Source organism: Chenopodium quinoa, unplaced genomic scaffold (genome assembly GCF_001683475.1).
Source record: "Chenopodium quinoa cultivar QQ74 unplaced genomic scaffold, ASM168347v1, whole genome shotgun sequence".
Taxonomy (NCBI): Eukaryota; Viridiplantae; Streptophyta; class Magnoliopsida; order Caryophyllales; family Amaranthaceae; genus Chenopodium; species Chenopodium quinoa.
Window position 1 is genome coordinate 2,874,959 of NW_018743391.1, and position 72,089 is coordinate 2,947,047.

General features: G+C 33.6%; 5 protein-coding genes across 9 annotated transcripts in view; 3 read left to right on the plus strand and 2 right to left on the minus strand.

The window, feature by feature from the left end:
• The window catches only part of LOC110738779 (3beta-hydroxysteroid-dehydrogenase/decarboxylase-like), an 11,236-nt gene extending 4,920 nt beyond the window's left edge, over positions 1–6,316 (plus strand). Inside the window, exons 5-12 of the mRNA XM_021919208.1 lie at positions 792–908; positions 1,008–1,087; positions 2,409–2,613; positions 3,790–3,907; positions 4,603–4,777; positions 5,486–5,630; positions 5,841–5,904; positions 5,996–6,316. Of these exons, the coding sequence (XP_021774900.1) occupies positions 792–908; positions 1,008–1,087; positions 2,409–2,613; positions 3,790–3,907; positions 4,603–4,777; positions 5,486–5,630; positions 5,841–5,904; positions 5,996–6,192 (1,101 nt within the window). The 3' untranslated portion in view covers positions 6,193–6,316. The remainder of the gene's footprint in view (positions 1–791; positions 909–1,007; positions 1,088–2,408; positions 2,614–3,789; positions 3,908–4,602; positions 4,778–5,485; positions 5,631–5,840; positions 5,905–5,995) is intronic.
• A 2,965-nt stretch (positions 6,317–9,281) lies between these two features.
• Positions 9,282–22,021, plus strand: LOC110738780 (flowering time control protein FPA-like). 5 transcript variants are annotated; one of them, XM_021919211.1, is made up of 6 exons: positions 9,282–9,798; positions 11,430–11,675; positions 12,075–12,206; positions 12,413–13,320; positions 15,646–16,994; positions 21,651–22,021. In XM_021919211.1, exons 1-5 carry the CDS (start codon positions 9,532–9,534, stop codon positions 16,976–16,978), a joined length of 2,886 nt encoding a protein of 961 aa, XP_021774903.1. In that variant the 5' UTR covers positions 9,282–9,531; the 3' UTR covers positions 16,979–16,994; positions 21,651–22,021. The 5 variants fall into 5 exon arrangements, with proteins under 5 accessions (XP_021774903.1, XP_021774902.1, XP_021774906.1 ...); XM_021919210.1 differs by having other exon boundaries at positions 21,659–22,021; XM_021919214.1 differs by having other exon boundaries at positions 15,646–16,990.
• A 24,457-nt stretch (positions 22,022–46,478) lies between these two features.
• On the plus strand, positions 46,479–52,198 carry LOC110738782 (F-box protein SKIP16-like). Its single transcript, XM_021919216.1, has 5 exons — positions 46,479–46,844; positions 48,034–48,717; positions 49,426–49,638; positions 51,512–51,618; positions 51,811–52,198. Exons 1-5 carry the CDS (start codon positions 46,629–46,631, stop codon positions 51,887–51,889), a joined length of 1,299 nt encoding a protein of 432 aa, XP_021774908.1. The 5' UTR covers positions 46,479–46,628; the 3' UTR covers positions 51,890–52,198.
• Positions 52,199–52,296: 98 nt separating this feature from the next.
• Positions 52,297–58,001, minus strand: LOC110738781 (putative wall-associated receptor kinase-like 16). Its single transcript, XM_021919215.1, has 3 exons — positions 56,881–58,001; positions 55,976–56,152; positions 52,297–53,647 (listed from the first exon to the last, which is right to left on the minus strand). Exons 1-3 carry the CDS (start codon positions 57,878–57,880, stop codon positions 52,458–52,460), a joined length of 2,367 nt encoding a protein of 788 aa, XP_021774907.1. The 5' UTR covers positions 57,881–58,001; the 3' UTR covers positions 52,297–52,457.
• Positions 58,002–65,805: 7,804 nt separating this feature from the next.
• On the minus strand, positions 65,806–71,468 carry LOC110738783. Its single transcript, XM_021919217.1, has 8 exons — positions 71,435–71,468; positions 71,196–71,346; positions 68,777–68,869; positions 68,476–68,682; positions 67,966–68,124; positions 67,376–67,429; positions 66,752–66,889; positions 65,806–66,525 (listed from the first exon to the last, which is right to left on the minus strand). Exons 2-8 carry the CDS (start codon positions 71,343–71,345, stop codon positions 66,163–66,165), a joined length of 1,164 nt encoding a protein of 387 aa, XP_021774909.1. The 5' UTR covers position 71,346; positions 71,435–71,468; the 3' UTR covers positions 65,806–66,162.
• Positions 71,469–72,089: the final 621 nt, after the last annotated feature.

A 72,089-nucleotide genomic window follows, 5' to 3' on the forward strand; every position in this document is an offset into this window, starting at 1 on the left:
TCTCAGTGTAAGCTGTTGTTCTTTCCCTACATTCTTGCAACCCAAAGTGCAAAGAAATGTAAGATATTTTAGAAATATATCTAGGAATAGCAACTTGTTTCGTTTGGAAGCCCCTTGAAGCGTAGTGGCCAGTGATGAAATAAAATGCACGTATCCCACGGAAAGTCACAGTGTTAATCTTTTTCTTCAAGCCCTGGGTGATGTGAATATGTGATATACAGTTACGACACAACTGACTAACACAATCGAACGACTCTAGTTTTGCAGATCTAGGGTCTTTAGCTAAAAATTATATTGAGAATTTAACTATGACGATTTTTGGAATTTAAACGCTTTATGTTGCCGGGTAAATTTTTTGTTGCCATGGCAGGAGAGGCTAAGAGAGAGGAGTTGAGTGACTGAAAGATTATAATTGATATAGATTGCAAGGGACAAATTAGAGTGGGGTGTTTGGGAAGAATGGGAACGGGATGAATAAGAAAGTGGAGGAGTAATTTTCTTTTTTTCTAATTTCTTTCCTATGTTATATAATTTTCAGATTTCAGATACCTTCCTTCAAAATCTAACTTACATGACTGCACAACTTTATTTGCGTTAATTTTCTAGTTTATATTTCGTATTCTATGAAACAATTATTCACTTATTTTTCTCTTCCTTTTTTTTTTTTTTTTTTTTTTTTTTGTTGTTGTTGTTTTCTTTCATATGCTTTATATCAGGTGTATGTGCCAAATCATTTTTTTCCCCGTTCTTTAAAGTTAATTCCTTATCATGGACATATCTCCCTTTTCCAGTTTGTTTTAGGCAGTGGTGACAGTCTCTCTGACTTCACCTATGTTGAGAATGTGGCCCATGCTCATATATGTGCTGCAGAAGCTCTTATTTCTCAAAAAAATTCTGTGGCTGGAAAGGTAATTCATTGTTTTAAACTTTTTTTGCAGTCTTGCTCAGTGCATTTTATTACTATTTGGCCTTTATATTTAAGATTTGCTCCGTGATGTCATATTTAGGCATTTTTTATCACAAATCTCGAGCCAAGGAACTATTGGGAGTTTGTATCTCGGATATATGAAGGTTTGGGATATAAAAGGTGCGTTGAAGATTTATTTACGGAGTAGTTCCTTTTTTTTTTTTTTTTTTTTTTTTTTTGCTAGGTAGTTATAAGTTTGATAGGAATGAAATTATGTTTTGGTCAGATTTAAGGCATTTTAGCTTTCTCTTCAGTGTTTGTTCACTGACACGGGAAGTGTTGTATGATTGTCACATGGTGATTTGTATCGATTGATGAAGAACCTAGTTCTCTCAGCCTTTGTTGCACAGAAACCTCACAAATGTCGTGTTTTCCCATTTTGGAATCTCTAGGGAACCTAGTGGAAACCTCTTTTGGAGACTACTGACCACCATTGGTTTTTGCCATATTTTTCCATATACAGTTGAATATATGCTATAATATTTACCTATAATTGTCTATATAACTGGCTATACTTGTATGTTATATCAACTATTTGGATGTCCCAAATTTTCTTCTGTTAAAACGTGTTTTTCCTTTTCGTCACTTAGTCTCTTATACTTGGGACAAATAATAATTATTCATAGTTTTTGAAGTGAGCCTGATATGGCTTCTTCTGCGACTTCTGTTTTTGGATGACTTATCATCCTATACATTAGTAGATTTTCTCTTTTTTTGTTTTTAGAAAAAAAAATATGGTCATACAAAGTTGTACCATACTACCACTGTCCTTGTCTCCCTGATATAATGTGGATTTGTCCTTAGAGATATAATTTGTCCTTTTGTCTGTGTCTTTGTGTATTGTTATTGTCACATGATGCATTTATTGTCAGTCACTATGCTAAAAGAAATGTCACCCCGAGCGACGTGTACTTAAAGATGTTTGCTTGGTTTTTAAGGTGCAGTCCTTGGTTGTTTTGGTTAAAATACTTTTTTATCTGCATTTTCGTCTTCCACTGTATCGGTTAACTGTGCGTTTTCATTCCTTTCATTTTTGGGGTGGTTGGGCTCAATGGGTGGCACACTTTTAAAGTAGTTATAATGTTGTCTACAAATTTTAGTAGTACAATGTTACCACAATTAGAAGATTAACTGTTGTTTTAAAAATTGGCCACTTGGGAATTGGAATTTACTTTGTTTTAGAGTATTAGTTTGAATCACTAATGACTTTTATTTTTTAAAATACAATTTCTTGCTCTTAATCTCCCATGATGTATGGAGTTTAGTATTTTGTTTTTATAATTATTTTACTATCGAAGTGCTACTAGTAGTCTAGTAGTATATAGTATTACTTGCTCAGTGGTTAGATTACTGCTTGTGCTTTTATTTGTTATGCTCTTTATATTATTTATATTCCTTTATTCTGATTTTGTCAATTTATTGTCAAAAAACAATAATGCAGGCCAAGCATTCGAGTTCCTCCTAAGATCGTCAATTTTTTGCTTCCGCTTTTGAGGTGGACAAGTTACAAACTGGAATCCGAATCTGATGTCAAAGGCCTCTTAGTGTCAGTTCAGTTTGCTATTGAATCGTCACTGTTTACCAGAACTTTTAATTGCTCTGCAGCTAAAGAGCACATCAATTACACACCTGTTGTTCCTTTGGATGTAAGTGTTTGACCATATTGCCAACTTGTCCAACTCTTAATTATTGCTTTATCCTATTTTTGTTGTGCCTCTGTTTATGTGGTTTACTTGGTTATTATTAAAACCTGTCTGGATAGATTAATGGTTTGCAGCAGTCAGAAAAGGATGCATCTTATGCAAGCTTTAAGGCCTTTCATTATATTTATATTGTTATTTCTAGCTTGCAACTTATACAATAGAAGTGACTGGTCTGTTTCATGTCATCTTTATTCATTTTTTTGGGATAGCAATCGAAGTTATGCTTCTTTACCAATGTATATACTCATTTTTACGTCAAGAATGAGATCCCTTGTTGGACACTTAATAGTGGACAATTAACTTAATTTGCAGCAGAACTTTCTATAGATCTGCAATAGGAAAGAGATAATCCCCTTTGGTACTAGTTGTCACATTGCTCCTACCCCTCATAATTAAGGATTTACCTTCACTTCACCAAATTACCCTTTACTATACTTCTCTCTTTCCTTGTGCATTGTATATAAGTGATTAAGTGGTAGTAGGTTTGGAAATGTACTCAGAAGCAGTTTTTTTTCTTCTTCCAGGAATCTTGATAAATTTTTTTTGGCACTTCCAAATACTATAAGTGACTATGTTGTCTGGTCTGTGGGAACACCTTGCAACTCTGTCAATTAAAATGTTATAATATCTACTCTGAACTACTATAATTTCCTAGTAATCAATATTTTGTAAGAAGGAAGCCCGACATTGTGGAGATATTTTCCTTAATAATAATAAAAGATAAGAAAGTAAAGGTGATAAAACACAAATATACTACAAGTTGGGCAATTTCTCTCTCTCTCTCTCTACCAACCCTTGATCCCCTGACCTTGAGCATACCATTAGAATGATTAGTAGGTCAATTTCTAATATAACAGACACATTTCTACTCACATGAAGCAATGGGTGAAGATGTGAGCCCATAATTATTTTTTGAGTTAGTTCTATAAAACCTTTAGCTCTATCTATCATTATCTAAAGTAGACTAAGGAATGTATAATGTCTTCAGATGATGTTGTATGTTTGTGGCTCTTTTGAGTTATTAGTTCAATGTTAGAGTCTTTCTCTTTTTTTCTGAATAATGTATAAAGAAGGATTGTGAGAGTTTATAATCAATTTGTGTGCTCTCACTGGCTGCAGGAAGGTATTGCTTTGACTGTCAAGTCTTTTTCTCATTTGGCTAAAAGCTCGTTACCCTCTAAACAACGCCAGTTTAAGGATTATTCAAAAGCAGAAGAAATTCTGGGATATGGGAAAGGTTGTCACTTTCTCCTATGGTTCTTCATATATCTGATTTCCTTTTAGCACAAATATGTGCAATTATTGTTGTTCAATCATCATGCCTTGAAGAATGTGCTAAAATCTTAAGCTCTTTTTGTGACTACCTGAATATGATAAGCCCAGTTCTCAAATCTCCTCTCTAAGTAATGTCTAGGGAAGAATCTCAAGTCGGCATCACCACCTTTCTATGTAGAGGCCACTTGAGCCCATGTCCTTCAATTATCTAAGTCATAGTGGGGTATCATTGCTTCTAGCTTTTTCATTCAGTCATGATATGTTGTTTGGCATGAATGCAATGAACAGTTCCTCTGATGCCAACCTACATGTTCAGATGTGAAATTGTATGGTGACTAGTTTGGCATGAATGCAGTGAACAATTCCTTTGATTCAGCCAAAAAAAATTTTGGATGATGATTTGAAAAAGAAGCCTTATTGAGAAGTTGCTTCTCTTTTTGCTGCTCGTGTTTTAGTATATGTTTTTTTGTAAGTCATACATGTTTCGTGCCTGAACTATTGGTCTTAGTGTTTTTTGTTCTTAGTCCTTCTTTTACGCTTATGACACCTATATGACATCCGGAGGATGGTATTTCTTGTCAGTTTTATATACAATTTTAATTAAGTTTGTTGACTTTTTCTCTAACTTCATTTTCCTTGCTTTTTCTGGAAGTGCAGTTGCTGACATATTGCTTTGGAGGGACGAGATGGAAACATTTACATGCTTTCTTATTACGTGTGGATTGTTCTACTGGTTTTTACTTAGTGGACGAACATTCATCTCATCTACTGCTGGGCTCCTTTTGCTGGCCACGTTTTTTCTCATTGTAAATAGCATTCTTCCAGTTAACATGTAAGTTTCGGCATGTTGCAATCTTTAGATATGCATGCAGTTCTGTGCTTGAGTTATGGTACCTGTGCGGTCTTTTATTTCTGCCACGTCTTTTGTGAACCTATACTCCTATATCTCTTGTCAACCAGTTGGCTCTTAACCGAGTTACAGAGTCACCCCAAAATGGGCTGATAATTACTGGAGTGTAATCATTACTTTCATCCCAAGTTGTAGAGTGATTGCCATGTTACCCATCTACAATAGTTGGATTGCAATTGATATTACCCCTTGAACATGTAAAGTGTTTTCCATGTTGACTATTTACAAACTCTTAGGACTTAGTAGTGTAGTTGGTGAGTGTAATTTGATCAACAATGTTGTGTTAGGAGGGGGGGGGGGTGGGGTGGGGTGGATCGGAGATAGATGTTTGCTGAACGTACACTTGTTAAATATCAAGGACAATATATAGGGACTTCCCATACTAGATAGGTGGACTTTACAACTTGGAATGAGGGATTGAGGGGATCAGGAGCATTGGACTTCCCATAATAGATAGTGTTTGATGAACATACAGTTCCTGTTGCCTATTGGTCCAATGCCTGATATGCTTATTGGATTTCATATTTTTCTGAGAAACTTGGACTGTCGTACCTTGTGTGAAAATTACTTTTCAAGAGATTTTTAGTGGGACCAGTTACTTAAATGTTTTTACTATGTATTTGACTTCAGCTTCAAGAAGATATCTATCCCTTGTTTAGCAATCTCAGAGCCAACAATGAGAAACATGCTTGACAATGTAGCACTTATTTGGAATGAAGGGGTACAATTTGCTAAAACGTTGGCGCACGGAGAGGATTGGAGCTTATTCATAAAGGTACCTATATTGTCTCTTGTAGTGATTTGATGTGCATCTTCATACAACCTCAACTGTTACATTTTTCCGTGGTATGAACTTGAATAAAGTTGCTAGCTATAGCTGTTTTGCAGATTATGATTTGGCAAATGATAAAAAAGTAATTTATATAAATGTTGATGCTGTGTCTTTTTCCCAGCTTTTTATGTGCTCATTTGTTGATTATTACAGGCAGCAGTTCTACTGTGTTTTCTCAAGTGGATCTCACATTCATTAACCTTTTTATTAGGATCAGGTATATTATCCTTTTTTGACTTGTTATTAGTGAAATATTAAATGTTTCTTGTTCCTTCTATTTTCCCCTTACTTGACCTGGATGAATGCAGTGCTCGTGTTTGCGTTCACGTCATTCTTTATCTATGAGCAATATGAAGACGAACTTGATCAATTTTTTAGGGTGGTTGTCATTGTTGCAAAGAGTTTATTGACATTGTTGCTAAGAAGTCTTCCTCCGTCCATTATCTCAATCCTTTCTGCTGATGATGAGTTGAATGAAGAACAAAAGCAACCTGTTGTGAAGTGAAGATTGTAGATTTCTTTAACTCCATGTATACACTCACCATGTGATCTAATAATCTTAGATCATCAGAAGAGGCAAGCCATGAAAATCGTGATTCTGAGTCGTATGAGGCACATAAATTTGTTTGGGGTGGGAGGGGGGGGGGGGGTGTCTCTGAATTTGGCTGTCAGTTTAGTTGCTTCAATCCACATTTACTGTGGTTATACATAAATAGGCCCGATGCTGTTTCCTGTGAGTGCCTTGCTCCTGCTAATCTCGGAAACACATCCTTGTCGGTCAAAGATTTTGTGTGTATTAGATGATGTATATCCGTGGTTTGTACCATCTTATTAACATCAGAACCATTTAGCTTACTATGGATTGTTAGTTGAGCAAGTAATTGCAGTGAAAAAACTGAGAATTTTGTACAGACTTTATCTCAAGTGATCATGAGGCTTTTCTTTTTCGTTGGTGCTCAACGTGCTTGTTTAATAGCAATATTGTTTTTTTTTTGGGACAAGAGCAATGTTGCATATCTAATCTCATATAATCTGTGGTTTATACACACGGGTGTACAGTGCTCATCATACACCCGGATAAATAAAAAAAAGGCGGAAAGAACATCCTGTGTTTCATAAAGAACATACATGTATTTGACAATGAACATGGTTGTATTTGACAAAAACATGCATTACCAAAGAACATAAAGATATAATAAAAAGAACGAGATAAAAGCTTGATAAAATTTTCTGAAAAATTACACATTATTAACGGGAAAAATTTAGAAGTGATAAATAATCGAGTAGGGTCGGGCCATATCATAATTTCTCGTGCTCAAACCCGTAGAAAAGTAGCGGGTTTTCGGGCTTTTTTCGAACCCGGATCGAGTTTTAACTAAAAATGCATTTTTAGGTTTGCCCAAACCCACCCTATTTCGGGCCGGATCGGGTCGGGATGTGAGTCATGCCAATGTTGATCACCTCTTAAAAAATCCTTACCAAAGATATCATTTCCCCAAAAAATAGTTTTCTATCTCTCCAAAAAAAAAATTCAACTTCCCATAATAATTTAGTTTTTTTTACTCTAACATTATTTTCAATTAAAAATAATTTAAGATTTCAATATCAAATTTCAAAATACCAAATGTTAAAAAGAACATAATTTATATTGTAAAGTACATATAGTTAATACCTAAATAACACACTAATCAAACTCAAAGAATGTGCGATAATAAAAGTAATTTAAATATGACATGATAATAAAAAATAGAATTTGGGCGTCACTACGACCTTAAAGAACATACACGCCAAATTCAAAGAACATACTTTGTATTATTAAACCCAAAAAAAAATATGTTTATCAACATATGTTAAATAACATAAGTTATAATGTAAAGAACATATAATTTTACTCAAAGAACACACTGATCACACTCAAATAACATATTAAAGGTATGTTCTTTGTCAAACATAGGTATGTTCTTTATCAAACACTATATGTTCTTTCCGCCTTTTTTTGTTTACCCGGGTGCACCATGAGCATGGTGCACCCGGGTGTATTATCTAATTTCCAAATCTCATACTTAAGTCTTATGTAACATGCTTGTCAATTTATCCAGGTCAATCCCCTATTTTCCTTAATTAATTCACCATGATGGGAATATCTTAACTTATTTCCTTAATTGAATTTATTAAAAAGTAAAATGGAAATTTCAAAATATGGGAATTTATAAGGCATCTATTAACCTATACTAAAAGCGAATCCTTCCATGACACTTGTCATTATGTTGTGAAAAATTTTCCCGCCTTTTTCGCTTTTTTTTTTTTTTTTTTTTTTCGCAAAATCTTTTAGTAAACTACTTATACCTTATGTATTTTATTTCCAGTTTAACAACCATATTCCATTTATACTCAAATGAAATATTCGAGAATTTTTTTTATATACTTTATATTTTGTAATATTATTATTAAAAAAATCTATCAACCGTGCATTGCACGGGATTTTAACCTAGTTACATAAAAAAATAATTTTATCAATAAAGCATAAAAAAAACTTTATTTTAAAGTAACTTTTGATTATTTTAGAACAAAAGACAGATTCACTTTTCTTTTCTTTTTTTTTTTAAAAAAAATAAAATAAAATATTGTGTTCTCTATATAATAATATGTGTCGCTCTCAAACCTAATTATTATCACATATCGTCCACATGGGATTAGTTTGAAGGTTTTATTTTTAATTAAAATAATATTAGTGTTTTCAGTTAAAGGCCTCTATTCTCGACAATGATTTTAGAATCCGTAAAAATAATTTCAATTCGGTAAATTTAAGGTAAGTGGACAAGGCCTTACCAACACACACACACAAAAAAAATCTCTTATGTTGTTTTGTGTTTTTTGATCTAAGTGATTGTTTGATTAACGATTAAAAGTCGCACATACACTCTTTTAGATCCCAACCTACACCATAAATTATGACCCAAATAACCCTATATAATCGACTATTTTAAACCGCACGCTCCTTCTTCTTATTTCCACTTATTTCAGGGTTAATAAGTTCAAATAAGATTAGAAAAGTTGTGATAAGGGCTAATCAGACTACAAAGTTTAATTTATAACCTCTAATCGGGCTAATAAGTTCAGATAAGTAATAATCAGGTGAATAAAATACATCAAGTGACCTTGCTGTTATCACACTGTAAATGAGCTCCGTTTCATTGATTGAACCAATGTTAGTGGGGCTTACTTTGCATCTATTAAATTTTCTTTTCTCAATTAGCATGTTAAAAAAGTTCCACAAAAAGATTTTAAGGGTCGTTTTAGAAAAAAAAAAAACTATCAATGCCTAATTTTACATATCAAAAAAGTCTCGATTTGCGTATTACTATTATTCTAGTTGCGACAATTGCTCAGATATGATTTTGGGTACATTTTATTTCTAAAAAATACAAATTGAACTAAATACCGATTAAGGTGAACTAAACATAACCCTAATCAACCCTGAATAGTAGGAGTACTCCGTATTAGGAGAGTATTAGTATACGAGAAGTTTGACAATCATTGACCACACGATCTACAGTGCTACACTGATAGAGTACACGACTGGTAGTGGGCTGCAACAAAATAAAACGGTTGCTAATAAATTTGTGCGGCCACCAACTCACCGTCGTTTCGTCTTTCTATATAAACACAAAACCCAACCCAATCTTCTCTTACATCCTTCTTACTCTTTCTCTCTCCTCAGATCCCTTCTTTTCTCTCTCTAATCACAAACCCTAATTTTCATCTTCTCCCTAATTTCTCCCCCAATTTCTAGGGTTTTCTCTTAAAAAAAAAGGAATCCCAGTTAATTAATCAAGCATTGCCGATGAAGCCGAAGAAGCAACCCTACGCTTCAGAATTCGACGCAACTTCGAGTCATCTATGGGTCGGAAATTTAGCCCCAGAAGTTACCGAATCTGAGTTGACGGAGTTGTTCGAGAAATACGGATTGATTGACGGAATTACTTGCTACGCTTCCAGGAGTTACGCTTTTGTTTACTATAAGCGTGTTGAAGATGCTGTTTCTGCTAAAGAAGCTCTTCAAGGGTTTTTAATTAATGGGAATTCAATCAAAATTGAGTTTGCCAAACCGGTTTGTTCTTTTCTTTGGATTTTTGTAATCGAATTTGTTTTTATAAATTTTGTGTTGATTGAATTTGGATTTGAATTTTGTGTTTTTATTGCTGTTTGTTTGCGACAACATCTCGAATTCAACTCGATTTTAGATGATAGTTAGATATAAATTAGGGATTATCGTGGTATTCGGATTATCCGGTTTCGAATATCAAACTCATCTCAATCAAATTAGGTTCGTCGATTATAGTTAGTTTATGCCGCATGATTAATTGAAAGAGAGGATTTGGTGATGATCAATCTTGTAGTATATAGGAAGTATTTTTGCTCGAAGTAGATTAAGGTGAAGTTAATAGTTTGCAGTAGTGTAATGAACATCTATTTCTGCCGATTTTCGGCTACAATCCTTTCGTTTAAATTGGTTTATTCGCGATAAAATCTATTTCCGGGTTAGGTTTTGCTGTAGTTACATTCAGCGCAATCCTCGGCGATCAAACTACGAATCTCTAATAAATCTTGTTGTCAATTAATGAAAATTATTCAAGCGGAGTATTAAACAACTATGACTACTTTGTTGCAGTCGAAAAATCGAAAATAGATTACACTAGACCCGGGTTTCGTAACACAGAGGAACATCATATGTAACCTAGATTAACAACTAAGTCAATCGACTAACATTACTTTTGAACTGTTTTTTATCTTATCTGAAATCAAATTCATATTTGCCGTATTAATTTTGATGCGCAACTTGAATGTATATATGCTGAATGGCATCAATTTCCGATCCAATTCTCTTTGCACCAGCCTCATAATTGAGTTGACTATGAATCCTTATTTAGTGGTTTCCACTGATTTTTCATGCAATCTACCCTATCAATTTTACTCCAATGGGTTAGGATGGGGTCAAATGTACCTAGGGATGCTATATATAGTAGTGTTTCGATTCAAAATGCAATACCTTGTTTACAATGGTTAATGCAATGCAAAGTAAACAACTATAAATTGCCCTTCCTTGGATGATATAAGCTTAACAATTTTACTCACAATGGCGTTTACAATTGAGCGACTGTAGATAAGTAGTGTTTCTGTAATCAAAGCCTATCCGTTCACAATATAAGATAGCCACATGGTTTTATTATCGTTAGGAACAACCACCATTATTTATGTTGACAATATTGATAAAACAAAGCCAAATAGATTAAGAATTGTCATCTTTGTGGAAATGGGAATATCATGCCAATTCATATTGCCCAAGTAACTGTTGCTAAGATGCCATATTTGCGACGAATGAATTTGTTGACTTAATTTTCTAGTGCAAAGCAACTGCATAACATAAGGGCGTATGTCTATTCCGTGGTCTTCGCCTTTATCAATCTGCACCAAAGGTCAATTAATTGTCAAATTGCCTTACGGGAGGTCTTATGTTGCAATTCTGTATTCTTCTGTCTGTCTGATAACTTGGAATCATGAGAATTGTAAATTTTTTATAAAAAAATCCATGTACTAAAGATTTAAAAAGAGTTGTTTAGTCTTTTGATGCAATTTTGTTGGTTATATTATCTGCGCCTACAATTTATTTTAGTCCATTATATAGAAATTTTTAAAGCTTTTTATGTGTTTAGACCTTCATAGTAGACATTGGACTTGCAGGCTAAGCCCTCCAAGCATGTATGGGTTGGTGGATTTGGTCCATCAGTCACTAAGGAAAAGCTAGAGGAAGAGTTGAGTAAATTTGGTAAAATTGAAGATTTAAAGTTCATTAGAGACCGGAATACTGCACTTGTTGATTTTGTGAGGTTGGAAGATGCTTCCGCTGCAGTGAAGAATGTGAATGGTTTGCAAATCGGTGATGATCACATTTGTGTTGATTTTCTAAGATCTCATCCTGCGAAGAGGGTTAGTATATACTTTTAAAAAGTGCTTTCAAAATTGAGCTTTGCATTTGTAAATAGGTATTGTAATGTATTGCATGGGTGCTGCATTTCTTTCTACTACTGCAGAACAAACACTTGCTTGCATTCCGCTCCTCTCTTTCTTTCTCTCTCTTTCTCGTATGTCTTGTTTTCTATCCTATATTTATTCATTTCACAGTAGCTTTAGCATGAATTTGCAGCAGTGTTCTGTTATTACTTGCAAGAAGTGCTTAGTTTTCATCTATTCAAAAAAAAAAAAGTGCTTAGTTTTCATAACTGGTTGCTTGACCGACAACTAATTATTTTCTGAGAGTTCCCTCTCCTATTCACATGTGATTTTTTATGACCTAATTATCTTGTTTTGGATTTTGCCACCTAGCAGGATCAGTCTGATTTCCATGATTCGGGAAGTGCACAATTCAAAGGCATGGGGGGTTTTGATCCATCTTGGATTAATCCAGACATTTCAAGGAATTACCCTGAGCCTACTTTTTCAGGACACAAGAGAATGCAGGTATGAACCTTAAGCTGTGAAGTGTTTATGCAAATAAAACTTTTCCCTGACTCTTTAAAACATCATTTTTAGCATCAGTTATGTGGGTTTGTGTAGACCCAAGATATGCTTGTTATATCTAGTACTTTATTAGTTAATCTTACGAGTGAACGGGTTTGCAAGACTCTTACTCTCTTAGTGAATATTCTTTTCTTTTTTTTCCCCAGCCATCTCAACCATTAGGAGGACGTAAAGTGGGTCAACCCAGTAAGGTTTTATGGGTTGGATATCCGCCTTCTGTTGTGATTGATGAGGAAATGCTGAATAATGCCATGATACTGCATGGAGAGATTGAGAGAATAAAATGTTTCCCTTCAAGACATTATTCTTTTGTAGAATTCAGAAGCGTGGAGGAAGCAAGGCGAGCTAAGGAGGCCTTGCAAGGAAGACTTTTTAATGATCCTCGAATTTCAATAATGTTCTCCAACAGTGATTTGGCTCCTGGCAAAGATTTTGGACCACCATATCCAGGATTTAGAGGGCAGAGGCCAGAAATGTTTGGGAATGAGTTTTCTTTTGGACCACCTGCTCACATAATGGATGCATTTCCTTCAAGTCGTAATATGATGCAAAACAGTTTCCATGGACCTCCTACTCCTAATGGTGTGCTTGGACCAGGTATGCCTCGGCCATTTGGGCCTAGAGGGAGTATGGATCCATTATTGCCCAATCCAGATTTTCATGATCCCAATATGCATTCTACCATGCCTGAAATGACTGCTAATGCTCCAGCTAACAAAAGAAAACCGTCTCCTTCTGCTGTTGGACTGCTTCCACCTCCCTCTTTTCCAGGTAGGACATCTTATAAGACAAGTGGGTGGGATGTTCTTGATCCAAACCAGCTCCCTAGGGAACCAAAGAGGTCTAGAATAGGTGGTCCAACAGGAAAAGGTGATGAATATATTGCAAGTGACCAACCTTATACTTCTGGTCCTGCTGGAATGGGAGCTGCAAAAGGAAATGTTATTGGGCGTGCTAGTGAAGATTATATATGGCGTGGTGTCATTGCCAAGGGTGGCAATCCTGTCTGCCATGCTCGATGCATACCGATGGGAAATGGGCTAGAGTGTGAACTGTAAGATTTTCTTCTTATATATGGCGTGGTGTCATTTGATATAGTTGTTTTAACGTATTAAACTTCTGTGAGCTATGTTTTGGTGACCCATCTCTTGTCAGAATTGGCTGTTTAATCTCATCTATTTGTCTTGGACAGTTATAAATCTTATAGCTAAAGTTTTAAATCACGATGCAATTGTGGATCCTTTTATGCATACATTGTGGATGGTTTGTGGCTGTGGCGGCCTATTATTACAGTCATAAAAGCTTAAATTCTTTGCCATCTTAAAAGATTCCTTACAATGTCAAAGAATGTGGTGATGCAGCCACATTTTTATTATATTTTTATCTGGTTTTAATGATATGCTTTTTCGTGAATGTCAAAAGAATATGAGTCTGTTAGGTACTTTGGTTCACCATTAAATAGAAAAGGGATATGAAAGGTATTAGGGGGAGGAGTGCAATCATAATATCATATCAAGTAATCAAACCCATTTCTTTAGTGACTTGTTTGGTGGTCATCCTTTTTTAACCTGCCCTTATTTATTTTCTAGTTCCCCCCTCTCTCTCTATCTCCTTCTTTTGATCCTCCTTTTTTTATCACTTCCACTTTGTTTGGATAGGAAGAAATGGAAGGAAAAGAAGAGAAGAGAAATGGAGGGGGACAAAATCTCTTGTTTGGGTAAAAAATTGGGGGAAGGAAGGGGAAGGAGAGGGAGGGATCAATTTTCCCTCTCTCTTTAATAACTATAATCTCTCCAAAATTGGAGAGATTTGGTGGGAAAATGGAGCTCATCAGTCATCACCTCCCCCTCCCTTTCTTTTCCCTTCCCTTCCTCCATTTTCCCTCCCCTTCTTTTCCTTCCTTCTTTGCTATCCAAACAAAGCATTCATCTCTCTCTCTATAGTTATCTTCCTCTTCCATATTTCTGATTACTATTAAAGTGAATTTTGATTTTGGGGAGAAATCAACAAATACCCATATAGCCAAGTAATGGGATCAAAAGAAAGTTTTTTGAAATAAAAACATCAAACACCAACCTTTCTCTTTATAGGTTGAAATGAGATTTCCCTTTTTTCAGTAGCCATCAGATCAATGTATGATTTGCTTCTATGTGTGATGCATTTAAGAGTCGTATGAGCTCAGCTAGCAGTGACATCCGATGCACTAGCTTTAAATTAGTGTAATAGTCTTTGATCATTTGCACATGCTTGTTATTAAATTTATCTTATGGAGCCTAGTTTCTGTTTTACATCCCTGAGTCAAGAGTGTCAAGGCTTTCAAGAGGACATCACTTTGAAACTGATAAGGGGCAATAAAGAAGCTTTGTAGTATTTAGGTACCCTATCTTTACGCAGGATTATGGATTTTGCAATGTTTAGGTGCTCCTGTGATTATTTAGTGGATAATGTGTTTTGGGTCTATGGTGCTTTGAGTAACTGAAGGCCTTACTAGGGAAGGTTTTATTCATTTATATGTTTTATTATTCATCTGTGGTTGGTGTGGATATTCATGAGGCTGAGGTAATAGTTGGTGATTGTGGATGTGTGAATTCAGACTTTCAGAGTAATTGCGAGGGGTAGGAGATAGAGTAGAAGAGGTGTCCTGGGATGAACTTTCTGATTGGCTTGTTAGTTTTTAGATGTGTGATGGTTAACCTCTGTTAAATCTGATGACTGAGCTGTCAGTAGGATAAAGTTATTGATTAGTAAAGGAGTGAAGCTTTCCTCGTAAAAGTAAGTTGTTATCTTTGATGTTATTCCCCCCTTGGTGATCTGGTTGTGCAGCTTGGGCTTAACTTACTCCCCTGTACTGTGACATGGTTATATTTGGCTGAGCTTCCACTGATTCTTTTTACTAGTATATGTATATAAGCCATCTAGGTATTATAGCTTTATCACAATATCTAATTTTGTTTCAATTTGTTTCTGGATGTCTGGTGAGAGATTTTGATTGATGAGTGCCACATTTAAACGGTGAAATAATTTATTAAACTTGGGTTGTAAGCTCTTTTGTCACTCGTAACTCAGTTGCCTATTTCCTTTTATCTTCACATAATCTGTCACTTGTAACCCTTATGCCTGTTTGTCTGTTGTGAGCTTGGGGAAGTACTATATACTGGCAATGTTGCTGTTGCACAATTGTGCCTTTCATTTGGAAGGTGCTATGTGGTTTGAATGCATTTCGTAATCCATTTGTCTTTTTGTTTATTTTTAATAATTTGTCACAATATTGTTGGTTTACACACTAATATTATAACAAGAGTGGCTGTATTTAGTTATGTTTCTGAACTCGATATCGAGTTTGTAATGTATCTTAATGTGTGTTTTTTTTTCTTTGCAGACCACAATCTGTTAATTGCTCTGCAAGAACAGGGCTTGACATGCTGGCGAAGCATTATGCTGGTGCTATTGGGTTTGATATTGTCTTTTTCTTGCCCGACAGTGAAGATGATTTTGCTAATTATACTGAATTTCTGAGGTATCTTGGTTCAAAGGACCGTGCTGGGGTGGCTAAATTAGATGATGGGACCACATTATTTTTGGTCCCGCCATCAGGTTTCCTGACGGATGTTCTGAAAGTGAATGGCCCTGAGCGGTTATATGGAGTAGTGCTTAAGTTGCCTCAGCAAACCCCAGTTGTCCCGCCTCTTTCTCAGCCAGTACATCCGCCCCTTCCTCCCATTCAACAGTCAGAGAGCCAGTTGGAGCCTCCTACACAAGAATACGTAGCTCCTGAAAAAGAGTTAGCTGTTCATATGGATTATGGTAGAGCTGTACATGATGATACACATTCAAGAGCATCCTTCCCAAATGCATCTGTTTCACAAAATCAATCTAATGAAGGTGTTTCTTCAACACCACGACCTGCAGTTACATTAACACCTGAGCTTATTGCTACACTTCATGCATTCCTTCCAGCCAATTCCCAATCTTCAACTGCTCAAAGTGCTCAGCCACAATTACATCCCTCCACCACAGGACGTTCTCAACCTCATTCAACAAATGAGATTGGAGCTTTCTCACAGGATTGGAACCAACAGCCTCAAGTGATTGATCCAACTGGTCAATCTCAACAGTTTGGGATGCAAGGGTATCCTAATGCACCGCTGGTCAATAATTACCAGTCATACGCATCCAACTTAAACATGGGAAGTCACCCTGTTCAAGTTCCTCCTGCAAATATGCAAATGCAAAATCCTTTGTACAACTTTCAGGAGCAGAGTTCTGTTTCTTCTAGGCCTCCTAATGTTCACCCTGTTACAACACAAAGCCAACAGTTTGTGCCACCAATGCAAAATATGCAGCATTATCCCTCAGATCACAATAATCAGAAGGGTTATGGGATGATGCATGGAGCACCTGTTGGCTCTTATGGAATAGCAGAAAGTCAGCAGCATAGTGATCCAGGTTTCTACCCTAATCAAGCTGGTGGTGCTAATGTTTCCCATGCAGAGATTATGGTGCCAACCTCAAATGGAAATATGAACTCAGAGTCTTTAAATCCACCTGAAAGATCGCAAACATTGCCATCTGGAGTTGGTCAAGGCTCATCGGAGGTTGAGGTTGACAAAAATCAACGGTACCAATCCACTCTACAGTTTGCTGCCAGCCTTCTCCTTCAAATACAGCAGCAACAGCAGCAGGCAAGCTCTCATATGGGAAATCAGCAGTGATATTTCTATTTGGTAGGTAGGTACACCTCATCCAACCGTTTTTGGTATTGTCTGGGCATTTCCTGATTATTGCTTTTTTGCTAGATGTTGGTAGCTGATTGGTGGTTTATTTTTCTGATTCATGTGTCCATGCTTCCTTTTCTTTTTTTTTTTTTTTCTCATAGGGGGGAGGGGGACGGTATTGTTATGGGGTTGTGAGTCCAATAGCTGCTAGAGTCCATCAAGTTATGCTATGTTGAAGGCTTCTTTTTATGTGTTAGCCGTCATAACTGGGTTGTTCTTTTGCTTGTGCTCACATCCTGAGTATTATGGTCTTGCTGATCATCTAGTGCTTTTTCCATTTGGGTCGGGGGGGGGGGGGGTGGGGGTGGGGGGTGGCAGCTGTGCAGGGGGAGGAAGGGGATCAATTTTGCTTGTGAAGATCTTCAAATTCGTTAACTCTGCATTATTGTGATTGGTTTAGGAAATTTGTTTTTTTTAACAAGCATGCTTTTAGATGAAATTACGGTTATGTGTATACACTTGCCTTTTTTGTTGATTAATAATTCTCATTTAAACTTGACTTGGCTGAAATCCCTCGAGGTAACCTTTTGCTATTGTTAGGAAATTAGAGTTGGCTGTGTGGACATTAGTTGTTCACATATCTTTCTCTTACCCCCCTCTTTACAATACAAATATACCAGGCCTAATTTGACTTCAAGTAGAAAGCTTAGTAGATAAGCCAAAGCAGCTACATTAGTGCAGTAGTACCATTGTATTTGTCATCTAGCAATTTTACAAGTGGAAATATAGACTTTTAGACTTTAGTAGATGATATATTGTATCTGGGAGGTCTATTAAGAAGCAAGATCATTTCTGACGTTGAGTCTAGGTCAGGATTATGGGTGTGAAAGGGGTGGTAGATATCCATAGGAGGAATTATTGAAGAAGTTTTGCTATTAAATTGGGAGATAGTTGGTGTTGTGGGACAAAGGCAGTCATTAGCTGCTTAAAGTGGGTTGAAAGTGGAAATTTAGGATTCTGAGAACTATTACAATAAAGACTTTTTACAGAGAAGACCTTCCAGTAGTCTTCTTGTACATTTTTGAAGTCACTGTACTAAAATTTAGTGGTGTTGGTTAGTGATATTTTCCTTTACTTTAGGTTTTATTTGTGCTACTGTTCCTGTTTACCAGTGGTGTTCATGGAAATCTTTTCCTCGTTCTGTGGACAAGTGGTTTTTTCCCTTTTAACTTATTTTTGGGGAAGGGTGGGTGGGAGGGGTTTTTTTTGTTTTTTTGGTAATAAGGGGAACTTAAATAAAAAGTATTAAAGAGTTCAAAACAAGCTTATTGCATTGTATCATTACAGACCAGTGGTAAGGGAAGGAGTTTTGAGTATTTCTGCATTGTCGCCTTTTTGCTTGAGTCATTGCCTTTTGTTATCTCCTCTGGTTGCATACCTTTTGTTTTTAGTATTGCTGATGTTGTGAGTCTGTGACCTTTGGTTTCTGCTAGAAAGCATGTCATAAAGGTTCCTTGTGTCTATTTGATGTTTGCATGTTGAAAAAAAAGTCTGTTTATATTATTTTTGTGCATCTTGCTTATGTTTTTTTGTGTAGCTACATTCTTTGCTGATCATTTTATATTTGTTTGGCCCTCCTAATTAGTAAACCTTGTCTATTTGTTGTAACTATTGACTTGTAAATGTTTTTTCATACCAAGTTTTTATTATATGTTAAGATGCATCCTCTATGTTATTCTTTTTATGGGCAATGAGCATAAGATGAGATAAATGGGGAAGGGGGGTTGCAAATTATCATTATTACTAGTGATTGGAATTTCAGAATTCATGTACTGACTAGGGCAGAGGAAGTGAAGATAATGTAGGACATACCAAATTGTTTCACATCTATAAGAGTTTGAGACACGCAAATTTGCATGTCGCAAGTTTTGTTAGCAAACAATTTGGGACAAGAAAACACGGGGTAGTAGAGTTGGGCAAACTGTTAAAACTGCCAGTTTACTGTATTTCTTCATGTTTGCAGTGGACTATAATAATTTATCAGGAATATGTGTATGGTAAAAGCAAGATTAGAACTAAAGAACAGGGTAAATCTCGGGTTTGATTGCATTTGTCGAATAGCATAAACTAGCTAAGGTCTGTGTATTTCTACTTCTAAAAATGTTAATTAAAACATGGATATATCATATATGTAAAAAAAACACGGAACTCTGCTTAACTGCACATATGTTGAACATTTGAACCTGAATCTTACTAAACAAACCTTTTCTGTAAGATTGAATGTTATCAAAACTTAAGATACTTTTCAATTTCTGATCTTATTTAGGACATGTAATTTACTTGTTTTATATTTGAACTTAAGCTCTAAATTACAACTGGATTTTGTAAATTCCAAATTCACCTATTCCAATTAACCGTGTCTGCCTCACTTCATTATTGTGGTGCTACTTTCTACCTGTCTAAGCTAGCCCGTGCTTCAATTAATGGCGAAAACTAAATATATATCTTGTATTTCGTCAACACTAATTATCCCTCTTGCAATGAGTTACGAAAACAACGTAGGACGCAGAGTTAGCGACCGTTTCTGATTTTACATTTTCCTTTTTAAGTGAGTCATTAACCCGGAATTTGACCAATTTTTGAATGTTTGCCGACTATCAAAGGTTTTGTATGATTGCATGGTGTTTGGTGTATACCAAAATAGCCTAATACTCGATAATAATCCATAACAGCTGCCTGTTTTCAGTTAGCCATTTGGGTTCAACACCAGTTTCCGCAATACCGCCCTAAGCCAGTCAACAATAGCAATTTTGTTTCGACTTTAACACAGGTCTATATGAATGTTCTGTTGGGCAGTCTAAATCGGCTCAAAAGGTTAAAGCTCTCTAATTAACTAATCAGATGGATCCAAAGATCATTAAGTTACTAACGTTTTTAATCAAATTAATTACTCCTTTCTCAACCGCAAGATATCTATTTGCGAGGCTTAACTTTTCTTTCAAATTACGCGTTTGTTCAGTCAATTGGAGGGATTATTACTTTGTGAGACGCAAAGCTATAAGGGTTTTGTGTTGAAGATTTTTTTTTTTTTTTTTCTTGGAAATTAGTTACGTCTCTAGGCATCTTTCTAATTCTAGGAAAATTCAATTAAAATTTGGCTAAAGAAAACTTAGACCCGTCTCTTATGCTTAACTCGATGATTAATCATGTGAATTACAGTTTGGTTCAAATTTAGGAGCAATTATGTTATAGTAATAAACTTATGTTAATGTGCCATATCGAGTAAAATACTACTATAAATTCTAAGGGTTGGGAGCCGAGACAAGACAAGAGCCAATATAAATTTCACGATAAAATTAGGGTAGCCAAGCCAATATGAACTTCACTTGATTTGAAATTTTAGCTGTTTTTAATAGGTATTTGCTGTATACAATGCGCCTATTTGACTATCAATTTTTTATGGGAATTTTCCGATAAAGTTTAACTTTTCTAACTTCATACATAGCGAAAATTTATAGTTTAGTGTAGCTAATTTGAATGTCTTACGTCGGCCTAGAATCAAATATATAGCTTGTTCGTGTAAATTTTTCGCATAACGGAATTACCGAGTAATATAAAAAAGTGCCTTTTTTAATTCGGATATATTTAGTACTTCTTTCGACTCAAACCTAGTGAGGGCTACAAAGAGTCAAAAAAAAAAAAAAAAGCTCTAGCTAATATGGTTGAGGTTTTAAGGATGGTACCTATGAGATTAAATTTCGTGCACATTATGTGGCGTCTTAGTGTCTAATGAAAATGATCATAGGCACATTAAAAAAAATAAATTAGTGACGGTACTTCAGGAATTAAGGATAGAAAAAGAAGAACAAATTGTGAAAATGATTGAATTTAAGGTGTTACTTCTTTGATTTGAACATGTATGCGTCCAACCTGCTTGACTAAAAGGCGGCAAAACCAAATAGTGGATACAAAATAAAATATTGCTCAACTTTCGGGTGGGATCAATTAGTCAATATATAAGCATTAAATTTACTCTCAAAACTGTATAATTAGGAATTTACAATTAAAATACGCATAAACCAGTGTAATTAGTGCATCTTTGTCATAATTTTCTTATTTTAAACAATTTTCTAGAGTATATTTAAACAATTATCTAGAGTATACTTTTATATTATTTGCTTTTAAATAAATTATTTATCTACTTTTTTTTTTATAAAAAAAAGATACATATTAGGTGTATTTACTTCAAATATTTTATTTTTTCATCCAAGCTTCCAACTCAATTGAACCACAAATTTTCCTTAAAAATAAAAAAATAAAAAATCAAAGCACAAATTAATTTTCTTGTATTTGCTTAAAAACTAGGTTGGGAAATTTCAAGAGTTAGGACTTAGGATCATAACAGCTAAATTGACATTCTAGCTTTTATTCAAGATACTATTTAGTCAGTGTGAGACGGTGTCATTTAAATTTTATTCGATAAAATATTGAAAAATAATAAATAGATAGCAAAGTTGAACATAACACCTTATAGATCTAGATGATAACTCGCACCCAAATTTTATTGATAGTGTTTATTCAATAAATTTTACATTGAAAACACATAAATGTTGTGATTAATTTTACAAGGGTAAATTTAATTAATATATTATTTTTCCATTTATTTCAGATTTTCAGGCAATGTAGAAGTTGAGTTGTGTGTGCATAACGAGGAACAGATGCAAAGTTGCTGCGCACTCAAGTGTTAAATGACTGGTAGTGGACTAGGCTAGTGGAAGGAACTAATATAGGTTTTTTTTTTTGTTTTTTTTTTTTTTTTTTGGGTGTGTTAAGTTGTGCTTCCTCTTTCCCCATTGGTTTTTAGCAAATTTTCTTTATTGTTTTCCTCCCTTTGAGTTTTTTAAGTATCACATTTACCAAATGTAGTCTTGTTTAATTTCTTTTTTATATGTTTATACTTTATTTTTTGTGGCAAAAACAATGTACATTTTAATATTATATAGCTCTCTCATCTCATTATCCTCACCAAAATCTTATACGATTTTTTTTAAAAAAAAATTATATTATTTATTTCCTCTCACATTAATTATTTTTCAAATTAATTATTAATTCTATTATCTTTTTTATATAATTCTTTTATACTCCAACTAGTCAACTACCCACTTACATATTATTTTATTAAAGTTAATTTAATTGTCTATCACTATGTGTTGGTTAAAATTTAACTCTTGATCAAATATGGAGATAATATATTTAATTGAAAATGAAATAAACAGCAAATAGCTTAGCAGGCCCTTTCTCCTCTGCAAGGCACTTTATTTTTGAATAATAAGTTTACTTTTTAGAAAGAAAAGAATAATAAATTTAACAGTAGGTTTTGTGTGTGGCTGGCCACACGATGTGGCCAACTAACATACAAGTAACCCTTAATTAAGTAACTTCTATTGATTACCTAGTAACTAGTAACCCTTGACCAAGTAACCCCTCCGACCTACCTAGTAATCTCGAACCTAGTAACCCCTCTGACTTACCTAGTAACCCTTCCGACCTACCTAGTAATCTCGAACCTAGTAACCCCTCTGACTTACCTAGTAACCCCTCCGACCTACCTAGTAATCTCGAACCTAGTAACCCCTCTGACTTACCTAGTAACCCTTCCGACCTACCTAGTAATCCCTGACCAAGTAACCCCTCCGATCTAGTAACCTCTCGGACCTGGTAACCCCTTCGACGTACCTACCTAGTAACCCTGGACCAAGTAACCCCTCCGACCTACCTAGTAACCCCTGACCAAGTAACCCCTCTGACCTACCTAGTAACCCCTTCGACCCACCTAATAACCCCTGACCAAGTAACCCCTCCGACCTACCTAGTAACCCCTAACCAAGTAACCCCTCCGACCTACCTAGTAACCCCTAACCAAGTAACCCCTCCGACCTACCTAGTAACCCATGACCAAGTAACCCCTCAAACCTAGTAACCCCTCCGATCTAGTAACCCCTGACCTAACCACCAGTTCCACCACTAAAGCAGCACCAAATCACCAATTCCAACCACCACAACAATCAACCATCTCCCTTCTCACGCACTTCCAAAATCTATGAATTTGAATGGGTGCAAAATGACCCCAAAATAAGTTGAAAAAGATAAAAACAAAATAAAAAGTCATGCCATATATATTTCCTTGATTGCTGTCAGGTAGCTGGGAAATTGTGTTGAAAAAAAAGTAGCTAGAAATGACGACATTGACGGAATGACGGTTGACGAGGGAGTACGAGTAGTCCAAGTAGTCCAGTGAATCTCCGCCCCCATTCCTTCACTCTTGACTTCTTCTTCCTCCTCCCAACTCCATTGTTAAACCACAACTCCTCCTGCTCTTTTCCCCTGCGCAACCAAACAACCAGCAACAACAATTTCGACTTCTAATACACTGGCAATCAGTGTTTCAGCGACCAATAATAATGATTTCGGCCATTAATTGCAACAATTTGATAAGGAGCATCTTCGATTTTCGCCTAATTGAAAACCCATATTTGTGGTGTAGAAGAAAAGAGGAGAGAGAAAATCCAATTGCTATCTTGAGAAGAAGGAAAGTGGTGTACTGTAGGTTTTTTTTTTTAAAAAAATAAAAATTAAATTTGTGGCTGACCACATGGTGTGGCCAGCCATATGAAAGTTTGTGTAAATTTATATAAAAAATAATGAGTTTAGATTAGTTCAGTTGAAATAGTAAATTAACTGGATATTAATAACAGCAATTTGAAAAAAAAAACGGGGAGAGAATTTTTTACCACATGATGATGACACATGTTATTTTTAATTCATCTTCAGTACTTTCCTTGTTCTTAAAATATGGTTACAATCGGGATGCAGATCAACTCATTTTACAGCGCCAGGATAGGGCGTACATGACCCCAGACTGGTTTCATGAATATCCGGATAGCCGATTACTCAACCAACCTATTCTCATTTCTGATCATGCAACTATTTTCTTTGACGACTCCCCGATGCAAAGACAGTCCAATCGTCCATATCAAATGGATAACTGGTGTCTGAACTATCAAGATATACATGGTTTCGTTCTCTCTACATGGGAAAGACATTTTGCAGGCTCTCCCATGTTCGTTCTCTCCAAGAATCTGGAACATGTAAAATCACTAGTCAGGAATTGGTGTCTCGACAACAAAAAGTTTTGGGGTGTCGATTGGAAACCTTTTTCAAAGGATCTCTCCAATGAGGGAGAGTTAGTTCGCACGGTTCAGGATGCCTCTCTCTACATGACAAATGTGGTTACCTCAAAGGACAATATCTTACTTCAACTCCAATTTTGGAGACAACGTTGTAAGAAAAACTGGATCCTGAAAGGAGATTTCCCGTCTAAACTTCTTTTCTCAAAGGTCAAATGTCGTCAGAAAAAAAAATGAAATTTTCTCTTTACTAGATGACACCGGGGTTCTCCAACATGACCAGACAAATGTTCAGCACGTTGTAGTGCAATCTCTTAAGAAGACTTTCAAGACTGACAATATGCATCCTTATGATCCGGAAATTGATACCATCCTACGGGAGTTAGATCTTCCTCGTTTCAATTCTTCTCAAATAGCTAATTTGGAGCGCCCCTTCACAGCTTCTGAGATTCGATGTGCCATGTTCTCGTTAGGAAACTATAAATCTCCGGGGCCAGATGGAATTACTGTCGAATTTTTCAAAACTCATTGGGCTGTTGTGGGAGAATCGGTGGTTTCAGGTATTCAAAGTTTCTTTCAGAGAGGGTTCCTCCTCAAAGAATGGAATCAGTCACTCCTTGTCATGATTCCTAAGATCGGTAACCCAACAGAAATGGCACATCTACGTCCTATTAGTCTGTGTAACACAGTGTAGAAGTGTGCTTCTAAGTGCTTGGTGGCTAGATTGCGCCAATATCTTCCTCTTTTAATCTCAGATTCTCAACATGCCTTTGTTCAAGGCCGCGTTATGACGGATAATATTTTACTGAGTCATGAGTTAATGGAGAAAATCAACTGTTCCAAAACAGGCACTAACTGGCTTGCTTCGATCAAAATTGATATGAGCAAAGCTTATGATAGATTACACTGGAGTTTTCTTTTGCTGGTCTTACAAGCCTTTAGGTTCCTGCCCCGTTGGTTACAGATGATCCAGCAATTCCTGGATACGGTTAATTACAAATCTTTAATCAACGGTACCACCTCGGAAAGCTTTAAACCACAGTGTGGTCTTCGTCAAGGGGATCCTATCTCTCCATATCTTTTCCTGTTCTGCATGGACATTCTCTCTCGTATGTTGCACCTGGGTCAGGATTTAAAGCAATTTCAGGGAATTAAGTTGTCCAGAACGTGCCCTTCTATCTCGCATTTATTCTTTGCGGATGATGCTCTTATTTTCTTTCAGGCAACGCCAACTTCTTGTTCTAATATCATGCAGATCATTCAACGGTTTACGAAGATTTCTGGGGAGGAGCTTAATTTTGCGAAATCCTTGATTAAGTTTAGCCCCAATATTTGGCCCTCTTCTCAGGCTAAGTTTAAAGCTATATTTTAGATGAAGCATGTCCAGGTGTTTGACCATCATCTGGGGGCACCAATCCATTTCGTGGGAAAAAATAAGGACCACTTCCAATTCATCATAGACAAAATAATTGGTCGAATTAATTTCTTAAGTGCAGTGCGGCTTTCCCAATCACAGAAATTGATTTTCATTAACTCTATTTTGGTGGCCATTGCGTCTCATGTTCTCGCTTGCTATGAGTTACCGGTCTCTGTTACTGGGAAAATTGATTCTCTACTTCTGCGCTTCTTCTGGGCGCATTCAGATAATAAGGGTATGCATTGGGTCAAAAGGGATACCATGCACCTGCCTCGTGGCCTCGGAGGTTTGGGTATTCGCTGCTTATCTTCCTTAAACAAGGCTTTACTTATGAAACAGGTAAGACAATTAAGGTAAGTTATTTATAATTTTTTTAATTTTTGTAGAATGTATTATGAAACATGTTCTCAACTTGGCGATTTCTATTTATATATAAATGTTAAGAAAATTCGTAAATAATAATCCCAACTTTGCTCCATTTTCTTTTAATAATCCCAATTTTAGGGGTTGTTTTCTTTCTTCAATCCCAAATCGGTCAACAAAAGTCAATGACCTATTATATCAAGTAACTTGACACGTGTCAAGTCCTGATTGATCTAAAAAAATAATCCCAGCACTCCTTCCTTTCCCCCATCGACTCACCTTAACACCACCATTGCCTAGTCCTCCGGTGGTCGCTGCATGCCTTGCTGGCGTCGCCGATTTCCCCCCTCTTTAACTCCTTCCTATTCCCCACGCAACACCAAGCGAACTAACCCCTCTTCCACTCCCAAAAACTCCAATCCGCCCCTCCTCCACCACGCGCGAAACTTTAGTGGCTAGAGTTTTTGATGGTGGACGAAACTTAATTCCTCTCAAGGTTCTAGTGGCGTCGAGGTTCTGGTTGGGCGTGAAGTTTGGTTGGGTTTTTTTTATTTTTATTTTTATATTTTTGTTCTTCTTTTTTTTTTAATTTCTTTTTTGTTTTTGAATTCTTTTTTATCCAGTAAAATTGCGTCATGTGGCAATTAGAAAAAAACTAAATAAAAAAAAAAACAATTCAACATGTAACCGGTCAATGGATTGAAGAAAAAAAAAACAAACCCTAAAAGTTGGGATTATTCTAGAATAATTCAAAATTGGAATTATTTGAAGAAAATGGAGCAAAATTGGGATTATTATTTACAAATTTTCCTTAATGTTTTGTTTTGACGGGAATTTTATATATAAATGCATGCAATAGTTACAAGTTATGTAGTATGTTCGTAAATTTCAAAATGCATGTGAATCATATGTCACATATCTCAGTATGTGAATTGATTAAGTTTATTATTATTTTTTTCTTTTGCAATATTTTTTTTGGAATGGTTTTGAATTTTTTTAAAATAAGAAAGAAATTGATTAGTTACAAGTTACATGTTTCAAAAAAAAAAAAAAAAAATTTACAAGTTACAACTTATGTTGTTACATTAATTAATTTAATTAAATAGTTAGAAAAGAATGAGCAAGGAATTAAGTTCACAAATGTGTAACTTGTATAAAGGGCTAGTCTAATATATATAGTGTAAACACAAGTGTTATTTTGCCTACTTTTAACCACAACCCGACCTCCATCAATAAGGAATTTTTGTCCAATAAACGGAGGAAGTATATATCTTTTGTTCCACGGAAAAAAATATTTACTTTGTTTCCTTATACACAAATTCTTATATGTGGCTAGCCACATGGCGTGACCACTTCACATATAAGACAATTAATTAAAAATAAGGGGGTCAAATACCCTATGATGACGAGAAAATGGGGTTATCTTGACGTATGTGGGTAACTTAAATGAGAAAAAATTGTTACTCTCTTACATAATGGAATTATTGTGTGATTTTTTTAAAGAAAAAAAAATAAGAGCTACTCAAATGATCGAATAAATGGGGTTACTTATTTCTAAACCAGTTGATATTACTAATATTAATGAATTGAAGTTACTTTATTGGACAAAACAAGGTTACTCTTATGAGAAAATTGGGTTACTAAAACAGATTATTCTTATAAAACTATGTGGCCACACCGTGTGGCTAGCCACATACAAAACTTACTCTTATTTATCTATGCAACACACATTTTTTCACGGTATTTAAGAAAAGTGAAGATCAAGTGATTTAAATATTTAATACAATTAAAATGAGGGTGAGAGATGATTAGGAGTATAGTTTAGTGGGCCATGTGATTAAAATAAAGGAAATAGTACAACTCTAACAAAACAACTTTTGAATTTTATTATGTGGCAAGTATTGTGACATTTACATTTTAAAAAATTGTTACAAGTATTAAAAAAAAATGGGGGAAGTTTATACTTAAAGCTAATTAAGCAATTCAATAACTATTGCAAAAAGTAATAAGAGAAATATATTTTAACAAGTCTCTTTATCTTTTCATAACATTCCTTATGAAGCATATGTATGCACTCCATAGAAGAACCCTCTTAGGCCTTTTTTTTCATTTTAAAAAAATATTCAATAAAATTAAGGAAAATTTGTCAGAAAAAATCTTTTAAAAGTACTATTTGACGAAAAAAAAACCTTTTCAAAGTTTTTTCGTTTTAAAAAAACCAGGCACCGGTTTGAACCGGTGCCAATGTGAGGGGTGCCAAAAAGGGGGCCAAAAAGGCACCGGTGCCAAAAATAGAAATTGGCACCGGTTAACCGGTGCCAAAAACACCCCAAAAATCAATTTTTTTTTTTTTGTTGGTGTCATTTTTCACTTAACATCAAATTGACTAAAATAAATAAGAACAACAACATATTAATCGAATATCATTGAATATAACCGAAATTTACAGTATATAGTCAAGAAAAAAATTAAAATATACGAATTATAAAATTAAACAATTTACAACATATAAATAAATAAAAAAAATACAATATAAATCAAAAAAAAATTACAACATCACAATAAAAAAAAAACCCAAACATCTAAATCAATATTCTTGATTCTTGATTCTTCGATTATGTGCAATATTTTGGGCTTGCAAAGCAAATAAAAAGTGGTGGTCGTCGGCGGGGATAAAGGGGAAAAACAGGGTTGGACGGTGGTGGAGGTAGGTCGCCAGAGGTGGGGGAATTGGATGGCGGGTCCGGGGAGGGGGTTGCTACCAAGGGAGGAGGAAAGGGAGGAGGAAGGGGATGAGGTGGTTGGGGATGGTGGTTTGTTTTATATATAAATTAAATATAATTATTTATTAAGTTAGTGGATTAGAGTTTAATTAGAAGAAATAAGAGGAAATTAGAGATTAGCTAAGTAAATTAGAGGGTAATTAAGTAAATAGGTTTTCTCTCACAAAATAAAAATAAACGTGGTGGTTTTTTTTTAACCAAAAGGCTTTTAAAAGGTTTTTTCGCAAAATGGTGCTTTTTAAGGTTTTTTCTGACAAATTTGCCTAAAATTAATTTTATTTCAGTAAATATAAGCCAAGTTCAGTAAAAAAATAGTTGTAGTTCAATAAAAATATGTTCAGTTCCGTAAAAATAAATAAATTTTAAAAAGAAACATAATAGAAAATCTGTAAAAAAAAAAAATAGTTTGGTGAAAATAATTTCATTTCAATAATAATAATTTAACTTTAGCAAAAAAAAATTTATTTCAGTAAAAATCTATATGATAATTATAGAGTCAGTTAATGAGGTTTCTCCAAAACCTCAATCCAAACTCTCATGAGTTTAGGTTTTTTTTATTTTATTTTTAATATCCTCCCATGAAGTAATTTCCATCATATATATATATTTTTTAATAAATTCCATCTTTCGTATTATTTTTTCTTTCTAAATATATAAATGTATATTGCGCGACAGCATGAATACACTCTAGTAATACCAATTCAACAAAAATAAGGTAAAGTGAACATGATATTCTCCTTTTAATTCCAAAATAACTACCACGTGCACACACACACCTCCTCTAGATGTTTATTCTCTTGCAATGTTATGGATATACACTATAAAAATTTATAAAACTAATATAATAGCGTTAAAATAAACGGATTGGGTAGTAGTTTGCAAATTTTAAATTTTAAGGTAGTTGTTCATAAAAGTGGAAACATAAAAGATAGTTAATTAGACTTTTTGTCAAAAACTACCTAATAAAACAAAAATTTTGTGAAAAGGTAATATGTGGTAAAAAAAAACTACCTAGTAAAAAAAATGTTGTAATGCAGTAAAAAAAAACTACTTAAGAAAAGGTAATATGTGGTAAAAGGCTAACCTATACTGAATTTCCAACGTTGACAAATTTCAAAACATTCTTGAAACCACTGCTTAATTATATTCCCAAAACTAACACAAATTGCTTGAAAATTGCCTCCACCATACCTAAACCACCTTTCAACCCCAAAACCATCACCTCTAATTAACCCCAAAAACCACCATCCCAAAGCACTAATCTACCATCATTAATGCGGAATATCCTCCAACCATCCCGAAAATAACCTTACCATCTTGAAAACCAACCCTCACGGTGGTTTCGGGGGTGTTTTAAGTTGGATCAATGTCGTAAAATTAAGTCTACAGTGGGATGGAATTCGGTCAAAGGTAGTATTTTATAACATTTTGCCTTTTATTAGGTAGTTTCTTACAACATGTTTTTATTAGGTAGTTTCTCACAAATTTTAGATTTTATTCGTTAGTTTCTCACAAAAAGTCCTAGTTAATATATATAAAAAAAATAATAAAAAATAGTGTTATTATATACTTAACAAGTTAAACCTAACAAACTATAGATATTTTGATTTGATTGCAGAATGAGTACGGAGACATATATGACTGTGTAGATTTTTATAAGCAACCTGCTTTCTATCATCCACTATTGGCAAACCACACATTTCATCCCGAGGTTCAAGTGAATACATTGTTATTGAAATTATAAATAATATCGAAGTAGTATTTTTTACATCTGTCTTATTTATGTTTACACTAATAACAGATGAAACCATCTAGTTTTGCTTTTATAAAAACGTCAACAACTCCCCAAGAAAGAAAGGTACTTACCAATATGAAGCCAAGAGGTGAGGGTTGCCCAACAGGAACAGTTCCTATCAAAAGAGTGAGCAAAGATGATTTTATCAAAATGAAACGATTTACCGAAGATTATGCGTCAAGAATCAAAAGTAATAGTTTTGAAAGTCATGTAAGTGTTTTTAATCTAGTAAAATTTGCAAACGAAATGCCAGCTTTAAGAGGTATAATTGTTACTCCCTCTGTTTCATAATGTTAGTCTCATATGGAATCAATCACATAAAATAAGTAAAGAAATATATTTGGAATCTAACATTAAAGTACAACATAATTCATAATTAATTTACCTTATTTAATTTTTTTTATTTTTTATTAGGAAAGCATAAGTCATAATTGCATAATTTAAGGTAAAAATTTCCTTACATGGAGTCATGTTATCAATCCACGACCAATTAATTCCAAAAAAAATCAAGTTATAATTGAAATATATTCAATATGGGTAGATCTTTTTGAAACACCCAAAATAGTATATGGGACTAACATTATGAAACGGGCGGAGTACAGGTTTTTATTTTCTTATTTGGACAACTATTATTGGTCATTTAATTCTCATATGAGGAACAAAAACTAATCTCGGGTTAGTTAGGTATACTGTGAACTTAGGTGTGTATAAAAAATTTGACGACCTTAATGAATGTAAGCTTGTTACATAACTATTTATCGTTTACTTGATCAGTTTGCAGTTGTTCAAACATCTCCTAATCCAAGTGAAAAGGTTTATAATGGTGCGAAAGGTGTGTTCAGTTATCATGACCCTAAAGTGAGCGATTCCCAGTATACTTCAGGTGAAGTGACAATTATGAATGGAGATGACACCATTAAAGTGGGATGGACAGTAAGTCATCATAAACCATAGTTTCATTCATACTTTGTTTATTATATACACATAGTATATATCACTTGTTTTTATAATATAAGTTTCAAAGGTTATAATTTGTCTTTTTTGATTTCAAAGGTTATAATTTTTCAATTTTGACCATATCTTTATATCTTTGTCACAAGAAAAGGTATAGTATGGAGTATCATTTTTTTTTTTGAAAATTTTCTTTTGTAGTTTATTAAATAATTGTGTTGAACTTGCTACCTTGTGATTGATAAACACTTTTTTCGTCTATTAATATAGATTAATCCAGCAATAAACAAGGACAACCGCACTGGAGCTTTTCAGTATTTCAATGTAAGTATACGATAATTAAGTTTTTCTATCTTAGTTCATATACTTATGATGTGTGCTAATTATACTTACTATAAAAGAGACCAACTCTATCAAAAGCTTATATGTACTAATGGTCAAAGACTAGAATTACATTTTACATTCTATTATACTTTTTCACATGAGAGTCATTTGGTCTTGAAATATGGATGTAACTCATCAGTCTCTTCATATACAATTTTAAATATTTCAATTGGAAAGAATAACATTGAGAATTAAACCGTGATGCAACCTTGGAATATAATGTTTGTTCTTGATACCTTGTTTGATGACCAAAACATTTTTGTTGAACTTAAAGATATAACAACAAAGTGATCATTTCATAAACTTGAATAAGAAGCATAGAGCAACATGTTTTACACTAGTACCTCACTAACATGCAAAAATTGTCATTACAATAGAATGAATAATGCATTGTACATTTTTGTACATGTAAACTCAAAATATCATGCATGATACTTTGTACTGTATAATTTAATTGTTTTTTTTTTTCTTTTTAAAATTTTACAGGCTGGTCAATCACATTGTTTCAATATGTTATGTCCTGGATTTGTTAACGTTAATAAAGATCAACCTATTGACTTCATACTTGAACCAATGTCAAGAACTGGAAAAAAATATATTCTCAAAACTTCAATATTTTTAAGGTAAATGGTACTGAACTTTGTTTTTTTAATTTAGTGGAGTATTACTTATTTTATTTATTTTTTATTAATAGTTGTTGCTTTATAAATACTCCTTGTTCTTTTTATATTCTACTAGTTAGTGTAAATATGAAATTGAGAAAATTATTGAGTATTGTGAGGGCGGGGGTAATAAAGTAGGATAAAGTCATAAAGTATGAGAAAGATGTAAAAAGACGGATATATGTAAGAAAAAAGCCAGGTAAAGAGATAGGGTATTTAAAAATATGTAATTGCTATGAGGTTTAAGGGATAAGACAGTATGAGAGGCCATCCATAAAGAGGATGAATGTGATAAATCAAATTAAAGTGAGTCAGAACAAAAAAAACTTAAAAAAAAGGACTAAAATAGAAAATGAGTAGAGCAAAAAAAAAAAATAGAGTGGCTTGGATTGTTGGATGAAATAGTTAATTGTTGACGAAGATTGTCCTATCTAGGGGTGTACAAAAACTGGACCGGACCTGAAACCGGACCTGAACCGACCTGATCCGGACCGGACCTGACCCGGACCTGTTGATTCAGGTCCGGTCCCGGTCCTTAAAAATCAAGGTTCCCGGTTCCGGTCCGGACCCGGTCTAAACCCGGGGTTTTCAGGTCCGGACCTGAAACCCGGAAAAATTGTATTTTTTTAAAAAAAAAAAAAAAAAAAAAAAAAAATAAAATAACGCTGCTGCTTGACAGCTTGAGTGACGCTTGAATTCTCTTTCATTTCATTCTAACCCTAACAAACAGGCTGTCTCCCCCTCTCCCTCACGCAGTCACGCAAGTCTCAGCCCAACGCGGCAACGCCCACCGCCGACACCTCCTGCCTTCCTCACTCTCTCAGGCGAAGCCCAGGCGCCCACCGACCACCGCATGAGACAGCTACTGCGCGATTTTCCATTTCTCCGGTAAGTTATTTTTTTTTTTTAATGTAAATCTAAATTATCTAATTATGTTTGGGTATTTTGTATTCGAAATAATGAATTAAGTGTTAGAATTTATATGTTTATTCATGTTTCAATTGCTTATAATGATTATTTGATGTTTGCATGTTGAATTTCTTTTTTTTACTTCAATGTTTTCGAATTTATGTTTTTTCTTTTTTGGTTTATTTTCGAATTTCTTTTGAATTTATGTTTTTTTTTTTTGGTTTTTTTTAGTTTAAAGTTTAGGGTTTTAGGGTTTAATGTTTAGAATTGATAACAAGTATGGTTTATCTTCGAATTTATTTATTTTTATGTTTTGGTAATGGGATTGTAGCAGAGGACAATTAGTTTTTCATCATGATTGCATTGTTTATTTTTGTCAAGTACCTGAATTTCTTAGACTCCTTTTGGTTGGACTTTGAAATTAGAGAAAATGCAATTATTTTGATTTCAAAATTAGAAATTGAGAGAAAGGTAGAAATTAGCTTGGTTGATATATGATAAGTTGGAATGTGCCTCTGAAATTGAGTGTCTTTGGTTATAACTTTAGTCTTTGGGTTCGTATTTGTACCCCCTGTTCCGATTTCTATCCTATATTACTCGATTCCTTTTATCTTTTTTGTTTATTTACTTTACGCTTCAGACTACGATGTTGAATGAGGAGTTCTATGCTGAATTGGATGGCATACTCAAACGTGATGACAAAGATAGTTTTGTGGAGCTCCTTGATATTAACATAGCAGCCTTAAATGAGGAAAATAGGGGGGCTGCTACTGCCTTTACTATACACTCAAGGGCTGCTATTCCTCTAGGAGATCCTTATGCCCCCTTTACTGCAATTCGAACACAATCTCAAGTAGGGGGTGGATTCAGAATGTCTGTTGCGCTCGAGGACAACCTTTTCTCAGACTCTTCAAGTTCTAGTGCCTCCCTGCATCGTGCAAGTAGCTCTACTGCCGACTCCTCAAATACAGAAAATCAGTAGCTCGTGTCTCCAACTGTCCAGCTACCTATTGTGGGGTGGATTCCATGGTTGGAGTGTCAGGGAAGGCGGCTAGGGGTGGGGCTGCCAATGAAGCTGGTTGTGTACTTGTGTTGTGTTGTGTGGGCAGTGGTGGATCTGGGTATTGACATAAATTTCAGAAAGTTGGTTGTGTTGTGTTGTGTTGTGTTGTGTGGGCAATGCCTCTCTCATTTTTTTCTTAACATAAATTTCAGAAAGTTGAAAGTATTTCTAATGTGTATTGATATTTCTAATGTGTATATATGGACACTTTTTAAGCTAACTTATACTTTAAAATTTGTGTTTATTCCTGCTAGGCTGCTAAAAGTATGGACTCAGATTATTAAGATTAAATAAGTTGGCTAACCTGTGTGTAGTTCAGGGGTTCTTATTTTTGTTTTTATTCTTGCAGGGAGTGAAGGAATTCAAGGAACCACGGATTCTTATTCTTGCAATGTAAGTTGCTCTTAAATTTTTTTTATAAAATGGTATGTGTATATAATTGTTACTTTAAAATTACTTATATTGTATATAATTATATTGTAGATGGAGAGCTCTCAATCCAAACGGTCTGCTTCTTTTTCTGAACAAACGTCACAACCACTTTCTGAAAAGGATATGGAAGAATTGCAATCTACTTTGCCTCCTGATAAGAAGCTAAAAGCGGGGCAGGAATATATATGGAACAGAAAAAGTAAGAGGAAAGCTGAGTATTGGAAATATTACTTAGAGTACGTCGAGAATGGAAAACTACGAGCTGAATGTAAGTTCTGTCCTAAAACTTTTGCTGCTGATGGTAATCTTAATGGTTCAAAAAATGTTAAAAACCATGCAGAATCATGTCTCGGTAATCCTATTAATATAGAAAAAGAAAAGGGCAAAGAAAAGCAAACTAAATTGTATTTTGATCAAGAACATGAGAGTAGTGAATTAAAGTGTGGGAGTAGGATTATTAACTTGAATGATGTTAGAGAGGCATTGATTCACATGATTATTGTTGATGAGTTACCATTTAAGCATGTGGAAAAACCCGGTTTTAGGCACTTTGTGCAAGTTGCATGTCCACAATTTCACATTCCATCTCGTGTTACCATTGCTCGTGATTGTTTAAAGTTGTATTATAGTGAAAAAGAGAAATTGAGAGAAATGTTTAAGACATGTCAAAGAATTTCTGTGACCACTGATACTTGGACTTCAATACAAAGAATTAATTATATGTGTCTTACAGCTCATTTCATTGATAATGACTGGAAATTGAATAAAAAGATCATAAATTTTTGTCCAATTTCTAGTCATAAAGGAGAGGCTATTGGAAAAGCAGTTGAGGCATGTTTAGAGTATTGGGGTATTGATGATAAACTTTTTACTGTCACTGTTGATAATGCTTCTTCAAATGATGTTGCTTGTGCACACTTGAGTAGAATGGTTAGAAGAACAGGATGTATAAATGATGGAAAAAATCTTCATGTTAGATGCATTGCTCATATCATTAATTTAATTGTGTGGGATGGTATTAGAGAACATGGTGTGTGCATTGATAGAGTTAGAAATGTTGTGAAATATGTTAAGAATTCCCCTGCAAGAATACTTAGATTCAAAGATCTTGTGCAAAAAGCAAACATAGATTCAAAATCTTCTTTATCCTTTGATGTCCCCACTCGTTGGAACTCCACATACATAATGTTGGAAACGGCTTTGAAGTTTCGACGTGTTTTTAGTGGGTTATCTCTTCCTGATGGAGAGGATTTGAATGACAATGAAAGGCCTCCCGAACCCGAAGATTGGGAAAAAGTGGAGAGGTTGGTTTTGTTTCTAGGGGGGTTTTATCTGTTAACTAAACGAATTTCTGGTTCCCATTATGTGACAGCTAATAAAGGTTTAGGAGAAATTGCTTCTATGTATGATATGTTGAATAATTGGGAACAAAGTGAGGACTTGAATTTTCAAGCCATGGCCATTGCAATGAAAAAAAAGTTTGATAAGTATTGGGGGGATGTGGATAAGATGAATAAGTTCATTTATGTTGCTCTTCTTCTCGACCCTCACTCTAAGATGGTCATTCTTGAATTGACACTAACGGATATGCATGGACCGGAAAAGGGTACAAAACTTGCTAATGATGTGAAGGAGTTCGCTTACTCTTTATTTGAGGAATATAGAAAAATGTATGCTACTTCTAATATTCCAGATTGTGGAGATAATATGTCAATGGATATTGATAATAGTAAAGGAGTGGGTTCCGATTATGTGAGGAAACTAAAAGAAAGAGCAAAACGATTGAAGGGGACAAGTGGGTATGCGATAAGTGAGTTGGATAGGTACTTAAATGATCAATTAGGGCCGGAGGAGGAAGAACAAGATGCATTGACATGGTGGGGTAAGAATGGTCAGCGTTATGTGATTCTTAATCGCATGGCACGTGACATACTAGCCATCCCATTGTCGACCGTTGCATCGGAATCTGCTTTTAGTACGGGAGGTCGTACTCTAGATCCATTTCGGAGTTCTTTAACTCCTAAGGTAATGCATCGTTATCTTTTTATTTTATAAAATCAAGTTTGTTTATATCTTAATATGACTTTGTTTATACATATTTGTGTAATATTTTTGTATTGAAGATGGTTCAAGCGTTACTTTGCACACAAGATTGGCTTAGAGCTAAGGAAGTGCCAATTGTTGATGTGGAAGAAAATTTGAAAGAGTTAGAGGAAATAGAGAAAGGTAGTAATAATTTTATGTATTTGAAATTTTGTTACACCAAATTTATTATTTCATTGTTATCAATCATTAATATATTCTATATTGTATTTTATTTAGAGGTGCAACGTGGTGAATCTAACGATGTAGACGATGAAGTTGTTTTCGTGGACTCATTAGTGTGAATCACGCGATCAAAGGGAAAACAACTCGTTGGAGAATTTATGTATTCCTAGTACTTGAGAGTTGAGAGTTGAGACTTAAGAGAATTTATGTAATTTTATGAGTTTTCGTGGACTTATTTGTATTTTCGGTGGACTCATTTGTATTTTTGGTGTTTGAGAATCGGGACTTTATAGACTTTATGTAGTTTTGTAATTGATAATTTTGGTTTGTATGTAATTATTAAATTATGCAACAGGTCTAAAAATCACAAAACAGGTCCATATGCAGGTCCAACAGGTTTTGTATTAAAAAAAAAACGAAAAAGACACAAAACAGGTCCATTCAGGTCCAAACCCGGACCGGACATGTTAATTCAGGTCCGGTCCCCGGTCCTCATAATTACCCAATTCAGGTCCCCGGTCCAAACAGGTCCGGTCCAGGTCCGGTCCGGTTTTGGACCGGTGTACACCCCTAGTCCTATCTTGACAATTATATAAATTGAAAGAAAAATTGCGAGAAATTGTCTTTCAAATACAAGTTTTTGCGAAAAACCATTTTTTTTTTTTTTTTTGTGAAAGACTCGCAGTTTATTTTTATTTTTTTCTTCTTTTGTGAGACTTCCCCTCTTAATTTTCCACAAAAGCTTGTACTGTATTTAAAAAAAAGAAGTAAAACAGGTAGTCTTTAGATTTCGAACACTCGACCTCTTAAAAGAGAGGTTATTGTCTAATCATCTAGGCTAATAGCCAATTATGATTTAATGTTACACATACACTAAATAATAAAATATTATGAAAGTATTGAAACTACATACTACATATTATTAAATGCTCTTAATAATTAGCAGTTGCACACTTATAAAAGTAGTATGTATCATGGGGCAACGCCCCAGCTACTTTCTAGTTTTCCTTATTTAAAAGTAGTCTCTTTATATTTTGCATCAGTGGTCAATATAATGGCTAATACTAATATATACTTGGTATGTTTAATGTGTAATTACAAAGGATCCGAAGGATGGAAATTGGTGGCTTGTGATAGGGTTTGAAAACGAAATACAAGGGTTTTGGCCAGGAAAGATATTCAATGGATTGGCAAATTCAGCAACATTTGTTTCATTTGGCGGAGAAGCATATGGCCCTACCGATCAACCTTTACCACCTATGGGAACGGGTAACAGAGGTATCGCAGACCCACTATATTCGGCTTTTGTTCTTGAAATTGCAGTGTTGGATGAAAATTTTAAAGAAGATAATGATCCTAAAGAAACTGAAACATATATTGATGATCCGCATTATCTTGCCATCGATTATGGATGGTCTAATACATTTGGACGCTTGATGTTCTACGGTGGTACATTTCCACATATATGATGTATGTAGCAATGTAGTATTGCTACTTCTATTGATAAACATTAATAAAGTTTTACCTTTTCAAGAAGCTTCATTATTTTTCAAGTGCTTGCTAAAATCAGGGTGCTTTAAAAAGGCAAATTATAATATGCACCATGGTGCACCTTAAACTATGTGCTCCACCAATAGATTAACGCCACATATTAATTTGCTGGCTGCAGTTTTCATCTTTCAAATTCTCAGCTTTCTTCCTCTACTATTTCGCATGTCCTTCCCCTTTTCAATTTTTTCCTAATTTCTCAATTCCTTCTCTTCAATTCTCTTCTTTTTTAATTCTTTTCTTTTTAATCATCATACACAATTTATCTTTTCTTGATTTTCTCTCTCCTCAATTTTTCTCCATTGTTGATTCCTCTGTCTTTTATTGAATTTGTTCATCACTGCTATTCATCGCGATGGATTTAATTTATGTACTTGAGGTTCTCGACACTACAGGTTAGATTTCTTATTGTATTTGATAATTATCGATAATTAGGTATTTTTGTTGTTGATGTTAGTTATTTATTTTTCATTTTGATGTTGATTCTAATACTTTTTTTGAGTGATTGTTGATTTGAAGTGATTGTATAATTTTTAGGTTTAATTAGTTTTAATTTTATATAATTCAATTGATTAATTGATGAATTGATCAAACAATTGATTAATTTTAATTAAGCTGCTGAAATTTGCGATGAGATTTTGATTTCTCATTGTTTTTTATTAATTTGTGATGAATTTGATCATTTGTTGATTAAACTATTAAACAATTCCGTTAGAATTTGTTTAATATGATTTTGAACATTCGCTTCATATTATCACTTAATGCAGAATTTATGTGATTAATTAGTTGTTGTTTATTAATTATTTATTAATTTGAGATTTAATGTTAATTAAGCTGCTGAAAGTGTGTTGAATTTCAATTTTTATTTTAATTTCATTTATAATTTAATTGTTGAATTGATGCTTTAATATGTATTATATGAATATAATTTGTTTATATCATGTTTTTGAACATTTTGTTCATATAATTCGAGTGACGTGATTTACATAATTCTCTAAGCATATATAATATATGTTTTTTAAAAAATAATTCTAAACGTAATTATGAACATTTTCTTGTATTTGAACTTTGTTGTTTTATTTTTGAACTTCAGTAATGGTTATTATGAACTGTGTTTGTTTATTGCAGGTATAAGGTATGAAGTCATTTATAAGGATAGTCTGAAGATTGAGCAGCATTTTGAGCAATGTCTTTAGGTGCGGAAGTTTTTGAAGGGTACCGGTGTTTAGTGGTTTGTGGTTAAGGTTCATAAGTTTTTGTAGGTGGTTCAAAGGTTTTTGTAAGGTGTTCAGTGGTTTGTGGTTGGGGTCTAGAAGTTTTTGTAGGGGGTCAGAGGTTTCTGTAGGGTGTTCAATGGTTTGTGGTTAGGGTTCAGAATTTTTTGTTGGGGGTTCAGTGGTTTGTGGTTGAGGTTCAAAAGTTTTTGTAGGGTGTTCAGTGGTTTGGGGTTGGGTTCAAAACTTTTTGTAGGATTCAGAAGTTTTTGTAGGGTGTTCAGTGGTTTGTGGTTGGGGTTCAGAAGTTTTGGTAGGGGGTTCAAAGGTTTTTGTAGGGTGTTTAGTGGTTCGTGGTTGGGTTTCAGAGGTGTTTGTAGGGTGTTTAGTGGTTTGTGGCTGGGGTTCAAAAGTTTTTATAGGGGGTTCAGAGGTATTGGTAGGGTGTTCAGTTGTTTGTGGTTAAGGTTCAGAGGTTTTTTAAGGTGGTTATAATATTTTTGAAGGGTGTTCAATGGTTTGTAATTGTGGTTCAAAAGTTTTTTTTAGGGGGTTAAGAGGTTTTTGAGGTTGGTTCAGTGTTTCTGGTAGCTTATCATAAAATTCTAGGGCTTATCAGAAGTTTATGGGGGCTTTTGTGTTGCTTTTGGTATCTTATCAGAAGTTTCTAGGGGATGTTAAGAAATTTCTTGAAAGTGTTCAGTATTTGGTCTATAATTAAATATTAAACAACAAAAAAAGGAAATACATAATATGAACTAATTCATACCAATATACTTGATAAAATTTATACACAAATTATTAGTTCATACAACACGTATATATGAACTAAAAAGACAACGTATATGAACATCAAACATGAAATGTATGAACTCAAAAATAAAGGTAAGGGATATGGAACGATTAGTATCAAATTCGCTAATTTTATTGCACAATCACCAAAATTGGTCAAAAAGCTCAAAAAAAAAACCTCCAATTATTTATTTATTTATTTATTTATTAACAAAATATAAGAAACTTTATATTAAAGTGGATAGAGAAAGTTGAGTTTTCCCCATTGTTAAAAATTTTAGAGCTTCTAGTAATTTAGAGGGAAACAAAAAATAATCTACAAAAAAAAAAAAAAAAAAAAAGAGGAGAGAGAAAAATTGAAAAGGGTTGTTGAAAATTTAAATTTAGATTTTCAAAGAATTTAGAGGTAGAAAAAAGAGAATATCAAAATTCAATGGTCAAAACCAAAAAAAAAAATGACTGGGCCTTTAGACTGTTGGGCGCGAATTTGCTAGACTGGGCGGAGAATTGGGCCTGGTGCACCTATTTTTAGGTGCACCATGGTGCATGTAATATCAATTGCTTTAAAAATGTCTTGAACAAAAACGTAAATGGGCCTAATGGGATGCAATTATCGATTATAAAATGATTTAAAAATTATACTACGTAATTTGATTAATTAATTATCAGATTTGGGCTAAATCAATTCTTCCTTTAAATATAAGGACACGACACTTAAAATATTATGTTTAATACGATTATTAAATAACTTTTGAGGCGTTTGGGCTAATTAAGATACATATTTGTACTGTTAAACTTAATCTAGTTTATTCTTTTGGAATTGTATTGAAAATTAAGAAGCATCTCAAATTGAAAAAAACTGGTTGTTTCTCATACTTTAGAGGTTGATTAGGACATAGGTAAAAAGGTGGCTCCTTTAATTACTGGTATTAATTAAAAATCTTTTCTTAATTTTATTTAATAAATTTAATGGATTTTGTAATGTATAATATGTATCACATAATTTGTTGATTTTAAACTCATTAATGGACAAAATCGTTGGAAAATAAAATCACGGCCTTTCATCAGATTCTATACATTTGTCGCAATAATTTCATAAATCAAATTTGATGTATTACAACTTGACTATTACAACAAGAATTATGATCCAAAAATAAAAAATCTTATATACTCGAGTGTACAATAATATCCCTCAGAATAATCATATTTACAAATTGGACACCGGCAGTCACGTTTTGAGAACCAATCGTCAATGCATTGACAATGGAAGTTATGCCTACACGTCGGAAGAATTCGAAGCAATTCTCCGTCTTCAAACGGATAAATACATATCGCACAATCTTCGTTAGTAAACATTGTCTGCTTATCTACAGAGTATATATCTAATGAAAATCTCCTATATATTTTTTCGGGTAATTTACGTTGGACATAACGTCCCGCTATATAATAATAACGATAAATATAATAAACTATTACTATTACAACAATAACTATTGTTGCACAAATGACAAGAGCTTTATTGCTCAGAGGAAACAGGCTTTTGCTATGTGATCTTCCTCCATAGGCCATCGGCAAGGTTGCAAATCCCCTGGATTATGCACAAATTATAAGTGAACTAAGTTTCAATAAATTAAACTAAATTTATTCTAATGTATGTATAAAATTCGAAATACCAAAGAAGAAACAAATGAAAGATTCAATTTGTATAATTAATGTGCTTAGGACCTGTTCTCATTAACTGAATTCAGCTGAACTGAAGTGAACTGAACTGAAATGAAATGAATATATTATAAGAGAAGGAAATTAAGAGCTGAACTGAACTGAATTGAACTGAATTTCAACGTATGAGAACAGACCCTTACAATGTATCTGTATTGAACTTTCAATGTACTCCAACTTTTTAAGTATGTTTCTCACCTGATCTCAACCTTATACGAGTATATAATAATGAATTTAACCTAAACTGTATTTTTACCACAATAAATATAAAGTGATATAACGATTATGCCTCTACAAAACTAAACTAATTGATTTTCAGTAAAATATTTCTAATTTAAATTCCATAACATCAGAATTGTCTAATAATTCTACATGCATATACATTAATATATACATACTGATTATTTCAATTTGTACCTAGTACGAAGTATAACATAACATAAGATATTGTATATATGTCATCTAAAATGATTTTTATCCAACAAATGAAATTAAGCTCGCAACTCTGTATATTTTTTAACAGTGCAATATAAAGTCAAAATAAAATATGATTCCAATTCCCAACTTAATTATCAATTACATATACTCCGTACATAACAATACTCACTAGTACTCATACTTCTTATACTTCGTATATCATACCAAGAATAGCAAAATATACGCAAATATAAAATAGGAAATTTTTTAAATTACCACCCAAAAATGTAACCAATTTTGAACTAACCACCCATTAAATTTTTTATTTTAAATTACCACCTGTTAAATTAAATAAATAAATTACCACCTGTTAAATTAAATAAATGCTTAGATTACCACCCATTTTCAAAATCCGGTGGATTTTTCGTTTGTGGGCCCCACTTATCACTTATTTGGCCCTTTTTACTGATTTTTTTCCCCGATCTTTCTCTTTAAAAAAGCTCTCCTAACTTCAATTCACATTTTTTCTCTTTGAAATTTGGTTGAATTTGGTGATGGAAATGTGAATTAAAGTATATAGAGCGTTTTTAAAGAGAAAAATCAGGGAAAAAATAAATCAAAATGGTTTAAATAAGTCTTAGGTGGGGCCTACAGACGGAAAATCTAACGGATTTTTGAATGGGTGGTAATCTGAGCATTTATTTAATTTAAGGGGTGGTAATTTAAAATAAAAAATTAAACGGGTGGTTAATTCGAAAATGGTTACATTTTTGGGTGGTAATTTAAAAATAAACCTATAAAATATTGTATACATTAATTTAATAATCCAAGAACAGAAGATTAATAAAAATTAATCACAGTGTATTTAATTAGTTTAATCTTTTTGATGGGATTATTTAATAAGTTGCAAATAAGTTATTTGAGTAATGAAAGCAATATTAGTAACAAGCCATTTGCTTTAAACTTAATTTACCATGTTATAAGTAGTGTCAACAAAGAATTGACGCCTGGTGGTCGAAGCAGTGATCGAAGAAAGCGGCCTCGACACGAGTAAGAAGAGATCGGAGCTTGAGGTATTGCCATTGCAGTTAGTGTATTAACAAGACATTGCCTTAATTGTGAAATTAAGTTCAAATATAAAAATGTGAATAATAATTTCGCTAATCAATTGCAATGAAAAAAAATTGAAGTATTTATACTTGTACACATAACACTAGTAAGCAAATTCTGTACGTAACAAACTCGATCATCAGTGTTAATTAACCACGCGAATTTTCTAATTAATCTCTATAACTTCCCAAGTTTAGTAATTATTTTAGCAAGCATCGTCGATCTACGTATAATACACTATAATAATTTCCAATAAGGTACATATTATCACGTTTTAATTATTAATAATTTACCAATGCGGCAACTTTAATGAAAATAAATTCATGAAATGGATTCCTACGACTGATGCACCTACTACTCTGTCTATGTACTCATATAGTCATATACGAGTATACTTTATAATCCCTCCGTCTCTTTATTAGAGACCTATTTCTAACATTGTATTATTTGAAGAGATGATTTATTAGGTAACTATTGTATAAAGTACGTATGTTTTGTGTTTTTGTGCTTGGCTTCATGTTTAAGCGGAGAATAATTAGCTTAAGGTTACGTATCTAAAATTACTCATTAGAGCTCACACCCACAAACTTCTTCCTAATCTCATTAAGGAAACCGATCTCTTGCACATAGATTTTTTGGCACCAAATGAGATGTTGCATCCTACAATTCTACCTCGCAAATTAATTTTTACATATTTGGTCTAATTATATATGACCTTGGACACCACAATTTTAATAAACATTTTGATTTAAGAGAGTCTAGAATGACCTTGTAAATTTGAAGTGGTATAAGCCATCCTACACATCTTCTACATTTCTTTCACTAGAATGCTAATGGGTTTTTGGCCTTAAATTGAAGGCCAATGTATGATACTCTCCAAAATGTACCTTGAAGAAGTGTTGCAAATATACCTTGGACTATATATGTAAATAGGTACAATTTTCAACCCAATATATAAGAGAAGATCGATGTGATTGGCACAAACTTATACTCCGTAATACTCTTGCTTAAACAAATAAGTATGCCACACAAAATATTCCATAATTGACACAAAATTATAACACTCTTGCTTACACACATGAGTATACCACACAAAAGTTCCATATTTTCCTAATTTTTCAAGTACACACAAGAACTCCCCACTATATAAAAACAGGGTATTCTAGAATGATCTGAACTTTAGGATACTTTTTTTTTAGACACAACTTGAATCATGGGAGATGAAAGAGTATTATTAGAAAAAAAAAATTGCACTGAAATACGAAATTGAAATACTAAAAAGAGGATATTTTAATTAAAATATATTAAGATTAGAGCCGACAATTCTGACCTGACGCGAATGACCCGACTCGTGACCCAAAAATGACTAGAAAACGTAGACCCGAAATTGACTCGAACACAAAGCTGACCCGACCCGATCCATACCTGACCCGAAGTGGAGTTGACCCGAACTTGACCTGATACCCGACTTGACCCGACCCAAATTAACCCGACATGAAGTTGACCTTATACCCGAACTTGACCCGACCCGAAATTGACCCGATACCCAAAGTAACCTGACGCGAAGAGACCGAAACCCGAAATGACCCGACCCGATTTTGACTCGAATTGATCGACTCGTACTCGAAGCTACCCGAACTATACCCGAAATGATCTGACCCATATTAACAAATAAAAATGACCTAACTGATTTAGGTTAATTACTTTACCTTAATAAACACTTATAAAAAATAACCTAAATTAAATAGTATAGTATTGTGTGTATAATACTGTTGAAATAAGTGTACCAAAAAAAAAAAAATATTGTTGAAATACGCGCGTAATTTAGTACTCGTAATTCATAAAGAGTTCCATTAGATTAGGAACACTAGTTATTGTTATTGTTTTTATTACTATTACTCTTAGCTTCTTCTTTTAAGTGTCACATTAATTTTTTATTTTTTTTCCCACTATTCACTTTATCTGATTAGAATTTTAACCAACAAATCAATGATAGTGATTATACATATGAAACAATACAGTGTTGTGTACATAGTACTGTTGAAATTGTCTAATGAATATATTATTAACATTCAATTGTTATGCTTTATACTTATTGATAATTATAATATATTATTGGTCAAATTTCTACATCGACATATACAGACGAAGATTGACCTGTCCTGAATTAACCCGACCTAAACTCAATCCGACCGGAATTTGGCCCGACCCGAAGTTGACTCGATAATTGGAACCAAAGACTGGCCCGACTTGAACTCGACCTGACCGGAACTCAACCCGACCCAAAGTGTTGACCGAAACTGACCCTAAACCCAAATTGACCAGACTCAAATATTTAAAGGACCCAAAATTAACTCAATCCGAACTGACCTGACCCATACCCGACCCGTTTGCCGGGTCTAGTCCAAGATTAAAATTTCAAGACATCATTACAAATTTACAAGTCCCTTTTCTACATCCACACCCAAAAAAGCAACAAATTAGGAGTACAAAAATAGCCTCCACCTCATAACATTTGTTGTTCCCCAAGTAAAAGGAGACGAGGCCACATACTCACCTTCACACCCCCTTTCTTGTGTTATTGCATACCTAAACAACACAAACCAGCAACGAAAACACATCAACTGCAAGAAATGGAAGCAGAAATAGGAATTGAGGGTTTAGGGGATCTAGCAATTCAAGTAATCCTCTCAAAATTAGACCCAAATCACACTGCTATTGTTTCTTGTGTTAACAAGAAATTCAAGGGTTGGGCTTCTGATGATATTTATTGGTCTAATCACTGTTCCCAAGACCTTAATATCTCTTCCCCCATTGACCCTCTTGGCTCCCCTGCTCCTTCTTTTAAGGTATTAATTCATTTATTTTTAATTTTTAAATTTTTTGAGGTGTTCTATATTGTATTCAATGTTTTTTCTTGGTGGGTTTTATATAGTTATGTGGGTATTCTGTGTTTGATTAAGGCTGTTAAATTGGGGTTATTATTATTATTATTATTATTATTATTTTTTTTTTTTTTTTTTTTTTTTTTTTTTTATGATTTTTAGAGCTTAATTGTGTGATGCTGTGTTTTTTTCTGGGTAATTTCAATGATTTGGATAGCAGCTGAAGGGTATTGTGTTCGATTATATATAAAGGTGATCATTTATTTGAGAAAGAATTTAGCTTTATGTGATTTAAGCTTTGGATTGATTGGAATTGAAATGTAAGTTTTGTTGGCTAGTGTGGGTTCTCTGAGTGATAGTCTACTTTTGACCATTATTAACCGAAAAGGACTGTGGGTTTGTTGGTTGATATTGTGTATGATATTAATGGGATTACTATGGTCTGACCATGAGAAAATGTTTGACTATGTAAGTGTGATCCATTCATATAGTTAGGAATTGTTTTGTGTATTTGAATAAATTAGGAAATTATGAATGTTTTGTGTGGTATACTCATATGTGTAAGCAAGAGTGTTATAACTTTGTGGCGATTATGGGATGTTTTGAGTGGCATACTTATTTGTGTAAGCAAGAATATTAAAAGCTTGTGTCAGTCACATCGATCTTCTCTTGTATATTGGCTGAAAATTGGACCAATGTACATATATATGATATATAGTCCATTATTGGGACCCTTACAGAGTATTAATTTGCAACGCTTCTTCAAAGTATGATCTGGAGAGGATATGTATGCTTCATCCTTGTACACAGTCGTCTAGGTCGGCCAATACCATTTACTTTAGATTTAATTTTGCGTGTCTTGTTACCTAGAAAGATTTCATCAACTGGAAGACATATGCCGAGTTTTTTCTTGTGAAATGGTACTTTTGTACTTCTATCTTTCTGTCTCCAAGAATTATTGGTAGACTTTTAGACATGTAAGATGACAATTTAGCAAGTTGAAAATTTCGCTATTCACGTGTTTGTTGATTGCTTGTTGGCTGCATCCTTGTTAAATCATTATCTTTTAATCTTTTCTTTCTCCGTTCTCCCCCACAATAAGAAAGATTGTCTACTTGCTGATCTCAATTTGGATTATTGTTGGTCTCCCTAGGTAGCTTATCGACTATGGAGGGAAGCTTTCATTATGTATCCCTGGCCTCTTGTCAAATGTATCAAAAGGTGTTGGGATAGTCTTAAAAGTTGGTTGGGAAGCAATTTTCCGGAGGTGCTTGCAACTTTGAGAAAGGGTGCATCAGAGGAGGAGTTGAATGATGTGGAGAAAAGCTTAAAAGTGAAATTGCCTCTTCCAACAAGATTAATTTATCGTTTGCATGATGGTCAGGAATATTCAGAGAACCTGTTGGGTCTTATTGGAGGGTACTTTGTGTATAACCACCTGGTGAATGTGAACATACTGCCTTTAAGGCATGCTGTTATGGAGTCACAGAGCATAAAACGTGATTTAGGTTTTTCTAATGCTTCCAAGTTTATTGCTGTAGCTTCCTCTGTTAAAGGAAGTGAAAAGGTCTTCTGCCTCAATTGTGTGAATAATCAACTGTATGTTGGCACTGCTATGCTTAGAGGAGATGGTGAAATGATGCCTTGTGTTCCTGATGCGTTATTGAAGTCTAATAGTAATCAACAGTGTGATGGACTGTTATTGTGGTTGGAAGAACATAGCCGCCGTTTGCACAGTGGTATGATTACAGTTCTTGAGAAAGAAAATCTGAAAAGCATTAGTCAGTTTCCAGAAAAACCACCTCTCTGTTCAACTGCTGTGACAAATGGTGTACAGGTACAGTAGCTAAATTAAAAAGTAAACATATTGAAAAGGTCTTTTATGCATCCTGAAATAAGCTTTGTTTTATAAAATAGCATGATAACAAATTAGCAACTATGTGTAAATGCTCCATGTTTTGTGGTGAAATATAAGTAGCTACATTCTATTCATTCTACTTCTAGCTCCAAGAGATAATTATTCTTTAAAAGAGTTGAAGTGAACTTACTACCTTATTCTCAATTGAGCATGGAAATATTTCATTTTAGTAGGATATTTGATGTAGAAGACTTGATTGGTAAACAAACATTTGATTACTTGTTTTCTGAACTAGGTAATGTTTTTACCTATAGTCAACCAATAATGAATTTGTGTCATAGATGTTGAGTGTCTAAAATGAGATCTATAGGGTTCAGAATATATACTTGTATGAAGTGCTATCTTTGTTCATAGCATGCAATATCTTTTTAATTAACTAAGAACAATCTTAAGTATTTGGAGATTGACCAGACTGTTCCAGCACCTTTTGACACGTTTGTTAAGACTGTTTAATGAAGGATGTCAATAGTTAGGACTGTTAATGGTTTTTCCATTTTTTTAAAATAGCAAATTGGAAGTTTGGTGTACTTGCACTTGAAATTATAAACCTGTTTTCATGCTTGCTTTAATTCCTTTTACTTTTCTCATAACATCAACTTCATCTTATAATTGGAATGTTAATGCCAGGTACGTGCATCTGCTGTTCTTGTTCCAGAGCAAAGTGAACTTGGAAGCCCAGAATTTATGTTTGCTTACTCAATCCGGTTGTCCCTTTTGCCTGAAGGATGTAAAGTACATGGAATGACATACGATTCTTGTCAACTTCATCGGAGACGTTGGATCATCCGAGAAAATGAGGTTGTAAAGCACGATGTTGATGGAGTAGCTGTCATAGGAAAGGTAGCTTTTATCTATAATTTGCATAATTGCCTTTTTTCTATGAATGTGACTGAAATTGATTCATCCCTATGCTTTTATCCATGAGAGCTTGCAATGAGGCCTGTGCAGCCTACCTATTCATCTTTTAGGCCATTTCTGAATTAAGTCTGTCTATGCTCTGGATTCTTCAATATGAATTTATCATTAATTTACAAGACTGCATAACTATAGCTGGAATCAGAAAACCATCTTATTGTAGTTGTTGGTGCAAGTGTTCACCTTCTCATTACAGACATTCAATTTCTTATTTATAAGAGAGCATGCCATGCCTGCTCCTGGTTTGTCATCATCGGCCAGTTGATCCCTTTTTTTTCCTGATCTAATTGTTATCTTATGGGTATGGTAGGAAGTGAGTTTTTTTTTTTCCTTTCGTGTTCTCGAACTGTGCTTGTCAATATCGAATTGCCGGATAGGTGATTTGCTTGAGCAGACCTCGAGGAACTATACGATAGTTCTAGTTCGTTCAGCTGATGAGAGAAGTAGGATTTAGAAAGTTTCGCAGTCCTGGACCAGCATCCACTAGGTGCACTAAGCCACTAAGCTCTTTACTGTGTAGGCTTCTTCTCAAGTCTCTTTTGGATATTGGCACCAAATTTTTGATTGGTGATGGACTTCTGTTATTTGCGTGATCTGGAGATCTGTGGCCACTGTGCTTCTATGTACTACTTCAAGAAATATATCAAATTCGGCGTTGCCTGCTCTTTTTTCTGAGGAGAAGAAAAAGAACGAGTTGGGGCCCGTGCGCGGGGGGGGGGGGGGGTGCTCGTGCTTAGTCACAATACGGTACTGCTCACTGTTTCAGTTGTGCCTGGTAGAAAACTCTTCAAATCTGTTCTTAAAAGATAACCCTGGCCACTGTTTTCAAATAACTCCTTGCACACCTTGTTTGTTGGCCTCAGTTCAACTTGCTGAATATGAACTTGGATCTTTATTGTGTTCCTCTGTGTACTTTGTCCTCTGATAGCAGGTGAACCAATTTGGTTTATTGTGTTGGCTGTTGTGTACCTTCTAATAATTTGGATCTTTTTAGGCCCATGTTATTAATGTCAAGTTTTAAGATTCCAGTAAATTAATTTCATATTCTCTTGGCTCTTGATATCCATTAGTCGCAATACCACAGATCTTAAAGCATGATGGTTTAGGGGATGTTTTTGTGGCACATATTTAAATTATAATGGTTTCGTGTGGAAGAAACTATCAGCTAGGGTGTTGGATGACATCCTGTCAGTTAAAGTTGTGCGATTGTCAAAGTGGGGTAAACAACCTCCAATAACCCAGCAAAATTTACAATTGGTCATAAGAAGTAATGCACCTTTCTATAGAACAATATATTGTGAACCAACCTTTTATTTTAAATGATCTATCAGAGAAAGGTGCGTACTCTAGCACTTTTGATATACAGGGATTTTCCCCATTAAATTTAGGTAATGTTTTTATGGATATCAGCAACCTTTGTATGCAGCCTTGGAGACTTGGAGTTTGACTATCAAAACATTCAAAAGAGATGGTATAGATGCATGAATTGAGAGATGTGAAGTTTGCTTCTCTCTTTATTTCACAGAGCTTATTTCCCTGTTTCTAATCTCGAATTTCCCATTTCTTTATTAAGGCTGAGAAACAAAAATTATGCTCAGCTGAGAGTTCGAGAGTAGCCTAAAGTCCTGTCTGTAAGAGTTAGATAAAAAAAAGGTTCTTAACATTTATGATTTATCAAATGTTGTGTACAAGTTCTGTCAGATTGTTTGGAAAAGATAAACTTATTCAAGTTTGAACTGCTCACATGACATTCTTCAATCTTTTGAGTTTTGACAGTTTTTTTCTGCTGTCCTTGCAGTACCCTTTGCTGCTTCCTGGTGAGAAAGAATTTGTATACGAAAGCTGCTCAAATCAGCAGCATACACCTGGTTCCATTGAAGGTTCTTTTACATTTGTTCCTGGAAGGTATTAAAATCTCTAATTAAGTTTGAACTTCTGTTACTTGTATTGGATTCCTTGGTTTTATTCTCATACTGTCACAGCTGTGAAATTCTTAAATATCGAACTTGTTATAATTTTTTATGCCTACCATGTTTTATTTTCTCATTACTATCATATGGTTAATGGATGCTGAATTTATTCTCATTTCCTTGCTAGATTGGCACAATCAAAAGGTGATCCATTTCAGGTTGAAGTGGCTCGTTTTCCGCTTGTTATGCCAGAGTACATTTTCTGATGGACACTTCTTAAGAATAAGTTGCATTTTCTGATAGACACTTCTTAAGAATAAGTGCATTTTCTGATGGACACTTCTTAAAAATAAGCTCCATCTCATCCATCAATGTACGATTAGCATCGTCATTGTCATTTGTATCATAGTTCCTCATGCTTTGTTTCCTCATTCTCTGAACTTTAACATAGTTTTGGGTGCTCTGTATACTACAAATTTGGATTGTTTGCTTTTGTGAGTGGCTTGTGAAGTAAGAACAAGCTTCTGTTTGCCTACTTAAGCCTCTATTCAAGTAAGTTCCTCCAATTCACTTTATTATTGTGCAAATTTTTTTTTTTTTTAATTATTATTTTTTTACACAGAGCAGAAATTGCTGCAAAACTTAGCAGGGAAGGATGTTTATAGGAGTTTGTATGAGTGAGATCTAGATTAATAGATACGCAATTTAGACAAATTATGCATGAAAAAAAAATTGAATTTGATTTAGTACAACTTACAATATCTCGTCAAAATAAATAAATAAATAAACTTCAGTTAACATTGTACAGATAAGTTGGCAACCATACAACTGCGGTTACCTTCCACCACCCAAAGATGAAACCATGCGTGAATCATATGTACTTGAGTCATAACCAATGCTACATTCGCCATAATCTGATCTTGAAAGTTCCCCGAGCAAAAATTCACAATCGCCTTCTTGAAGCAATGCATTGTTACTCCATGGATGCGATCCTTTTCTTTTTATTGTTTCGAGTTCCAGTGCAACCTCCTTCATCGTAGGCCTTTCCTCTCCTTTTAACATTAAACACCATTTAGCTAAAATGGCTACTTTTTGTATTTCTTCAACTGTTTCCTCGCTCACTATGTATTTGTCAAGTATGTCTAACAATCGGCCTTCTTTCATCTTCAGTATGAAGTGCATAGCGAGGCCTCTTTCAGTTTCGGGTCTATCATTAGATACTACCTTTTTCCTAGTCAATAGCTCCAACAAAACAACACCAAAACTATAAACATCACTTTTTTGAGTTAGTTCACTTGTTTGCATATATTCGGGATCCAAATACCCCCATGTTCCTAGCACCATTGTTGCCAACTGGTCTTGGTCTGATGGAACCAACCTTGAAGCTCCAAAGTCTGATACTTTAGCAGTGTACCTTTCATCTACGAGTATATTCATCGACTTCATATCTCTATGAATTATTGGTGTTGAGATTGTATTGTGTAGATATGATAGCACATCGGCAACTTCAGATGCTATATTTAAGCGCACATGCCATTTCATTAAGGATGCTTTGATTGGATCGTCTAAATGATCATATAACGTCCCATTATTGATGAACTCGTACACCAATAGTGGTGCTTCGCTTTCAAGACAACAACCTAGTAACTTGACCACATTTTTGTTGTTGATTTGTGATAGAACAAGAACCTCATTAACGAATTGCTCAACTTGGTTCGGATCCACCTTGAGAGATTTTTTTATTGCAACAACTTGATTATTTGGCAAAACTCCCTTGTAAACAATGCCGAAACCTCCTCTTCCAATTATATTTTCGTCGCTATAATTATCGGTTGCAATTTCTAGATCTTGCATAGAAAATATTTTCAGTATATCAACATCTTGTCCAGAGAGTTTACTATGTAGGAGCAAACCACCATTTTGTCGAAAATAACTTTCTCGCATATTTTTGAGTTGTGTTTTCCCATGTTTCCAGTGCAAGATAAATCCAATCACAAGCAAAATTACGGCACCACCACCAATACCTACAAATAAAAATGGCAATCTGTTAGTTATTTGGAAATTTTGTCAGAAAAACTTTTAAAGCACCTTTTTTGTCGGAAAAATCTTATAAATTTTTTTTTGGTACCTTAAAACCTTAATCTAAATTTTTTTTTGTTGTTGAGGACAACCAAGAACCCCTAATTCACTTAATAACAAAACTTTCATTAAACTATTTAATAATTAAATTAATATATATAATAACCACCACCATTTCATCACCAACCAGCCACCCCTTCCCCCTCCCCATCTGAGCCATCGCCTATAACCCCCACTCTCGGCGACAATCCTCTAATCCATCGCCGTGTTTGCAAACCTTGGTTGTTGCCTGCCGAGTTCCCCTGCTTCGACTAGCCCTCCACAACAACACATCACACACATCATCACAACCTGTTTCCTTCTGTCCTTCCCCAACACCAACTTCGGTCGCACCTGCAGCCTCACAACCACTCTATTGGGTGGAATTTTCGGGTTAGGGTTTAGAAGGGTGGTTACGACAAGGGTAAAGGGGAAAGGGAAGGGGTGGTTGGCTGGTGGTGGTGGGGTTGGTTTCTGTTTTTAAATTAACTTAATTATTAATAGTTAAGTGAGAGTTATGAGTGATTAGAAGAATTAACAGGAAATTAGAGGTTAATTGAGTGATTAGAGATCTCAGGTTGTCTTTAACAAAAAAAAATTACAATCTGGTTTTTAGTCAATTTTTTTTTTTTTTGGTTTTTCCCAACAAAAAAGTTGTTATAAATAGTTTTTTTCTGACAAAATTTTCTAATTATTTAAAATTTTGAGATGAACACAATATACAATAGGAAAATTTGTTAGAAGAAACCTATTATAACACTCTTTTTGTCAGAAAAAACCTTTTAAATTTTTTTTGGCCCAAAGAAACCTGTTTCTAAATTTTTTTTGTTGAAGACAACCAAAAACTCTAATTAATCTAATTAACCCATGATTACCCCTAATTATTAATTAAACCTTAATTAATTAATTAAAAAACAAAAATAAATTGATAAATTAAAAAAACATAAACCACCCCCCATTACCAGCTGCCACCACCTGGTAGCAACCGCCTCCACCCCCGCCTGCCACCAAAACCCCCCACACCCCTCCCCTTCCCCTGCGCTGGCAAAGTCCCTACCCCCTCCTTTTCCTTTGAACCACCATTGCGACCACCCGTCACTAAACCCTAACCCCCAAAACTCCCACCCCTCTCTACAACCACCATAAAACGACCACCACTCCATTTCCTACACCCTCAAACGACAAGGGGAGGTCGTTTATGGGTGTGGAAAAAGGAGAGGTCGTTTATGGTTGTGGAAATGAGGGGTAGAATTTTCGGGTTAGGTTTTAGTAAGGGGCGGGTGGTTGCGGCGAGTGAAAGGGAGGGGGTTGGGTCTCTGGTCGTCGCGATGGATGAAAGGGAGAGGGTTGGGTCTCCTGTTGGCGCGGTGGAGAGGGGTTGGGCTAGGTAGGCCAGCCTTAGGAGGGAGGCTTATTGGTCGGTGTCGGAGATGGGTGGTGGTTCAAGGAAAGAAGAGCGAGGGTGATGGGGGGGGGGGGGGCGTAGGGAGGGGGTTTGCCGGTGCGAGGGGTAGGGATTATGTTCGCCGACAGAGGTGAGAGTGGGGGTGGCTGCTACCTGGGGAGGTGGAAGGGGGAGGGTGGCAGGTGGTGATGGGGTTGGGGGGTGGTTTAAGTTTTTTTTTTTTTTTTTTTTTTTTGTAAAAAAAAAATTTATCAATGTATTTATTATTTCTAAATAATTAAATAAGATTTAGTAGTTAAGTAAATAACATGTTTTAGATAATTAGGGCTAATTAGGGGTTAATTAGAGTTTTTGGTTGTCTTCAACAAAAAAAATTTAGAAATAGGTTTCTTTTGGCTAAAAAAAATTTAAAAGGTCTAACAAAAAGAGGGTTATAATAGGTTTTTTCTGACAAATTTTCCTATACAACATATGCTCATATATAGCTGTAGAAGCACCTAGACTTGATTATTGGACGAGTTGGAGTGGGTCAATAGCAAGCTAAGTCATCTTGTATAAGGCCGAAGTGCTAGTGGATTAATAGGTGCAATGATTTGGCTAACTCGTGCACAGTTTTAAATTCTCATTAAATTGAAGTATATTATTATTATTTATAAAGTAGAGCTGACAATGAGTTGTGTTATGTTAGATTTAAGAGTATCTTTCACAAACCAAATACAGCAAAGCTCGGCTTGAAAAACTCATGAACATACTTATTTATTTATTTGGGTTGCTAATAATAATAAAATAAAACGAAATAGAGCTATGACATGTTTGAGCTATGGCATACCTGCAGTGACCAAGACAGGAGTGAGCCAAGGCTTAGGCTTTGCATGAGGAATGCAACGATCAGTTGTAGTCCCATTGCCGTGGTAGCCTTTAGGACATTTACAATAATACCCTCCAATTGTGTTTCTGCAATATTCCATTTTCTCACACTCATTTGCCCCTTCACATTCATTTATGTCTAAGAAAAATCCATAAATCAAATCATAAAACAAAATTAGATTATAAAGATAAAAAAAAAATAATGAATTTTATTTTATATAGATTAACGTTAACTAGTTAAAAATGAATCATTATTGTTTAAAGTCCACATAATTAATAGTTAAACTAGTTGCATAAATTATTAGAGATATGCTAAGTAAAATGCATGCATTCAGACTTCAGAGGTGTAGCCCGTGTAGTTATCAAGCTATAAATTATTTATGGCATTGTATTTTTTTTTTTTTTTTTTTTTTTTTATATTGTTTTAAGAATTTTGGCATTGTATTTAATTTAGAATCATTAGCTAGTTGCACATACTATACTTCTAGTCGTCTTTATCTTGTGAGTTGTGACATAGTGTTAGTATAGTTGAATGAAGAATTCGTCCAATTAATTAAACAATTATTTATACATAAATATAATAAGATGCAATGGTAAATAATTATTATTGATAAGGTCGTCAGTAGTATTTATTTTTATGTTAGAAGATTCTTCGTATTTGTTCATCTCTAATTTCGCAAAAATGTTCAATTTGATGTTAGAATTCGTAACATACTCCATATTTTAATATAATTAGGATGAACTTGGTTAGGTGAAGCTAAAGCCTTCGTATTTTTGATAATAAACACACCTTTAGCAGCTTCGTGAAACTTTTCAAAACGACAAACTTTTATAATTTTTAAAAAAGTGAAGAAAGTGTAGATTTACCTAAGCATCCTCGTGGAAGATAAGGGTTACCAGAATAACCATCTTTGCAGTTACAACGATATCCCAATTCATGAACCGGATCATAACAATCCGCGTTCTCTTTACACATGCAGGTCCCATTTGCTTTTGCCACTGAACAATTGTTACGTCCAATAGCCCAATTGTACACTACAGGAAGGGCCAAGCCTTGGTAGTACTCCATATCATGACTTAAATATCTTCTATTAAACGTAAACACATCTTTTGCAACCGGAAATGCAACATTACACGGGTTAAAACTATACACCGAACTATGGTTGTTAAAACTGTCTAAATACACCGTAACGTTGTTAATTCCACCGGGAATAGAGGCTTGACAACAACCAACACCGGTACATTCGCCGTCTATCACATCCTCCGGCTCAACACATTTAGTCATGCATCCTGTTCCATATTCCTTGTCACCTCTAACACCCGAAAATGTGGCATAAGTGTCACACCCTATAGCAACTAATATGTTTTTCGTGCTAGATAAGGTAAACGTTACAAGGTTAAACCAAGTCATCCAACTATTTACATACCCGCTTTGGTTGTAACAATCATAAGAAACTGGTAATTTAGAATGAAAATCACCCTCTTTTACTGAAATGTTTAGTATTTCAAAGTTGGTACCAAAAATTGTAGGAAGGGTATTATTATGATTACTACAATTGATTTTAAAGGAAGAAAAAGGTGTAATATCGGGTTGTTCTAAGTAACAACCATCTTCGATACCAAATGGGTATGGAATGCTAATATTTCCACATTTGTCCGAGCAATTGGAGGCGATTACAAGGGTTGTGGATGGTGTTACGGCCTTACCATCCCCGGCAAGGCAAGGTGTAAACAACAACCACACGGTGATCATTGTTAATAGGACCATAGAACATGAATCAACGACACCCATGCCTAAAGAAATAGAAATCTTGTTTGAGAAATGGGATTGCATGAATTGACAAATTGTAAAAACTATACTATACATGTACTAGTGATTTTTAATTTTTTTTTATTGCCTTAAAAGGATTCTTAGGACCTATTTATATATTGAACTCAACAACTTATTTAACAAACATTCAAATTAAATAATTGGAGCCAAATTTGAAAATTTCTAGGTGACTAGTATAGCTTGAAAGGTTTGAATCCCAATAGAATTAGCTAGCGTACCGTCACTCTTTTTGTTTTTAATATTGTCATTTGGTTTACAATAAATCGATGATGTAGTAATTTAATTGACACTAGTGAGCTATTTGTCATATTCAAATCGCGTTATTAACCCAAAGTTTGTATTTAATTAAACATATTGTGCGGAGTAATAATTAACATTTTTATAAAGAAATAATTAGTTAGTGATTAAAGAATGAATTTTATAGCCTTAAGGTCATGAGATCGAGCGGTCAAGCTTTAATGGCTTGCGGCTTCACATTGAGGAAATTCCTTCCCCCCACAAATTTCAAGGAAATTGACCAACAAAATAAGATAGGGTTGACTTGTTCGGTAGAGTTATGCCAAATAAATAAACAAAAATTGCTTGTACTCCATAATATAAATGTGCACATTTAGTTTCTTTTGTTATTCGAGTTCACAAGGGTCATAAATCTATTATACTTTGTTTTTTTTTTTTTTTTTTTTGAAGTTGACACCATTCTATTATTATGTTTGTCAACGCATGTTTTTAACGCTTAATAACTTTAATTATCAAAATTGTAAAATTATAAAAAATGGATATTAATAATATATATATATATATGATTCAAATAAGATCTCACATGATTATATTTTATCATATCTATAAACCACAAAAGCGAGTAAAAGTGAAGTTTGTGAACAATGTAGAAGTTAAACGGCGTCAATTAAAAAAACGGAGGAAGTAATATAGACTTTTGACATAATTTTACTCATGTATTTTTGTTTATTTCAAAACATATATATATATATATATATATATATATATATATATATATATATATATATATATATATATATATATATATAGATATATATATATATATATATATATAGATATATATATAATACAATATAAAAAACTTGGTAAGGATACTTCAATTCATAATCTAGTGAATTAAAAAAATAATAAATAAAAAATAAAAAGGAAATAGTAGTTCTTCATAATCTAATGAATTCATTTCAAAAACTTAAGTAAGAACTTTATCTAGGGGATACATTTTTAATTAGATGTTCAAAGACGATGTGAAGAACTCAAAAACATTTCACAATGTTTTGAGACCTTAAGAAAGGTTATATTGGATACAATAAACCCTTTGGCCTACTTTATTACTTCCTCCGTTATTTTATTATTGCACCACTTGCCTTTTTAGGAAGGTTCACAAATATTGCACCATTTTCTCTTTAGAAAAAAATTATTTGTGTTCACACTACAAATACCCAACATACCCTTGGTTTTTCACACAACTTTTTAATCTATCAATATGTCACATGGGCAATTTTGTATTTTTACCTTTCTCTCTCTTACTTTTTTCCACTATCAAAATATTTATACCCAACCCCTATGGTGCAATAATTAAAAGACGAGGGAAGTATAAGATCTCAAAAATGACTGACCCATATTAGATTTGATGAAGTAGAGGAAAGTATTACTCGTACGGTCGTACCAAATAATAAGCCACTATTAATTGCCAATGGAAGTATCATGATTCATGATGTACTATATTATGTACCCACTGATTAACACTACCTGCATCTCTAAGAGCCTGTTTACATTTACTGAACTGAGCTGAACTGAATAGAAATTAAGTAAATGTGAACAGACTCTAAGTCTCTACTACTAATATATAATCCACAATTATATAATTTTTCAAAAATATTATGTAGTTTCCAAATGAAGTACCTTAACTTGAAATAATGGATGTCTACAATGTAAATCCCAAAGAATTTAATATAGTGATGATACGTACCTACATGCATCACATACATTTATATCGTGCACTATTACTCATACAACCCTACATACTAAACTAAGTGCAATTGTTCGATCACGAATGTCTAGCTGACTCAACTTGTGAGTAGGAATAACGTCGAATTAAGTATGGAGTAATTATATAAGATTGAAGAGTTAACTATGTACTACCTCTTTTACATATTACTTTTAGGTATTATTTGTGAGATATAATATATTCAAAAGTTGTACATACAAGTAATATCTAACAAAGGTAGTATAATTTTGTTAAAATAGCAAGTTCAAAAAAAAAATGTAACCTTTATTATTGTGATTTTGGGTTTCATATGAGGTTCAACTTCATAATTCAAGGGACTCGCGACTTTAGTTTGTACTTGGATTATTAGTTTTAGGGAAATTCTCAATGGTACTCTTCAGTTTTTTTTTTCTCTCTCAATGGTAAACACTAAATTCTCAAATTATCTTTGGTAATCCATAAGTTGTAAAACTAATTCAATGGTAACGTTAGTTAAACATTTTAAGAAAATCTTAACCATGGTTTAAACTTTAAAAGGGAGGGGAAAGAAAAATGTCTAAAATACCCCTATTGAACAAAAACCCACCACCCCTTTTCCCCCCTGTCATCCCTGCCCGGCTGCCCGCCAACCCCTTACTCCATAAAATCCGGCCACCTCCTTCCCCTCCTGTTCCGGCCACCTTTCCCTGGCCACCTTCCCCTCCCTTTCCACTCCATTTTCCGACTAATTCCCTCCTCATGAAACCCCCTACCCGAAACCAACAACCCCAAACCGCGTCGAAATCTTTCCCCGGCGAAATCACAGCTAACCCTTCTCTTTACTTTGACCAATCTTACCCAACCACCAAAGCCATCTTCATACCCGACAAAGATTGCTCCAAACCCGATTATCTCGCTACTTCCTCCGATGGTTTCGATGAAGATCAAACCAGCTTCAACTAATCGGGTCGATTTTGGCACAGGTTACATGAATTTGGAGCTAATTTCACAAACCCTAAGTCGAATCAACAAGGTTGTTAGGGAATTGTGGGCTCATTGTTGTTGTAATTGAGGAAATTTGGTGTGAATTGGGTGAAATGGAATTGATTAGGGGATTGACGTCGGCCGTTGGGGGTTTCAGTTGGGGTTTTTCGAGGTTTGGGATAGTTTTTAAAGGGTTAAGAGTTCGTAGGGGTAGGGAGAGGGCCGGTGGTTCATGCGGCGCCGACACCGGAGGGTCTAGGCGCGGCCGGCGCCGGGAGATGGGGATCGAGGCTGGAGGTCGGCGGCTGGGGGAATGTGTGGTGGTGATTTTTCTTTTTTTTTTTAAAAAAATAATTTAATTGTTAAAAATTAAATGAAAATCTGGTTTTAAGGGCATATTAGTCATTTTGCCTTTAGCTAACCATACTTAGACTTATAAATATAAATTAATCTCATTAATATTACCACTGAATTAATAACACAAATTGTTGATTACCAAAGATAATTTAATTCTTTGATGTTTACCATTGAGAAAAATAAAAAATTGAAAAGTACCATTGAGAATTGTTACCAAATAACGAAGTAGAAAATTGCCTTAATCTCATCTCACCTATACAATTTATGCTAGTAACATTTATTGATTTCGAGATAGTTGAACTTTTTTTTTTTTTTTGGTGACTAGAGATAGTCGAAGCTTATTATTGATAAATTTTATTAATTTAGGAAAACAATTATTATTATTATTATTATTATTATTATTATTATTATTTTTAATGTCATTTAATTAACACGATGTTTGCTTTTGAATCTATCTATGAAATATAGTGTCTATTTTTGGAAAATTAACAATTTTACATGCTAATATGCCAAGGAAGTGAGTCATACTCACAAGTCGATTAAGCTAGACAATCCTAAACATGTCAAATTCCCAAGTTTAGTACGGAGTATGAATTAGTGAGTGCATCAATTCAATTTAATTCATAGTGAATGATATTGTAGGAATCCATTTCATGAATTAATTTTCTAAAAATTTGCCGCATTTGTATTGATTTAGGATTACAACGTGGTAGTATGTATGTTATTGGCAAAAATTATTAAACAGTGGTTTATATGTAGATGACACTTGCTTAAATTAATTACTAAACTTGGGAAGTAATAGAATTTAATTAGAAAATACACTTACTTAATTCTAATGAATGATCGAGTTTGTTACGTAAAGAGTTTGATTACTAGTACTAATGATCTGTGTTTGTGTATTAGTATAAATATCATTGCAAATGTGCATAAATTATAATATACTTAAGTTTTTTCACTGAATAACTAATAAAAGAACTCATATTTTTTTATTTGATTTTCATTTCACAATTAAGGCAATATCTTGTAACATTAACTGCGCTGCCATGGCATCATCTCAAACTTCGACTTCTTCTTATGGGCGTCAAGGCCGATTCCCACGATCACTGCTTTCGGGTTTGGTTGCTGCTGGTGCTCCACAAGGTTTCACTTCATTGTTGAGACTACTGATAACATGGTAAAATAAGTTTTTTTTTTTTTTTTGAGGAAATATGCATGGGAAAATAATAAGTTTAATGCAACGGCTTACTGGTATTGCTTTCACTCATTAAACTCACAAGTAGCTCATTTAATACTATATGATCAATTATTTATCTACTTTTCTTGATTATTAATATTTGAAAAATGTTATATATAGCCCTTAGGGCTATATATAAACATTAAATTAACACTTAAAAATTGTAAAACTTTAAGAAATTATAAAAATATAAACACTAATTACACTAATTTACGCGTTACATACACACAATTTTGCATATAATCTGCTATTCTTGGTAAGATATTAGCTACTTACGAAGTATTAATGAGTATTGTCATGTACAAGCATGTTTAAGGTGTGAGAGTGAGGATAGTTCAAGTAGTTAGAGCTTCCCTCCCGATTTCAGGAGATCTTAGGATCGGGTTCTCACCCCGCCCTTGTGACTCTCTAAACATCAAAAATAATAATAAGGTGCGAATTTGAGAATTGCGATCATGTTTTATGGTTTACACGGTTGCTATAATATAACTAATATAATCCTTACTTTATTTTGACTTTATATTGTATGTTACAAAAAATATAGCTTAATTATATTATTTTATAAAAAATCATTTTTTAAATGAAATACGGAGTATACATTATCTAACTTATATTAATACTTCAATTTGTACGAGGAACAAATTGAAATACTGCTTATATAAATCATATGCGGTTAATTTATTTATTAGTTAGACGATTAGGATATACAAGTTATGGGTTTATGGAATTTAAATTAGGAAATTTTGACAATTACCACCTTCTCTTATGTCCATTTTAGCAATTACCACCTTGTATTATTTTTTTTTTTTGAAAATTACCACCTACTCTTTTCTAAAACATCAAAAGTTACCACCTTCTTGCATCCTAACTGCCATATGACGTCAACTGGGCTCCACTCTTTACCTTCCCTCCCAATTTCCCTCTCATTTCTCATTCCTAACTCGATTTTCATCTCCCCTTTCACTTTTTTTCCCTCAAAGAAATCAGAAACACTTCAATTCACTCCTCCAAACCAAAATTCATGAACAATATTTGGTGTTGCTGCAACATGACAACAATTCCACGAAGAAGGGTACGTTGTTCATCTTAATTTAGGGGGTTTCAATTGATTTTAGGGTTTTTGATGTTCAATTTGGGGATTAAATCAATGTATGTAGTTGAAATTAGGGTTTTGCAATTCAAATTAGGGGTCAGGGTATTCAGTTGGTGAAGTAATTAACAACAATTTGTGAATTATGACCTGATTCTCTAACTTATAAGTAGTTATAGCTAAGCAAAGGTTTGACAATTTTACCGATTAAAGTCAAATTACCTTGCTTTTTACTCCCTTTTGCTAATTCCAACAACCAAATTCCTCCTAGCTTGGTCCCCCTTTCAGCACTATCGTTTTCCACCCAATTCTATTCTCTTACAATGCCGCCTGGAATAAGGTACAAATTTGGGACAATGCTGCAACTTTTTTGACCAAGAATTATGCCAGAGAAAGAGGATGTGACGCAAGGGAGTACATTTTTTGAACAAATGAGGTGGGTGAGGTTGTTGGATGAATTGATATTAATGGCGAAGGGGAGAGAAGAGAGACAGGAAAGATGAAAATCGAGTGAGAATAGAGGAAATGGGAGGAAAAAAGAGGAGGGAAGGTAAAAGTGGGCCCCACATGACGTCATTAGGCAGTTGGGAGGCAACTAGGTGGGAGTTTTTGTTGTTCTACAAAATAGAAGGTGGTAATTTTCAAAAAAAAAAAAAATAAAATAAAATGTGATAATTGTTAAAACGAACATAATAGAAGGTGGTAATTGTCAAAATTTCGTTTAAATTTGAATATTATCATCATTTAGTTTATGGGGGGTATCAGGTATGTTATACGTGTAAATGTGTAATGAATTGAAATTTTTTAAGTTCATTGATACTTAATTCATGCATGTTTGTGCATAATCTAGGCGCCTTGCAATCTTGCCGGTAGTCTATGGAAAAACGCATGTCATGGAAACGACACTCAAGAGCAAATATTTTGTACCCATTTGTGTAGCAATAATTATTATTGTAATAGTATTGATAGCCTATATTTTTCGTTATTATTATTTAATAGGACATTATATCCAGCGCAAATTATCTGAAAAATTATATAGGAGATTTCCATTAGATATATACTCTGAAGATAGGCAGACAGAGTTTAGTAACGTAGATTGTGCCATATGTATTTATCCGTTTGAAGACGGAGAATTGCTTCGGATTCTTCCAAAGTGCAGGCATAACTTCCATTGTCACTGCATTGGTGATTGGTTTTCGAAATGCGATTGCCGGTGTCCAATTTGTAAATATGATTATTCCGAGAGAAATTATTGTACCCTCAAGTATATTAGATTTTTTCTTTTTGGATCCCGTTAAGTTGTAATACATTGATTTTGTTCTATGACATTATTGCATCAAATATTTTTATCTTATGAAAGAATACAGTAATTCTTTTCAAGTGATATGTAATTTGGTACTAGAATTGAACTTGAATTGTTCCAACGTCGTTTGCCCATATATATATTGAAGAGCACATTACATTCTATGATACTAAACGCTAGTATAGGCTGGAAGTAATTAGGAAATCCCAATAATGTATTTTTTCATAATTAAGTTTTTTACTCAATAATAATGTCAATCTTTCAATCAAAATCGGCTAAAAGAAGTGATGATTCAATGAATGTATAGCTTTATAAAGACTTGGAGACTGCTACAAGGTTTCTTTAACCAATTTGAGCTACATGATATGGAGTTCTCATACTTTTTAATTAACAACATATAATAGTCGGCAAAAATTAATTAAATCACAATTGAAACTAATTAAATGACTACTGAATTAATTGCGGTAATTTAAATTATTGCTTTAGACCTTAGTAATGTTTGTCGTAAGGACTCTCAAGGGCATGTTTTCTTACGTTGAAATTCAGTTCAGTTCAGCTCCTAATTTCCTTCTCTTATAAAATAATTTAGTTCAGTTCAGTTCAGTTCAGCTCATTTCAGTTCAGTTGAGTTCAGTTCAGTTCAGCTGAGTTCAGTCAATGAGAACAGGCCCTAAGAACACGGATTCTTAAGAAATGGAAAAAAAAAATGCTTGTTACACAAAAAGTACGACATTCTTTAAACATTCCTATCAAATAGTCCCGCCTCCTAAAACGCTGAAATTACGAAATTTCATTTACATAGATAAAAATTTCATTCCTATCAAATAGTCTTACGTGAGTCCGTTCTACGCAAAACCTTCTAGTAAAATTATATTTATAAAACTTTTATTTATATTATGGGTTTGGGCCAATTTAATTTTCATAATCACATTAGGCACTAAAAAAATGAAGCTAAATTAAATTCAAATTGGATCAGATTATTTGGTGTGGAATACACATCAAATTGGATTGTAAATTTGAAAATTGATTTTTTTTCCGTTGAATCAGATTGGATTTGACGTAAATCCAAACTAAAAACTGAATGAGACCCCTTTAGAAGGAGTTAAAAGGCAATCTATGCCAATTACTTGAAATAGAAGGAACAATAGCTTCATCTATTGATGAAATCCTTTTCCATCTAGTCAAAAAAAAAAAAAAAAAAAAAAAACGATTTTGCCCAAAATTGATATTCAATAGGCGTAGAACTAAGATTTTCAGATCATTTGCTTACCGATATTAGGAAAATTGATATGAAATTTCTTGAAAATAAAGTTGAAGAAATTTATTAATGTTTATCAATAGAAATAGTAGCACTACGTACATTATATTATACTGGAGTAGTACCGCCATAGAACATTATGCGTCCATATCTATTAGACCATCCATAATCAGTGACTGTATATTGTGGATCATCAGTATACGTTTCAGTTTCAACAGGGTTATAATCTTCCTTTAAATTTTCATCCAACACTGTAACTCCAAGAACATAAGCAGCATCATCTGGAGACGCGATGCCTTTGTAACCGGATCCTATAGGTGGTAAAGGTTGATCGACAGGGCCATATGCTTCGCCACCAAATGAAACAAATGTTGCTGAATTTGCCAATCCATTGAATATCTTTCCTGGCCAAAACCCTTGTATGGTGTTTTCAGTCCCTATTACAAGCCACCAATTTCCGTCTTTCGGATCCTTAATAATTACACATCAAACATACCAAGCATATATATTATTAGCCCTCAATTGACCAATTATGCAAAATATAAAGATTACATTGAAATTATATAATTTTCTAGAAACAACAAATCTTATGCCCACTAACCCAGTGGAATATATAAAATCAACAACTATTAAAAGAAAAACTTTAATTTAAAAGATTTTTAATACATAGCTAAAAACATCAAAGTTCAGTATTTACCTTAAATATACTGAGTTTTATACCATATATTTTTCCCCATCTTTTTGACATTGGTTCAAGCACGTCATCAATTGGTGCTTCTTTATTAACATTAACAAATCCAGAACATAACATATTGAAACAATGCGATGAACCACCCTAAAAAAACAAGAAAAAAAATTAAATTATATATTTTTGCTATAGTTAGCCTTTTAATAGTAAGCATTAATAGTACATACACATAATAAGACCCTGTTCTATTCACCTTAAAAAAAATATTAAGTAAAAATAATTTCAGTTCAGTAAAAATAAGTTCAATTCAGTAAAAATAAGTTCAGTTTAGTAAATTAATTTCAGTTCAGTAAAAATAATTTCATTTCAGTAAAAATAAGTTCAGTTCAGTAAAATTCAGTTTTCTTAAGGAAGAATCAAAATAGAAAATCTGTAAAAAAAAAAAATAATTTTAGTTTAGCAAAAATAATTTCAGTTCAGTAAAATTAATTTAAGTTCAGTAAAAATAATTTCATTTCAGTAAAAATAATTTCATTTCAGTAAAAATAATTTCAGTTCAGTAAAATTAAGGTGAAGAGAACAGGGCCTAAGTATATTAATTAAGATAGAAAAAGATAATTATCGTATACTTACATTGAAATACTGGAAAAGTCGAGTACGATTGTCCTTGTTTACTGCTGGATTGATCTATATTTATATGGAAAAAAGTGTTTATCAAGCTAAAGGTAATAAATTTAACTCATTTATTTAGCAAACTACAAAAAATACAAAAAAAAAAAAAAAAAAAAAGGACTAAAAAACGAATTAGCTAGCTAACTAGCATAGTGATAAAGTCTTTCTTTTCGTATCTAATTTCTATTTTAATTTACCTATCCTCAAATCATAATCATTGCCTACTTATAATCAATTTTTTTAATTTTACTTTTCGGCATAAATTGATATTATTAGATGTATAATTAAACCTTGTAGGGTTGGTTGCTTGGGCCAAACTTAATAAAAATCTACTAATTATATCATGGTATTTACAAATTTTAAAACTTAAAATCTTAAAAAACCTTTTTAAATGGGTCAAAACTGAAAAATTATAACCTCTGAAAACAAAAACACAAGACAAATTATAACCTCGAAAAGTTAATAAATAAGGCAAGTGAAATACTACATATTTATAGTAAACAATTAAAACAAAGTATGAATAATAAAACTTTGATTAATTGATGACTTACCATCCATCCCGCTTTTATTGTATCATCTCCATTCATAATTGTCAATCCACCCAAAGTATATTGAGAATCGCTAACTTTGGGGTCATGATAAGTGAATATACCTTTCGCTCCATGATAAATCTTTTTACTTGGATTAGGAGTTGTTTGAAGAACAGCAAACTGATGCGAAAACAACAAATAATTATGTAACAAGCTTGTATTCATTAATATGGTGATTTTTTTTTTTTTTTTTTACACGCTTGGATTCATGCTCCACCTAACTAACCCAGGCTAGTCTTTGCTCTTCATTTAATGATTAAACAAACAATAATCATCCAAATGTGATAGAGTATAAAACATATTCATGGGCATCGTACACCCAGAGACACATAATAATCTCCCATAAAGTTGGCATTTTGTGAACAAATTTTAATAAATGAAAAAATAATCTTGGGTGTGTAGATAACAAAATCTCTTAAAGCTAGTATTTAGTATGCAAATTTTACTTGGTTAAAAAATAAAAACACTTACATGATTTTCAAAATCATTACTTCTGGTTCTTGAAGTGTAATCTTCTGTAAATCGTTTCATTTTGATAAAATCATCCTTGCTCATTCTTTTAATAGGAATTGTTCCTGTTGGGCAGCCTTTACCTCTTGACTTCATATTATTAGAAAGTATCTCTCTTTCTTTGGAAATTGTTCGCTCTTCTTTAAGAGCGAAACTAGACGGTTTCATCTAAATGAATAATGTAAACATGCATAAATAAGACAAATGTACAGAAATAATACTTTAATATTTATATTGACAATATGAATGTATTCACTTGAACCTCAGGGTGGAATGTATGGTTTGCCAATAGTGGATGATCGAAAGCAGGCTGCTTATAAAAGTCTACACAATCATATATGTCTCCATATTCATTCTGCAAATAAGATCAAAATATTTAGTTTTTTTTTAGGCAAAATATTTAGTTTAATTTGTTACCTTTAAGGCTTTAACTTGTAAATTTTGTATAATATAATTATTTTTCCCTTCCAATAACTACCTTTTATGTTTCCATTTTTGTGAACGGCTACTTAAAATTTAAAATTTCTAAACAGCTACTCCATTTGTTTATTTGAGCTCTTATATGAATCTTACAACTTATTCACAACTTGAAAAAAAATTCTAAATTATTCCTAGCTAGTGCATATCCATCCTCAGAATAGACTTTTTCTTTTATTACTCCGATGTTTTTTTTTTTTTTTTTTTTTTTTTTTTTTTTTTTTTTTTTGAGAAAGGATTAGACATTGGTTTTTCTTCAAAGATAATCCCACGTCACTTATCTAAATATACGTACCAAAAAATTATTTATATTTAATTATTTTTCTATTGCCGCATATCTTTCTTTCTTAATGAAAAAAACAAATTGAATAATTAGAATTTATGTTTCTTTATTCATAAATTATTATAGATATATAAGGAAGCAATTTAAATAGAGGAAGGCTCCGTCCATTTCACCTTATTTTTGTTGAATTGAAATTATTTTTTGGAACTTAAATTATTTTTACTGATCTGAAATAAATTTTACTGAAATGAAATTATTTTTGCTGAATTGAAATTATTTTTACTGATTTTCTATTATATTTCTTCTTTAACTTTACTGATTTTTACTTAAGTGAAGTTATTTTTACTGAATTGAAAATATTTTGCTGAACTGAATTTATTTTTACTGAAGTGAAATTAATTTTACTAAAATTATTAAAACTAAACATTATCTTTTAGGTGAAGTAACAGGACCGAAGTATTATATCATGATACAAAGTATTATTAAGAATAATTATAATAATAAGAAATAAAAGATTATTTAAGAATAGTTAATTATTTGATTTAACTTTCCTTCAAAAAAAATTTATTTGATTTGACTTTCCTAATAAAAATAAGTTATATTCTTAAGTGTTTCTTATATTAAGACCCTTTTTTTTAGATTTTAAAACTTTAATTTTTGTCAGTTTTGGAAAAATAATGATTTAAGCTTGTAATTATATTGTTAAAAAGCGTTTAAATTTTTTTAGATTTTTTTTACAAAATTATCTAAATTAATACTTCGTAGTTTTTAAGAAATTTTGATTTTTAACACCAAAAAAGCTGAAATTAATACCAAAAAAAAAATTTAAATTAACACTACAAAAAATTTCAAAATTTGTATAGTACCACCACTTAACAATTTATATTATGTCATCCAAAAATCCGTTACAATGACACGTGTTGCCATGTTATTAGTTTTTTTTAAAAAATAAAAATAAAAATAAAATTCCTAAAACTACCCAACCACCCTATCCCCACCAACGCCACCCTCTTCTCCGCCCCACCGTGGCACACCCCCTCCCCCATCCTAAACTTATTCTACCGGTACCTTCCTCGTCCCTTCCCGGCCTCCAGCCCTAAACCACCCTAACCCCGCCAAACTTAAGGCCCTCTTCCCCAAACAATGGCCACGAATTCGGCCCCTATGTCGATTTAGGCCACTTAGCCCCATAATCGGCTGAATTTGTGGCTGTCTTTTTTTTTTTTTTTTTTTTTTTTTTTCTTTTTTAGGAAAGGGGCTTAAAATTGGCGGTGGTAGGGCGGTTTAGGGCTAGGAAGAGGGAGGGGTGGATTTCAATGGGGTGGGTTTAGGGCTCAGGGAGGGGGAGTGTCGGGGGTTGGCGGTTGTGTTTGTGTGAGGGTGGATCGGAGAAGAAGGTTGGGCTGGATAGTTTTAGTATTTTTTTTCTTTTTTGGCCAATAACAAAATGACACATGGCTCTATGGCCCCCACTTAACGGATTTTTGGACGGGATCGGTTAAATGGTGGTAAAACCTATTTTTAAAAATTTTGGCAGTGTTAATTTTTTTTTTGGTGGTGTTAGGAACCAATTTCAAAATTTTTTTAGAGATAAAAATCAAAATTTCCTAATTTTTAAAAGCGAAAAATTTACTTGCGGATTTGTGTCCATTAAACAAATTTGGACCCGATCCTACCTTTTTTTTTTTTTTTTTTTTTTTTTTGAACGGACCCCGATCCTACCTTTTACCAACCCTATTTGCAGTAATGAAAACTTTACCGATATTTGTTGACAAAATCACCAAATAATAAAATTGTGTCGTAACCAATGGTCAAGTTGATTTATAATGAATATAAATAAATCAATTAGAAAATTACCCAGTTGATCGAGAAGATATTTTATACTCTACAATAATACAATCTATAAAAATAAATAACTTACCTTAATCGTTGTAACACTTGTTTTCTGGAGGAGTTTAAATTGTTTTTCATAATCAAGCACCTTTCTAGACACACGATGACCGTTTGCTCCATAATTGAGTAGAAGTAACAGCAAAGCAACCAAGTACGCTAGACATTTTACAACCATCATACTGCAAATTAAGGTTTCATAAAATTAATTAATCAATAAGCCAAGAAACTATTTTAAAGTAAAATTATTAATTATTACCTCATACAAACCTTATAATTTTTCTTCTACCAAATGCAGCTCTTAATAGTATGACATTATTAAGCCTAGCTTGTGTTGTGTAATATATATACTCGTAAAAGAAAATTAATTTTTTTTTAATTAATAATGTGAAAGTATTTAATTTTTGTCACATGTCATTAATTAGAGAAGATATTCTATCCAAAAAAATCATTAAAGATATGGAAAACATTTAATAGTACATAAACAACATTAAATACAATTGAATGTTTATAAGAAAATCAATAACGTAATTTATTACTCTCTTCGTCCCCAAAACTTTGACCCTTTTGGCTTAATTTTAATATCAAAATGATCGTCCCATTTGCATTAAAATACTCACCAATTTACAACAATATTTGTGCAAAATTAGCTTCCCCATAAAATTTTATTTTTTCATGTATTTTTAATTCTTTATCTCTCTAGTTTTTACAAACCCCATGTAAATTTATCTTTCCAATATATTTTTATTTATTTTTATTTAAGTTTCTTAATAACCGCAAAATCGACCCAAAAGGGTCGAAGTTGAGGGAGTAAATGTTTTTACTAGAGTAAGAAAAATCAATTATTATCATTATTAAATGTTTATAAGAAACATCAATAATTATAGTTTATAATACTCCGTAGTATAACTTAGGCCTTGTTCTT

Bases quoted from the DNA above. Each gene is read 5' to 3' on its own strand.
- LOC110738782 (XM_021919216.1), top strand. From the start codon at position 46,629: ATGGAAGCAGAAATAGGAATTGAGGGTTTAGGGGATCTAGCAATTCAA. The intron at 46,845-48,033 runs GTATTAATTCAT...TGGTCTCCCTAG, and splicing joins CCCCTGCTCCTTCTTTTAAG to GTAGCTTATCGACTATGGAG. The intron at 51,619-51,810 runs GTATTAAAATCT...TTTCCTTGCTAG, and splicing joins TTTACATTTGTTCCTGGAAG to ATTGGCACAATCAAAAGGTG.
- LOC110738783 (XM_021919217.1), bottom strand. From the start codon at position 71,345: ATGATGGTTGTAAAATGTCTAGCGTACTTGGTTGCTTTGCTGTTACTT. The intron at 68,683-68,776 runs GTTCAAGTGAAT...TTATTCATTTAG, and splicing joins ACCATACATTCCACCCTGAG to ATGAAACCGTCTAGTTTCGC. The intron at 68,125-68,475 runs GTAAGTGTTTTT...TTTTCGCATCAG, and splicing joins GTAATGATTTTGAAAATCAT to TTTGCTGTTCTTCAAACAAC.
- LOC110738781 (XM_021919215.1), bottom strand. From the start codon at position 57,880: ATGTATAGTATAGTTTTTACAATTTGTCAATTCATGCAATCCCATTTC. The intron at 56,153-56,880 runs GTAAATCTACAC...GATTTTTCTTAG, and splicing joins TCTTCCACGAGGATGCTTAG to ACATAAATGAATGTGAAGGG. The intron at 53,648-55,975 runs GTATGCCATAGC...TTTTATTTGTAG, and splicing joins TCCTGTCTTGGTCACTGCAG to GTATTGGTGGTGGTGCCGTA.
- LOC110738780 (XM_021919211.1), top strand. From the start codon at position 9,532: ATGAAGCCGAAGAAGCAACCCTACGCTTCAGAATTCGACGCAACTTCG. The intron at 9,799-11,429 runs GTTTGTTCTTTT...TTGGACTTGCAG, and splicing joins AAATTGAGTTTGCCAAACCG to GCTAAGCCCTCCAAGCATGT. The intron at 11,676-12,074 runs GTTAGTATATAC...GCCACCTAGCAG, and splicing joins GATCTCATCCTGCGAAGAGG to GATCAGTCTGATTTCCATGA.